Raw genomic sequence first — 72089 nt, forward strand, 5'->3', positions numbered from 1 at the left:
AATTTTGTTGACTTCAGGTAAGTGTCTTGGACATGTAGGCAATTGGGTGTTCCTTTCCGTCTTCTTCTTGAAGTAGTGCGGCTCCTACGGCCCCCGTCGAGGCATCAGCCTCTACTATGAACAGTTTCAACTGGTTGGGTTGCCTGAGAATGGGTGGCGAGCAAAATAGAGCTTTAAGGTGTATGAAGGCCTCTTCTGCTTGGTAGGTCCACATAAACGGCATTGCCTCCTTTTTAAGAAGCGCAGTTATAGGGAGTGCCACCTTGGAAAAACTTGCAATGAATTTGCGGTAAAAATTGGCTGGTCCCAGAAACATCTGTACTTCTTTAACGTTTGTAGGGGAGGGCCAGGCTGATATGGCATTCACTTTACCTGGGTCGATCTTGACTCCCTGTTCAGAAAGGATGAAACCCAAATAAAGGTACAGTGGAAACGGCAAACAAACACTTGTCTGGTTTTATCAGGAGTTTGTTATCCCTAAATTGTTGAAAAACTGACTGCAGATGTCTGGTATGTTCCTGTAGGTTGCTAGAAAAAACACGAATATCATCCAAGTAGACAATGGGATAGATGTATAGACAATCGGAGAATACCCAGTCCATAAACCACTGAAAGACGACCGGTGCGTTCACTAAACCAAAAGGCATGACCTTATATTCATAAAGGCCGTAGGGTAAACGGAAAGCTGTTTTCCACTCGTCCCCTCTGCGGATGCAGAGCAGGTGATAGGCACTACGTAGATCTAACTTGGTAAAGACAGAGCACCCCTGCTGAACACCCTCTAATATGTTCGAAATTAATGGCATTGGGTACCTATCCCTGATTGTGACCTTTTTCAGTCCCCTGAAATCTATACATGGTCTGAGTTCATTGGAATCCCATTTGGAAACAAACAATAGTGGGGCACCTGCTGGAGACTTAGATGGTTGAATAAGTCCATTTTCTAGATGGGCGTCCAGGTATTTCCTTAGGGCCTTCTTCTCAGTCAAGGACAGGGCAAACATGCGTCCAAAGGGTACCAGGGCATTGGGAACAAGGTCTATGGCACAATCCTCTGGACGGTGAGGAGGTAAGTCCAAGACTTCTTTGTGTATAAAGACATCTTTATACTGACTGAGTTCGGGTGGGACAAAACAAAGTTTGCTGATGGTAGTAGGTTCAGGAGGGAGTATTTGCATGGTTTTCTGTGGTATACCTGAAAGACACTTATGACGACAGTAGGAAGAATGGAAAGCCAGGGTATTCTTGACCCAATCAATGGTGGGATTATGTTTCCTTAACCAGCTAATGCCTAAAATAACAGGAAAATGGGCTGCTCGGATTATGTCAAAGGAGAGTTCTTCGGTGTGACATAATACTTGGACCTGAAGGAGTTCCGTAGAGTGGGTGATTAGGCCGGAACTGAGGGGTGAGCCTTCCACTCCTTCCACCTTCTGATCTTCTCCTCGGCGAAGACGGTGCAATCCTGTCTTCTCAGCCCATAGAGTGTCAATGAAATTTCCAGCTGCGCTTCCATCAATAAGCACCAAGGTGTCAAACACCTGTTTTTTCGCTGTAATTCGTATGGACACTACCATAAGGCGAGAATCTTCTTCGCTCTGTGAAGGAGTAACAGAGAGGGAAACGTAGGGACCCTTTGAAGACCCTCGGATACCTGTCCCTAGTAGGTCTGAGGGTAGTTGTTTCCCAAACGCCGAGGTGGTACATCCGGACAGGCCCTGAGGAGATGTCCATCAGAGCCACAATACATGCACAGACTGGAGTCTCTTCGGTGTTTCCTCTCTTCTGGAGTCAGTGGGGCTCTTGCAGCTCCAATTTGCATAGGCTCATCTTTGAGTGGTCTCGCGATAGGAGGTAAAGGTGAGGAGGTGGCAGGAATGGAAGGTTGTGGCAGTCTGACCTTCCTTCGTCCTGTTTGGGCAAACCGGCTTCGACTGCAAGATGTTTAAATGTGGATATATATGATAACAAATCAGAGGATCCTTGGCGTACATCCAACAAGTCTTCACAAGCTATGAATGTAATTTCAGGGTGTTCGAAGGCTTCTTTTAATCTTTGAAGAAACCCGTCATAGTTCTGCAGGACGGGATCATTGTTGGTAACTAGTGGAGTTACCCAGGACAAAGCATTACCCACCATGTTAGAAACCATGAATCCCACACGGGAGAGGACAGACTCATAATTGTGGGGTTGAAACGTAAAGTACAACTGACAGGCATCAATAAACTCCTTTAACTTTTTGGGTGTACCATCGTATTTTCCTGAAGAAAGCGCCATGGGAGGTAGGTTCGTTGTCTGAGCCTCCCGTGCCGTAACCAGTTGTTTCAAGACCGTATTTTCAGTCTTTAGATTCGGGACCTCTATGTTGAGGCTCTGTACAGCTGCTACTAGCTCCTGTATCTGTTCGGAAGTTGCCATTTGTGGGATTGGGCGTTGCAAACTGTCAGCGTTAACACACTCTCCTTTGGTTTGCAATAGATTCCCCTCCTCCTCACCTGGATCAGGGTCTTCCTGTAGAGGTCTTTGTAGTCTCCTTTCCCATAAATTCTTTTTTTTTTGTAAGTGAATATGGCCTGCCACGAAATGAAGCCACCGTGGAAGCTGTACTCAACCACCAGGTGGCCCCTTGTGTGGGGTGACTCGGTGAACAGTAGTCATTTATATAAGATAGTTGGTTGCAGGAGAAACTGGAGCCCAAGGTGCCGCATAAGGAGTGACGGCGGTGAGTATACTGGAAGGAGGCAGAAGGGAGGAGTCAGCCAAAAAAAAGAAAGGTAAGTATACAGGAGGGGAGTAGAGGGTTGTACCGAAAGGAAGACACGGAAAAGAAACCAGGAAGAGAGGGAAGCGAAAACACAGAGGAGGTAGCTCTGCTCGAACAGAGACAGGCAGAAAGCAGAAGAAAAGGAAACCCGCCAAAGTGGAGGAAGAAAAAGGCAAAGCGGCGTACCGTATGTACGAGTAGCGGAAAACTCCAGCGAAGTAGCCCGACAGAGGAAAAGCGAAAACGCCAAGCCAGGGGTTGCAACGCACTGTCCGCCGGGAGGAGGGGACACGAGTACCTTCCGGGGGACAGTCCCGCAACAACTAGACCGCTGCAGCGCGCTGTCAGAATACGGGACGGTGCGAGCAATGGCCGCTTAGCCGCCAACGATCCCACAGGCGTCTGCCCATATGAGGCATGACACCTGGGAATAGTCAAAACCAGTTCCACCTGTTTTGTTCATCATGGGGGTGGGTGGAATTGGGAGGGGGTGACAGCCTTATAGGTGTGTGGAGAGAGGACCTGGGTCTCTTTTCTAGGTTGCCTGCCGTGGTGTGCTGAATGTGTGGGTGAGGGCAGAGAAGCTGAGGAGGCCCTTTAACAGGTACCCTTTTCCCTGTCTTTTCTGCACCCTCTCCTCCTTTCCCTCCTCTTGTTCCTTTCTTTCTCCCCCAACCGGCTCTATTTTCTACCAGTCATCCTCATAACTGTCTCTTCCCCTTCTCTTCTCTTCTCTCTCTCTCTCTCTCTCTCTCTCTCTCTCTCTCTCTTATGCTGTCTCCCTTTCCCTCTTCCCTCTCTCTCTCCACCTTCTTCTTCTTACCCTTTCCTATTCGTTCTTTGTCTCTCTTTCTCTGCCTCTCTCTTTTTTCTCCCTCCCTTTCTCTTTCTCTCTCCATTTATCTTTCTCCATTCTTCTCTCTCTTTCTCCCCTTCTCTCCTCCACCCTCTTTCTCGCTTTCTCTCTTTCTTCCTTTCTCTCCCTTTCTCCATCTGCTTCTCTTGCTCTCTCTTTCTCTCTCTGTCTCTCTTTATCTCCCTCTCCCTTCTCTCTGTCTCTTTCTCTCTCTTAATTTCTTTCTTTTTCTCTTACTTTCCCCTTCTCCCATCCCTGATCCCTCACTACTAGCCCCTTCACATCCCTCCCCCACGACCTCCCCACCCACTACCTCTTTCCTTCTTGCTCCCCACTCTCTCTCATCGTTCCTCAGCTGCCCATCCTTTCTTCTCTCTACCCCCTCTCCAGTCTCTCTCTTGCCCTCACTCCTCCTCAGTAGCATCCCCACTTGGCTTTACCCTCTGCAACCCTTCCCTTCCCTTCTTCCCTTGGTGTCCCTCCCACCCCCAACATCCAAGGGCACTCCACAGGCCCGGGTCCCATGAACGTGTGCCTAGCCTGTATGCTTGCCGTGGATTCTCCGCCTCGTGCCCACAGCAGTGTGCCTAAGGTATTCTGCCGGCAATAAGTTGGCTTCTCTGCCAGTAATACATCTGTTCCTGATTTCTGCCCTGAACAAAGACTTTGGTGTAGTCATTTGGTGTTCACACTCTTCGGTGTAGCCTGCCTGTTATGGCCAGAGGGAGGACCCAGTCCGCCTGCAAACACAACGCACCTTCACCAGGTCTGTTATCCCTGGCTCAAAACTGTGATTCTGCCTGGGGTCTCACCATGTGGTCTTCACATTTTGGCCTGCCTCCCAAGTCTCAGTTTTCTGGTGATGTGACTCCGCTCTAGAACCAAGTCTAGGTCCCTGATCAATTGAAGAGCACCTCAATGTCTTCACCTTCTCTGACTGAACTCACCCCTGTTCTGCGGCCTGCACTCCCCTCCTCTGTCCATGTTCTGACTTCAGCAACAGCTATTTCTATTCACGTAGATTCTAACTTTCCCCCTTTTCAGAATCTATGTACCAGAACCTACCTAACGCTACCAGTCCCAAAGAAGCGGTGTACCTGCCCTCCAAGCTGCCTGCTGTCTGTATGTTGGATCAAGTAGTAAGGTAAGAACTAGTCACACATACACTGACATTGCCATGCTTGTAGCTAGTGCAAAGGGCTCTTATTATCTGAGAGGATGGTAACACTGAGGGTAGATCAGTGTACCCATCCTGTCAAACCAGGTCCCACTCCCATAGTGGTGAGGTGCTAGTGCATTGACACTGTCAGAGGAGGACCTGCACACTCATACAACCTCACACAATTTTACGGGCAAATTGTAGGGTGTACCCATCCGGATAATCTACCTACATAGTCATAGCCTTCAGATCTCAACCCCTAATTTTATCCGGTGTTCAGTTTTGACCCTGAGTGTTCCTCAGGAGAGCGAAGTCACCTACACTGTAACCAACTCACCTTCTAGGCCCATACAGAAGGGTGAACAAGGGGAGCCGTGGCTCATTGCTCAACTTAAGGACCAGTCCGCCTGGAGTCTCCTTTTAGAGCACACTAATTGGCGTTTAATTCAGTTTACTAGTACGAGGGCCACCTAATCTGTACCAACTTTGTCTCTTAGACACTCACTAGGAGTGAACAAGGTTTGTAGAGGGCCCAACCTCACTCACTTACCCAGTTTGATTTTGTCCATATCCTGGTTGATTGAGCAGTATATTTCTTTAGGGACACAAGAGTGGGCCTCTAGAGATCGTCTTTGCCTGGAACTCTCTTGTGCTTGAGTGCCTGACTTGCCTTCCTGAATTGGAATAGTTTTCCGGGGACGCCTAGGAATTGTACCAGCACTGTTTTCAGAAGTTGACAAGTATCTTGGCAATTACTGCACCACCTGTCCTGCAACAGTTTATCCCCCAACCCCTTCACTAGTTGACCGCCTATGAGAGTACATCTTTGAGTGTCTGTGAGCGATTTTGAGTCCACTAGATCCACCCTAGTTTAAAGACTATAATAGTAGGGACTCAGTGGTGCCGACCTGCGACCTGTAGTGATCTAGTATTTATCCTGAGAAACTTGTCAGAGAAATGTTTGTTGGTGTACAACATCTTTTTGTCTGTCTGTAGAGGAAATTCTGCAAGCCAGGGAGTGAGCCATTCCCCTGATCCCCTGTGGCCCTCATGGCCACAGTGCATTGGCAGGATATTGTCAGATGGATGCCAGTAAGAGGTAAACAGTCCAAGCACTGAAGCCAACTGGTCTGGCCCCTAGAAGACTCCTTTGATGAGACTCACCTATGTATGAGGCTCTTAAAAAGGAGAACGGGAGCTCAGCAGTTAGACAGGGGGGGTTCATTATACATTTTGTGGTTCCAGCAAAGGGTGCCCGTGGCGAGGAAGAAGTGGCTGAAAAAAACAAGTGACCCTAGAGAAAAAGGTACAACAGCATAATCCAGGTGTGACCCCGTCTGTTCGCAGTGTTAGCCCCATTAACCCCTTCTGCTGCAGAGCATGTCCTAGATTTCTTTTCCCTTGCTCCTATACCCAGTTATTCTGCTCCCTTCCCAGTCCCGGCCCCTTGTGCATATGTCCTTGCTGCATCAGCTCCTGTCTGACCCTGCTGCACCTGCACCCCCTGTAGTATCCTCCACTCATGAAGCCCTTGCACTGGCCAGCCAGACCATGGCTTCCAGGTCTACTGACCAGATCCCTGCTTCCACGGTCCCTGCGTTACCCCTAGTGCCAACCTCTAAACAGGCGCTAGCCCATCAGCGCTTACAGGCGCATATGTCAGAACCCTTTCTCCCTTGCGTAGAGACTAGGAGGTTCAGAGCAACAGTCAAAAATTATGGGGTGGAATACCATGCCATTAAGCACTACCCCAAGAGGGCAGGGGATCTAAGGTTAGCCAAGGATTTCCTGGCTCAATCCCTGTCTTGCCCCAAAGTAAGGGAGACCAATGTAATTAATTACCTGTTTGACAAGGTCAGGGATTCTGACTCTGACTCTTCATCCTCTTCAGAAGAGGAGGAGGAGGAGTAGAGGGGGGTGATAGCACTCATGAGGACTGTGGCTGCCCCTCAGGCATTCACCTTAGCCACGGTCCACAAGCCCTGGTCCCCAGTGGAGATGCTTAGCTAAAGGGACAGTTCACCAACTGTCATGATTCCTGCCCCTCATGTCCCCAGCCCTGCAAGATGTCAGGCTGGAGCCAGGCCATGATCACCTACATGGCCCTCAAGGGCCTCTCCATCCCTCCAAAAACCTGCTTGGAGTCAGACTTGGCGCTTGTGGCATCAGACTCACTCACTCCCATAGGGTAACATTGGGGATTGGACTTGTAGTGATGGGGACAAGATGGATGCCCCCACATATTTCGGTTCCCAGAACTGCATGTGCAGTCTAGTCTTTTTGGTGTGGTTCATCCCAGAGACACCTGGGATATCCAGAGACTATTTAAGCCACGCCCAGGCTGAGAAACATGCTTTGTGTTTTCTGCACCTGCAGCATGACACTCACCGTGTTTGGATCGGTCTCCAGTAGGCCTGCATCTTTCTTCTGTGCTCAGCTCCTGCAAGAACAAGAACGTCGTTAGGAACAGCCTTACCTTGCGGCGCTTCTGCCCATCTTCATCGCTTCTTCTGTTCTGCGGTCATCTTCGGCGGTGTCATTCCCATTCTGGCACGCCGCTTCCTAAGGAAAAGTGAAAAGAACAGAAAAAAGGCATTAGTAAGCATTCAGCAAATCTTTGCTTATTTTTAAAGACTGTACGAGCTTCAAACGCTTACCTGAATCCCAGCCGCTCTGGGGGAACTCTGTCTCCGGAACTTCTTATCCATCTGCAAGAAGGAAAAGACACTCCAGGTTAGCGTGGAAATATCTAGAGGTGCCGCATACCGCGCTTACTTACCACATTTCTTCTTCATAACTGGCATCCACGCTGAAAACGTTGCAGCACCTAAAAGACACAGAAAAAGAACTCAGTTCAATACAAATACGAAAGGGTCGCATTGCGCATCGCGCTCTCACTCACCTTCAGCGCTACTCATCTCAGCAGCACGTCACCATCCCCGGACACCGGCCATCATCTAAAGAAGATAAGGAACAAAGTTAGAGAACTGTTCAAAAGACTCATACTTACCTGTTGGACTCTTGCCAGTGAAGTAACTAGGCAGCAACGAGCCTGCATCAATCAACGCGCCCCTGCGCTGAAAGCAGGACGGAGAGCACACTTTCCAAGAAAACAAGGTGAGGTGTGGATCAAAGTGAAGGGTTGGACCCCGGGAAAGAAGGGGTTCAAGCACACAGAGACAATAGGGAGTTAAACTCTACCAATCCTGTGTTTCAGGCCCAGTTTCCAGTCGAGTAGACTCCAGGGAAGGGTTGAGGTCATAAGAGGTCAGAACAGGCTGAGTGACGTCACTGTGGATATATGTGAGCGTTACAGAACACAAAGCCTCACATCAAAATCCACCTGGGCGTCATGGAAACGTCAGAAACCGACCAGTTAGCCCACATGTTGGGGCAGCTATGTTCCGAAGTACATGCAGCCAGGCAGGAGACCAAAACCCTGAGGAGAGAGCTGATAGTAGCCAAAGAACGCACTGATTATTTAAGCCGGCAACTTCTCCAGTCACAAGCAGGGCATGCACCATTGCCGGGAAGCGTGCCCTCGATGCAAGCACCATCAGCCAATCCCGTTCAGATAACCCTTCCTGGGGCACTTCCCTTGGCCCCGCCCGAACGATTTACGGGGGATCCCAAGAGGTTTGCAACGTTCATGAACCAGTGCCTCCAGGGAAGGGTTTGAGGTCATAAGAGGTCAGAACAGGCTGAATGACGTCCCCGTCGATACCAGGTGAGCGTTACACCAACATTAGGAAGAGCTCTCGGGAATGTGTGGTGTTCCTAAGGGATGTGATAGCAACCTATGTCATTCTCTGACTGACATGCACTCTCCTGTCTTCAGACCAGTCAGCCACCATTATGACCAAGGCTAACAGGACCATAGAAATTGACCTTCAAAATCTGCCCAAGAAGACAGAAGGAGACAGAGTGTTTCCAGCTAATCCTGCCCTGTCCTTGTGCCTTGTTAAAACAGGACAACCTGGCTGTGGCATGGTCCCCTGCTAATACTACCATCATGGCAGTGCAGAAGCACAATTCTAAACCTAACACCAGGACCTAACCCATCAACCTTATTGTGGAACCCCTGACGGCGATTACCCCAAATCCTGCCACACTCTGAACTGCCATCCCTGTAACTGCTTCCCACTTCAGTATCATCCATCTTTGCAGTGCCTTCTTCAGTGTTTCTCTGCATCCTAACTCCTGACTTCTGTTCGCCTTTTCCTTTAAGGAAATGCAGATGATTTGAAAATAATGGCAATGGGATATTTCCATGCCCCTACGGTGTCCCCCAAATTCTGGATGATCTGCTTAGGACAAAGGAACTGTGTACTCTTGACATGGTTCATCTGCTCACTGAGCTGACTAGCAGGGGCCATAAGGTCTCAAGGTGAAGCTGCAGTTCTGCAAAACTGAGGTGAAGTATTTGGGGTATATCATCAGCAAGGGTTGTAGGTCCCCGAATCCAGAGAGAGTGAAGTCTTTTCAGCCATACTTCCCCGAGTGACTCAGGGCGACCTTCACTCCTTCCTAGGACTGGTAGAATACTGCCGTCAGTGGATCTGTGATTATGCCATCTTAATCAGATCACTGTAGGAGGACATTGTGTCGGGTCAGTTAGACCCTGTTCCTTAGACTCCTGAACAGAGGAAAGCTTTGAACAAGTAAAAGCAGTCCTGTGCAGTGCACCTGCATTGGGCATGTATCACTATGACAAATGCGTCATCCTCTACTGTCATGAGAATAAAGGAATAGCTTTGGGGGTACTGCTTGAAGATCATTGTGGTGTGCAGTGTCCTGTGGTCTACTACAGCCCTCCGCTGTCACTACTGCCCCACTCCCTGGTCTGAATGCTGTTACGAGCTCTGTGTCCCTGGTTCTGAAGAGTATGAATATTGTCCTGGATAGTGAGCTTCTCGTTAGGGTACCCCACTCAGTGCATGCTCTCTTGATGCATAGCAGGACCCAACATCTCTCTCCAGCCCACAAACTGAGAAATGAAGAGGCACTTTTCAACAGTAACAAAATCATTGCAGAGAGGGATCCTGATTTCAACATCACCTCTCTAGTGCCAGCATGTGATGAGTACCTGGAAGGTTACAGTCTGCTCTGACCTGTCCGACACTCCAATCCCTGGGGTCCATACACTATTTGCGGATTTGTCCACCGAATGTAGAATATCTGATGGGGCTCTCATATCCGGTTATCCCATTGTGACCTGGGAGGAAGTGAACAACACCTTCACTGTCCTAGAAGCAGAGCACATATCTCCCCCTTGGTCTGCCCAAGTTGCAGAGCCCTCCCCAGAGCCTGCAAACTGTTGTCAGAGAAGCAGTTTAATATCTTGACAGACAGGAGGTATGCACTAGGCGTGTGCCTAGACTTTGGTATGATATGGTGGGAAAGGGGACATCTCACTTTGGCTGGGACCCAAATCAGGAATGATTTCCATGTAGCTGCTCTTTTAGATGCTTTGCTCCTACCTGACAAGATCTCAATCATGCACTGTAAAGTGCACTAGACCTGAAAATCCTGGCAGGCAACAGATGACAACTTGGCAGATCAGACAGCTAAACAGGCTGCCCAACGCACTCCTGAGGAGACACAAGACACAGCTCTCATACTCCCCAATTTACCAGTATAAGATCCTGTAGCAGAACTGACAACATTGCTACACACACTAAAGGCTACCCTAGGGACACTAGAGCCAGAGGAATGTAGGAGGCTATGGTGCACCCTGGATGAATCAGGTGTCTGGAGCTGTTTGGAAGTGAAACCAGTTGCTCCAACATTTGCCCAGGAATACCTGATTCGCCTGGCAGACAACACTGCACATGTGGGTAGCAATGCCATCACTAGCAATATAAGGAGTACCTGGTACGCCCTGGGGTGGGAGAGAGAGCATAATGCTTTGTCCAGCAGTGTCACATATGCCAACTTCATAACATTGGTAAGTCAGTGATGGTTGCCCCTGGCGCTAGTCAACAGCCCCCTGTTGGGCCATGGTATGAGATCCAAATGGATTTCATAACACTGCCACCAGTGGGTAAGTACTGGTATGTTCAGTTCTATGTTAATTTTCCAACTGATAGCGTCTTTTGTATACATGGAAAGGTCTCCATGAATCTACTAAACATTTCAACAAGGACCAGAACATAAGTATTGTGTGCATTTTCCGACAGAATTCTTTTTAAAATACTTTCCGATGTCAACATTACTTAGAAAAAAAACACTGGGCCTCATTACACGGTAGGCGGTAACCATGGCGCTATCAGCGCCATGGCTATCCCCTTACTGCATTCCGGGTCAGTATTCCCGGGATAGGTACTTACCGGGTCATTCCCCAGTAAGGCTTAATAGGAATGGGGATGGAGCTAATAACGGTATCGCAAATTGCAGTACCATTATTAGCTCTGAAGTCCCTTAGCGGGTCCCGTCCTTAGCACCTGGTAAAAACAGGCATTAAGGAAGGGACGCGCTAAGGGATCTCGTAGTAGGGCGGTAAGGGATTACCGGCTCCGGTGCCCTTACCGGTGCCGGTAATCCCTTATCGCCTACCGTGTAATGAGGCCCATTGATATTTTTACAGGGCTCCCCCTCAAGCCCCACTTTCTCTGTTGTTTGACTCCCTTCCCCAAGCCCCTCGCCACCCAGTATCCCTCGCCCTCTGCCCCATATATTTTGATGCGTTTTTTTCAAAGTAATGCTGATGTCGGAAAGTACTTCGAAAAAAAGTCAGTCAGAAAATACACACAATACTTGTGTTCTGGTCCTTGTTGACATGTTTAGTGGATTTAGGAAGACCTTCCCATGTATACATAATGACGCTATCACAGTGGCCTGAAGATTACTTAGGGAAATATGTCCAAAGTGGGGAGTGGCCTCTGACAGAGGCCCACATTTTTGCCAACCAGGTGATGACTTACTTGTGTGAAGCCCTGAGGATCTACCAGAAGTTGCATGTACCATACAGACTACAAAGTTCAGGGAAAACAGAAAGGAAGAATGGGGAGTACAAGAACAAGCTTGCAAAAGTGTACTCAGGATTAGGTTGGTTGCCCCTTGCCCTCATGTACATGAAAGGGATGCCCAGCCGCTTTGCTGGATTCTCTCCATTTGAGATCCTCACGGCAAGACCAATGCCCCTGCAGCTCCTCCCTCTTTGAACAGGTTGCCTTTGGCACTGACTGATGATTCAGTTCTGGCATATTTCACACACCTTACTTCAGTCATGAGACAAATATACTGCCAGATCAGTGAGACACAACCTGTGCAGCAAAACGACATTCAGTGCAGGATGTAGACTTAGTGATGCTCAAGGACTTTGCCCGTGAAAATAGTCTACAGCCTAGGTGGAAGGGAGAATATAGTGTCCTTATGACCACGGATACAGCTCTGAAGCTGCAAGCTGTAATGACCTGGGTTCTTTGAGGAATCTGAGGGTGTCCTCATTCTTTCCCCAACATATTCTCCTCCCAGTTGGATAGGGAAAGGCCATCGCTACAGGATCCTGACCCTGGGGGTGGATATGCGAGGGAGGATCACCTGAGCAGAGGAGACTTAGGGAGTGTGGATGAGACACCTGTGAGAAACCTGGCTGCATTCTCCCATTCACTCCCTTGGGATCTTCCATTCAGGTGGCCAGGGAAGGGCTATCACTTTTGGATACCGACCCTGGGGGTGGACAAGCAAGGGAGGATCACCTCAGTGGAGGGTCACAAGGGATTGGGAGGAGGTATTCCACCAGTCCCAAAAATACCTCAACCTACTCTCCCTCAGCCTTTATGGGGTATCTTCAATCTCACCCCATATCCACCTCCACATTTTCAACAAATACTAAGACGAGATCAGAAAAGATTACCCATAAGAATAACATGGGGAAAATAAGGGCAACCTACCCTAGAAATGAATCAAGTTGTCCCACTAATAGAGTCAGGCAGGGTCAGGCATTTAATAGTAACCATTCATACCTTTCTCCACTTGAGTGGTCTTTTCACTATAAAAGTTGTGGTTTTACACAAATGGATGAGCGACTAGTAGAGCAATCAGAAGTGCGAGATGGGAGGAGAACTAAGGTGCCAGAACTGCCCAGGACCAGAGGCCAGAGACCGGGATGCAGAGACGCTGAGAAGCGGCAGTTTGAAAGAGCCAAAGCATGGTGAGGGTGACGTGTCTCCAGGGAGCCAAGAAGGGTCTGTGTATGGTAGCCGAGAGGCATGCTGGTCCTCTGCAGAACCTGTGATGCGAATGCTCATTCCCCTGGGCTGGTGAGAGAGCCCAGGAATGTCCGAGCGGCAGGTGGTGAGACCCTGACCTCGGAACAAAGAGCCATTGTGGAGCTGAAGCGCAGAATCAGTCCATTGAGTCTGAAAGCATTGCAGAGTTGGGTTGCGAAGAGCGTGATACAAAGTAACACTAGAAATGCATGAGAAAGAGGACTGCATTTGTGTGAATGTTCGATTGAAGCTAACGGGAAGATTAAACAAGGCAACGATGCAAGTAATAATGTAAGCTCGAAACTAGGGAAATGCGCATGAATTAAATAATAAATGGAAGGAAGTCAGATAAAGGAAAAAGTGCAAGAGGCACAAAAGGAAACGACAATGTAAAATGGCTGCGAGTGGCCCGGAAAGAAAGAAGCAAGTGCAGGAGTGCACATCAATGGGAAAAGTAAGAAACAAAGCGAAGGGCAAACAGGGTCAGAGAGATCGTGCTGAGGAAAAGCAGAGAGACTGGCATTTTAGAAAGCCTCTTATTCTACCCCATGAGAGGATGGCATGTAAGACAGAAGACATATAAGGAAAAGGTACATCCTGACTAGATGAATTGGTGCTTACAACTCGAGTGGCCTAAGCTTGAGGAAGGGTGCCCTGAGAAACTAAAAAGGAACTGTGACATATTTTGTTTCTGTGGTTTGACAGCTGGAAGAGGCCTGAGCTTTGGGAAGGGAAGCCTGAGAGGCCAGGTGAGAAAAGCAGACTTTGTGTTGAAAGTGGGAAGAGGCCTGAGCTTGGGGAAGAGAACCCTGAAGGGCCTATTGAGGAAAGAAAAGTGAACACGTTGAAGCTTGGGGAAGGAAACCCCAAGGAACTCACGATACTGAAGGCATTTGAAATCACAGTAAAGGCCCTGTGAAGAAGGTATTACGACAAGCCCCGTTGAGTGATCTCGTCTCTGTGACACTGACCATATTACACCTAGTGAGACGACCACCTGAAACCAACTTTGGTTTTGACATTTTTGTTGAATCACTATTTTTCCTTTTCAAAAGACTTCCTATCACATTTTTGTAAAGCATGAGGGCAAGCATAGGTTTAGACACAGACAGACTTTTATTTTGGACTATTAGACAATGATGGCCATTAGAAACATCAGTTAAGGGAGGCATTCCTTCAACCCAGGAACTTAAGTAAATAAAGGTTTTAGAATGAATACCTTTGAATCTGTGTCTCTCTTCATACCATGCCTGTCTCACATATGTCAGATGTTGGATGCAACCCAAATGAAACAAGTTGAAGGACCCTGTACTATGAAAAGTTACGTGATAGAGCTTCCAACCCCACAGTGGCCACTAAAAGATCTGTTGGGTTTGATATTTGTAGTAGCTGAGCAGAACCATCCCTACTGATCTTGTTCTTATTGCACCTCCCGGAATATATATCAGGTTGGCACCCAAGTCAAGACTTTCATGGAAGTTTGACATCAATGTCCTGGCCAGGGTAACTGACCCTGATTTTAGAGGGGATGTGTAGGTACTACACCAAATCCATGGGGAGGCCTTAAAGATCCAGGCAGGAGACCAAATAGCCCAGGGAATACTTGAAAGAGTGGTGTTGCCTATCCCTAGACAAGGGACCGAAAAAGATGTTACTGAAAGAGTGGCTTTAGCTTTTGGGAAGCTGATGCTCAACCTAGTTTTACCCAAACCCCAGCCATCCATGGTGAAAACTCTGACATGCTTGCCGACTTGGCCTTTGCTCAGTGGAACAATCCTTTACTTGCTGAAGCCTTCCTATAGGTTGTATCCGAGTCTGAAGGTCGGAAGCGAGGAGGGATATTTTTATTTTTAAAGAAAGGACTCCTGTATAGAGCAGATGTTACTTCTGAAGGAATGCCAAGAGTACAACTAGTGGTTCCCCAAAATCACAAACACATAGTGCTAGAGATTGTACAGTCACATCTCACAGGAGGGCATTTAGGTCAAGCCTAGACAGGCGCACTTGGCCAACAAGTTCTATTGACAAGGGTACATGTCGATACCAAATGTTTAATTCAAACGTGTGAAATATGTCAGCATACCAGTACTCATTTAACACCACAACCCCCCTTAAATCCTTTACCCATCATCGAAGTGACATTCTCGAGGATTAGAATGGACATCATTGGCCCCCTCATAAAATCTAAAATTTAGGGACAAATATGTGTTGGTGTTACTTGACTAGGCCACCAGATATCCGGAGGTGTTTCCCCTGCATAATAACCCCACCCAGCAGATACTCAAGCATTTACTTCCCTTCTTTTCTCGAGTGCGCTTCCCTAAGGACATTTTAACAGACCAAGGTACCACCTTCATGAGTAAGCTCATGGGGGAAGTAAAAGAGCTACTTCATATAACTACCTTGAGGACATCTGTTTACCACCCCCAAACGGACGGGTTAGTTAAATAGTTTAATAAGTCCCTTAAGACTATTCTTAAAAGGCTAGTTGACAAGGATGGAACCTATTGCGACCGGATGATTCTGTGGACTCTGTTTGCCAAAAGAAAAAACACTGCAAGCCTCCACTGGTTTCTCACCCTTTGAATTATTGTATGAGCAAGAAGCTAGGGATGATTTAGATATACTTCGAGAAACATGGAGGAAAGGGAAGAAGCTCCAATTCAACTGTCCCAGACAGCCGCCTTGTTAAAAGAACATATGCCCACAGTACAATCGCTGGTTCAAGACCATCTTGGCAAAGCCCAAAGTCAGCACAAAGCGTCTTGTGATAAGACAGCGTCACTTAGGTCTTTTTCCATCAGGAAAAAAGTCCTTGTGCTTCTCCTTACCTCAGATAACAATCTTATTTCTAAATGGCATGGGCCATATGAAGTATTGGACAAGACATGACTTTGTAAATATAAGATCGCCCAACCAGACCGTTGCCAACAGACACAAATCTACCATCTAAACTTTTTTTTATAACTCTGTTTATTGAATTTAAACAGCACAACATAAAAATAAAAACAAACATGAATCATAGGCATACAGCAGATGAAGTCAACAAGGCAGTATCAAAGGCGAAAGGGGACCCGCGGGGCCAAGGGCCGTAAGACAGTTGTAAGACAAGGCAGGTAAATAATGTTAACAGTGGTACTGGCCTACTTCCACCGGCAGATTTCAGTGAGCATCGAGCCATTTGCCCCATATTTTTTCGAATTTGCGGGGGCAACCCGTGCGTTATAGATCCGGCGTTCTGAAGCAGCGCATCTGTCCAGCTCATTACTCCAGCGGTTCAGGCAAGTGGGTCAGCAGAGCCCCATTTAGCCACAATTAGTCTTTTGCCAGCCCCCAACGCAATCGGCAGAAACATTTTTTTGTATTTTGACAGGTCTACTTGTCCCCAGATGCCTAAAAGTACCATTTTGGGATCCCTAGGAATTGGTGCCGCCAGGGCAGCAGAGCTTGTGTTATTACAATTCTCCCAGAAGACTTGTAACACCTGGCAGTCCCATATCATATGGAAGAAGGTGGCAGGCTCAGTTTTGCATCTAATGCATGTCCCGTCTTCTAATCCCCCCTTCTGGCCATTGCAGTACGTGAATGATATGAGCGGTGAATGATTCTTAATTGTATTAGTCTGAGTTTAGATTCCATCCCAATTTCCCTGGGGGACATTAATGCATCAACCCAGTCTTTTGATTCCAGTTGACCTACATCTCTTTCCCACTTTGTTTTGAGCCCGTCAAGCTGTGTAGCCCTGAAGGAGTTGAGGGCCTGAAAGAGAGTGGAGGTGACCTTAGAGGAGATGCGTTGCGAGAGGATATTGGTCTCAATGGGAGAGCAGGAGGGTATGTTTGTCGTGTCAGGGAATTGGGTGTGGATGGCGTGGGCCAGCTGCGCATGTCGAAACTGGTCCATGGGTATCAGGTCAAATTGCTCTTAGATGGTCTCGAAGTCCAGGAGGTAACCCCCTTGTATCACATGTGCTAGTGTGTGTATCTCCTTTGCGCGCCAGTGACCGAAAGAGCCCATTTTCACTATTTTCGGGTGGAACGCATCATGCCATATGGGTTGGGATAGTGTTGGTTTTCCTTTCCAGCTGATTAGTTTGTGTGCATCCCGCCAGGCACGGCGGATGTGGTGCGTCGTTTTGTTGGGCAACGTCGGGAGCTGGTGTGGGTGGCATAAAGGATCTGCAGCGGGGTTAAAGGGGCCATGGTCTCTAGTTCAATACGGATGTGTTGTAGTGTGGGGTCTGCTTGTATCCAGTCGTTTACTACCCCGATCTGTGTCACAAGGTAATATGTGCATATACAGGGTAAGCCGATGCCTCCCTCCCATACTGATCTCTGGAGCGTGTCAAGGGCGATTCTGGATTGTTTCCCTCCCCATAACAGCGTGCAAAGGTTTCTGTCAATAAGTGTAAAGGTTTCTCAGGGGATGATGAATGGGGCGTTTTGAAGAACGTACAAAAGTCTGGGGAGGGTCATCATATTGAATAGCGTGGCTCTACCCATTAGCGACAGGGGGAGTGATTGTTAGTGGGAGGTATCTCTGTTAAACCGCTCTATCACTGGTTGTAGGTTAAGTTGGAGGAACCCTTCAAGTGTCGGATCAAGCCGCATGCCCAGATATTTAAATTCCCTAATAGAGATATGGTATGGGCAGGTCTCAGGGATCGCGGACTCGCCACCCTGGATCGGGAAGTAAATGGTTTTGGTTTCATTCACCTTTAGGCCCGCAACGTTCTGATACTCCCTAAGGATGAGGGAGACAGTCAGGCTTGAAGTGCTCGGGTTACTAAGGTATATGAGGAGGTCATCCGCGTAGAGCGAGAGGTGATCTTCTCCCCCTCCCGGCCAAACGAATCCGGTCCAGTTGTGTTAGCGCTGAGCTCAATTGCCAGTGGTTCGATGGCCAGGAGGAAGAGAAGCGGGGACAGCGGGCATCCCTGCCTCGTACCTCGACCCAAGGGAAATGGTTTAGAGGACCTGCCGTTCACCCTTACCGTGGCCTCCAGGGATGCATAGAGAAGCTTAACCCATGATATAAATGATTGCTCCGGGATCAGCCGAGCCATGATTGCCCACAAAGCATCCCACCCCACAGAGTCAAATGCCTTTTTAAAGTTCACCACCAGGAGGGCTAGTGGGGTCGGTATTTCTTTGGCTCTGCTCAATGCCAGTTGGATTCTCCGTAGGTTTATGCAAGTGGATTTATTGGGCATGAATCCACATTGGTCTGGGTTGACGAGGGTCTCAATCACCTGCAGTAGTCTGTTAGCCAGTGTTCTGGCGAGGACCTTGGCCTCGCCATTGATCAGGGATATGGGGCGATAGGAGGCACATTCCTCTGGGGGTTTCCCTGGTTTATGTATGACTACTATGCATGCCTTCCTGAGGTCCAGGGGAAGTGACCCTAGCTCTTTGCTGCGTAGGAACATTTGGTGCATATGGGTGGATATTGTGCCACCGAGGCATTTCCATGTTTCTGTAGGGAAACCGTTGGGACCTGAAGTTTTCCCGGGTTGGAGCTGTGCAAGCGCCTCTTGTACCTCGGCCTCTGTGATTTCAACGTTCAGGAGATCTGATTGGTGCTGTGGGAGTTTCGGGATCTCAATCCAATCAAGGTAGCATGAGGGTCCGAATGGCGAGCTCCCGGTGGGTGGGGTATAAAGATTCTTATAGTAGGCGGCGAATGCCTCAACAATGTCGGAGTCATCTGTCAGCAAGGTTCCATCTGGGATTTAATGGCACGTACATGTCCCCTGCTTTGTTCATGTCTCTCCAACCAGGCCAGGGGCTTATTTGCTTTGTCGCCTCGTTCATAAATTTGGCTCCGGACTAGCTGATGGGCTGTTCGTGCATTGTCTAGAGCCACGTTGCTGAGGGTATCTTGTGCCGTGAACAAAGCCTCTTTTGCCTCTTGGTTGCTGTGTTCTAGGATTTGCCGTTCACACTCCAAGACCTGTGCTTCTGCTTCTCTGATCATTTGGGCTTGGCGTTTTTTGTGGGCGGAAACCGCCGAGATAGCTTCCCCGCGGAGGACAGTCTTGTACGCCTCCCAGATCGAGATTGTGCAGTCCACTGAGCCGTCGTTGATTTCAAAGTATTCCGTTGTCTTTTTTTCCAGTTCTTCCGCAATTTCTGTGAGTCGTAGGTGGTATGTGTTCAAGCGCCAGTTACGATCCGAACATCGGCAGGAATTCTTCATAGTTAGAAGGAGCGGAGAGTGGTCCTAAATCCCCCTTGCGAGGAATTCAGCATCTAGGAGTCTGTGAGTTATGCTGCGGGGGATGAAGGCATAATCAATCCTGGAAAGTGACTTGTGGACGCCGGAAAGAAAGGAAAAGCCAGCCTCGTCGTTGTGGAGTGAATGCCATGTGTCTGACAACCCCAGGGCTTCGGCGAACATGGCGAGTGGTGTGGGAGCGGGGCAGCTTCCGGATCTCCTATGAGATCTATCGGCTGTGGTGGCCATCACTTTGTTGAAGTTCCCAGCTAACACCCATAAATCGGCCTCTTCTTCCAGGAGCAAGTTCCGTAGTTCGGAGAGCAGTTCTTTCGTAAGCATGGGGGAGGGGGCATAAATTGCTGCAAGGCCCCATTTCTCGCCCCAGATGTCAGCAAGTATCATTACTTAGCGTCCCCGGGGGTCAGTTCTGACCTTCCTTACCTGTAGGGGGACTCGCTTGTGGACGAGTATCATCGTGTCTCTGGCGCCTTTCGTGAATGGTAGGTATGCGATTAGTTGGATCTTTTGAAAAGGTTGGAGCTCGTACCGATCAAATGTGTTTCATTTAGGAGAGCTATGTCCGGCGAGTAACGGTTGAGGTACTGGAGCACTAATCTCGGCTTTATCCTGGAGCCGAGGCCGTTAACGTTCCAGGACAGTAAGGATACCTTGTTGGAGTTCATTCTATCTGCGTGGGTCTCTTGTCGGGGCATCTGGAAGGATCAATGGTGTTTGCATATTTTCGGGAGGTATGTAGAGATGTTCCTTCGGGGGAGACGTCTGGGGGTCACCCCGTAGTGGTGTGCCTGATGACTGGATGATTTTAGTGTCAACGGTCTTGCCCATAGACAGTGCTTGATTGTCTTGCCAGCGTTTGTCGGTATCATGTCTTCTCGTCCCGTGATTCTGTTTCCTTACATTCCTAAAACTCCCCCTACCCTGTACTCCCCCCCAACTGGGAGAACCTGTCGCCCAAACATTAAACTTATAACTTGGTAAACTTCCTCGGGATAACCCAGACTGCGAAAGTGCCCGCGCCGGACTAGGAGCGGCAGCCGCTAAATGAGCGTTCCCATGTTATTGTGTTGCAGATTAGTCCCCATATTGCATGGGCCTTATCCCTTTTCCGTAGGGGTCCCAGCCGTGTCGGCGTCTGCATTGGTCAGAGATCGAGGGGGCGAGGACCGCCCAGACCAGGGCCTCTGCGTGGGCGGGCCCGGCAGTGTGCGTCTCACTCTGGAATCCGTGAGAACTTGGGTTTCAAGCCAGTCCCATGCATCTTTGGAGTTGTAAAACAAATGAGTAGTGCCCTCATAGTGGACTTTAAGCAATGCCGGGAAGAATAGGGCATATTTGATAGACAGCGACTGGAGTTTCTTCTTGACAGAGTGAAATGACTGGCAGGCTTTTTGGACTTCTTTAGTGTAATCGGGATAGAAACCGACCCTGTAGCCGTTGTATGTGATCGGGCCAGAGGCCCTTGCCATTTGTAAGATCGCATCCCGGTCCCGATAGTTCAGCAAGCGTGCAAATATTGTTCTAGGCGGGGCTCCCGGGGTAAGTTGGCCCTTGGGGACTCTGTGTGCCCTCTCTATGGAAAAGAATTTGGATAGTTTTTTAGGGGCAAAGACATGGGCGAGGCAATCTTCCTTTTTCTCTGGTATTCCGAGGGTCCTGAGATTATTGCGCCGCGTCCTCCCCTCACTGTCTTCAGCACGATATTCCAGTTGGGCCACTTTTTGGGTGATCACGGTGAGTTACTGCTCCAGCCGGTGGACCGTGTCTTCTGTGGCAGAGACTCTCTGTTCTGCCTCTCCAACCCTGGACAACAGGTTGCGAAGGTCCTGGCATATGAGGGACACCTCAGAGGATAGGCCGCCTATTTTGAGTTCCAATGACGTCCTTGAGTCCCCAATCGCCTTCATGAGGTCTGACAAAGAGACAGGGGGGTCATGGGGCTCTTCGGAGGCCCCTTCCTCATCTGGAGGCTGAGACCCGCGGTGGAGAGGAGCCCCCACAGGGTAGAGGTCCATTTTACTTTGTAGAGTTTGCCGCTTGGATTTTTCTTTACCCATGTCGTGGTAAAGCGGTCCTGCGTGGCCAGGATCCGGGTGCCTCTCGTTGTCACACTAGGGGTGAATGTGGGATTGGTAGAGGTCCTGTATGAATCAGGCGACCATTTTAAGGCTGCCCAAGGTGCTCACCGCAAATCCATGCAAGAGCTGCATCAGGGACAGCAAAACGCGGTCGCTGCGAGTATTAATCTCTCCTCCAGAGTTGCAGGGCACAAGTGAGGGGCGCAGCCTGCGGGGGGAAATTCGTCACACTGGTAGTAGTGCCCCTTGAGGGTCGTTCTGGTGTGTTTCCACTGGGTTGCGGTCGCTGCTTAGCAGGGGGGGTGAGAATCCGGGGGTCCCACGTAGACCAGGAGTGTCCCAATTAGTTTCGGGGAGAGGTACTTTCCGTCCCCCCCCGCTCGTAGTTCCGGTCCACCACACAGAAGCCTCGTGGGGAGGGCCGTGTCCTCGCTCCACACACTGGTATGGTGCTGGCCAGGGTCTATCTCCGACGCACAAAGTGGCCCAGGTGGTTCCCATGGTCTTTACAGTAGGTTAAAATTATACAGGAGGCCTTGGGGGGGAGATAGGGCAATCCTCCACTACACACACACTCATACCTTGTCATGGATGTGTTCATTTGCTGCGTATCATGCATCAGCAGGGGAGCACAGCACACGGCTCTCCTTGTCGTACTGCAGCTCGACCCTGGGCGTTGTAGTCTCGCTGATGGGGGGAGGGAGGGTTCCCCAGGGGGAGAGGCTGATAGTGTTGGCCCGAGCCGCAGGCGAATAGGCTTCGGGGTTCCGCGTATTCTTGGCGCCGTCGATGTCAAGAGGGGCGCCGCTTGTATGTCACCGGCTGCGGCCGTTTCTTGTCCCGCTCTCCTTGCGATCTTCGGGGCAAGCCGATGAGGGAGACTGCAGTCGGGTCGCCGGCAGCATGGGCAGGGTGCCGCCGGGGTTTACAGGCAGCACGGCGGTGAGATCCGGCGTGTCCCCCCGCGTAGGATCCTCTGCGTTCGCTGCGCCTTGGAGGGGAATGGGGTGGGCAGCGGCCACGCCAGCGTCACAATGGCCACGGCCCGCCAGGTGGAAGATTCAGCTGAATCTCGCGTCCCCCACTCCGATTTCGTCTGGGGCTGCAGCCAGTGTTTCCCCAGCACATCCACCACCTCCCGTGTGCCGCTGGGGTGGGAGTATGTGGTGAGAAGGGAATTTTTTGCAGGATAATTGTAGCGGCTGCCGCGAGCCGTTACGCCTAGCTCCGCATCCGCCGCGCGCGCATGGCAGTCCTATAAACTTCTTAAAAGAAGGGAAGGAGAGCACCTCTGAGTCTAATGTCACTGTGTTAGCTTGTCTAATACCAGAAGAGGTGACCAACAATACTCTAATTGTCTCTGATATCACTGAAAGACAACAAAAATATCTTATTGAATTGCTAGAGCAATATCCCAATGTGTTCAGTGAAGAGCCGGCAGGGTCAAAGGAATATACCATTACATCTGCACCCCTGCAGGCAAGGTAGTGCATCTCAAACCGTATCGACTACCTGAGGCCTGTACAAATATTGTCATCTGTGAAAAACCAGAGAGAGTTTCACAACCTAGTCCCCTGGGATCCTGTACTCATGTGGCCAGGAAAAGGCCATCGCTTTTGGACCCCAACCCTGGTAGTGGACAAGCGAGGAAGCATCACAAGGGTAGTGGGTGTTTGGGGAGTGAGGGAGAAGCACCTGATGGTAAGTCATGGTATCTCCCTTTTCCCACAACCCATATAACCCCTGTCCCTACCTATTTTATGGGAAACTACAGCTCCAATAATTCCTCCTCACTTCGCACTGACTACACTAGTAAGCAGAGGAAGATGAGGAATTAGGCCACGAAGATTACCTTTAACGACTTGCAATGGATTTGTCCCTTTAATCAGATCAGGCAGAGTCAGGCACGTAATCCTAACTATACACACCTGCCACTTGTTAACACTCCCTGTCAGGAGAAAAGGTGGTGCACACAGGCACACTCTGAGCGAGGCAGGTTACAAGCAGTAGCAGCTCTTCTGGGGCTGATGCGAACCAGGGAATCAAAGTTGAAAGGCCAAGGGGCTGATCGGCACTTGTGGAGAACAAGAGAGAGCTAGGCGAGAATTCCATACTTTCGGAAAGCCGTAAGCATTCCAAGAGTGAAACCGATTGAGAAGGTAGGATATACCTTCAAAGTGTTTTGAGGCGGCCCGCTCCACTCACGGGTTAGCAACTAAGTCGTGGAGGAGCAGAGGAGGTATTGGTAACGGCCTTGACTGCTACATGAAGGTGTTGAAGAAAGAAACCCAATTAACACGACCAGTGAGTTATCGAAGGCAACAAAGGCCCGGTTTGTGTTAAAGGCAAATGAAACTGTAACAAGAGGTGAAGGTTGCGAGTGTGCCAATAAATGCATAATAGAAAAGATAATTGCTGAACTGTGATAAGAGTACACAGAGTAACAGAGTGGTCTAGCAAGGTGGTATCGCACATTCAAAAGTCTCTGTAAAGTGTTTGTAGTTGTGATAAAGCAGGAAACGAAGGCGAGAAAGTAACCACGATTCTGAATGAAAGTTGATTGAGTGGAAAACTGAAGTATATGAACATTACGGAAAGAGGGCAAAGTATGAACTTTAAGCATGCCACGGGGGCAAAGTAAAGAAATTATAATTCTAAGGAATTACAACAACCAAGAACCACTGGTGTTGAGAGTTGATGAAGATTGTAAAATTGTTTAAAGAGAGGTCAAAGTGGTCATACAGAGGTTTACGTAAAATCCTTCGACAGTAAAAGTAAAGTAAGAGAAAGTTATATGGAACAAAACTTTGGGAATGGAACCCCACAAAGAGAAAAGAGGGTTTGAGCCCGGCAGAAGGAGACCCATGTAAAAAGTAAAATTACAAAAGTGTGAAAAGGAAGACAGGCTCAAGCCGGGCGGAGGGAAGTCTGTGTTGAACTGTGGTACATTAAAATTCAAGTGTGAAAAGAAAGGCAGGCTCGAGCCCGGCAGAGAGAAGCCTGTGCTGAATTGTGGAAAAGTACAAGTTAAGAGTTGAACTGTGCATTTGCGGCAAGGTGGACGAAGAAGAACCTGTTGAACTGTCAAAAGCTTGTAGCCCAAGCCTGAATTGTTGAATTGTACCAGGAAGCCAAAGTGTGCCCGAATGATAGAATTGTGCTAACCACCTATATCCCTGAGACCCAGTGCTTCTAAAAAGGGGGAAGGTAGTTGTTACCCAAGACATTCTGCCATTTCTTTTGAGACACTATTTTCCCTTTTTATATCCCCTTTCCACATTTGTCCTTTGAGAACGAGGGCAAGGTTACCTTTGTTTAGTATAGGCCTTTTTATTTTTACTAGACTGTCTTGGACCTGTTTGTTTTTTGTTTAATGGTCGAGGCTACTCCCATTCTAGAGTTAGGGCCATTTAGGAATTCTCCCAACCTTAATTACAAAATAAAGGTTTTTGAAACTTGCATCTATTGCGTCTGTGTCTGCTGATGATACCATGCTATCCTTACACATCAATGAAGTAGAAGAAATGCTCCAGGCCAACACAATTAAGCCATCTACCAGTGCCTGGTCCTCCTCCATTGTGTTAGTGGAGAAGCCAGACAAAAATTGGAGGTTCTGTATAGGCTTCCAAAAGTTGAATAACATTTCAGCCTTCAACGCCTACCCAATGCCTCATATTGAGGATCTTATTGACAAATTGGGTAGTGCTGTCTCTTTGTCCACCCTTGACTTAACCAAAGAGTACTGGCAAGTTCCCCTTCATGGGCCAGGTATAGGAAAGACTGCTTTTGCCACCCCGCTAGGTCTATATCAGTTTAAAGTCTTACCCTTTTGGTCGCATGTTGCCCCAGGAACTTTCCAACTGCTGATGGACAAGATTCTCCAAACTTATTCGGAATTTTGCGGGGCATACATCAATAACATTGTAATCCACAGTCCAACATGGGAGGACCACTTATACCACCAATACACTGTAATAAGAGCCTTACGAAAAGCTGGGTTAACAGCCAACCTGAGGAAATGCAAGCTAGCTCTACCTGCCATAACATATCTAGGGTTCTTGTCAGAAATGGCATTATACAACCTCAAGAGGAAAAAGTTAAAGCCTTTTTAGAATCACCAACGCCCAAGACTAAAAAGGATTAAAGATCTTTCCTAGGGTTGATTGGGTAATACCAAAGGTTCATACCAAATTTTTCCAACAAAACAGCCGGGTTGACAGACAAACTACAAAACGCAGAACCCCAGAAACTTACATGGGATAAGGAGGATGAAATATGTTATCAGGTCCTCAAACAAACCTTGTGTCAATGCCCTATTTTCAAGGTAGCAGACTTTCCTAAGGACATGTAATTACAAACTGATGCTTCTTTGACTGGTTTAGGTGCAGTATCGTCCCAGATCCATGACGGGCTAGAACATCTTATTCTATACATGTTACGCTCACCTGGTATCCACGGGGACGCCACCCAGCCAGTTGGTTGTTGGTGCCGTTTTAAATGATTCTCTGGTGCGGTTCTTGGTGGAATTCTGCCTGGAAATGAAGACTATGTTTAGGATTGGACAGCCAAGGTAAGCCTTCCCACCTCCCTGTAATCTCAGCCCCTCCGGGTTCTCTTCTCACCTTGTTATTGAAATTGGTGGGCTTTCTGGTCAGGGGCGCATTGTCTTTTGTGGGCGCGTGCGGTCCAGTTACTTCACTGACAGCGGCCCAAGTAATGTCTTTCAGGTAGGTCTTATTGCGGTTTATGGAGTTGTTATTCTTGCATGCCTTTTCTCTGTTTGATAATGTCTCTTTTTATCTTCCTTAGGTGCGTGGAGCGTCCGCTTGGCGAACTGGGAAGGCTGGTTCTCGCCGGTAAATGATGGCGCACAATAGCGCTGTGATGCGGTAAGTAGGCGCTTTGCGCATCGCGGCGAAGTCTTGTCTTCACTAACCTGTGTTTTCTCTTTTTAGTAGGTCGCGGTGTGCTCCCAGCGCAGCTGGAGTTCCGGAGCTATACCGGTCGAACAACCACCAGCCAGGTAAGTCTCTAAGCAATTTGTGGTTGAAATGTCTCTATTACCTTCTGTAATGTTGTCTTTCTTCCTTCTTTTCTCAGGTCCTTCGATCTGGGTGGCGAACCATCCACACGAAGCTGCCCAGGAGCTGTGAACAGTGAAGGATGGAGATTGCAGGTAAAATGCTGCTGCTAACGATGTTCTTTGTTGTTTTCTGCAGGTCCGGATCTTGCCAGAGTCGTGAGAAGCTGGACACGGTGAGCGTCACGTTGCTAGAAGCAAAGTAACGCGAAGCGTGTTGTCTAGTTCGGGTGTGGTTTAAATAGTCTCTGCAAAGTAGTCCAGGTAAAGTAGTCCCTAGGCCACCACACCCAAAACACTATACCGCATAGCTTGGTTCTAGGAATCAAGCTATGTCGATGCCTCCATGTTGGCTGAAAGCCTGAATAAAGTAGTTCCCTCAACTGATGTCTTTCCCTATTTATGAGCCTGGCGCCAAAGGCTCCAGGACTGGCTCCATGAGGGCCTGTGAAGCGGATGCCAGGCCTTATTTGCGATCCAAAGTCTGATTCCACCTGGCCAATGGGCGTGCCAGTGGGGATCAGGGCTGAGGGTCGTGACAGCACTCCCCCCCAAGGCCCCTCCCAAGGCGCGTCTCCTGTCTGGTCTAGGTTTAGTTGGGAAGTTCCGATGAAACTTGCTGATCAGACGTGGTGCATGGATATTCTCACTGGGATCCATAGGGTTCAAATCCCTTCCAGTCGACAAGATAATATAACTTGGCTCTAAAATATTTAGAGTCCAGGATGCCTTTGACTTCGAATTCTGGTTCTCCATCAATAAGTATGGGTTTAGGTGGTGTCTTGACTCGTGTACCAGGTTGTGTTGGTTTTAAGAGGGATACATGGAATACTGGATGGATTTGTAGGTTAGGTGGTAAATCCAATTTGACGGCAATTTAATTGCCCTGATGGTATAGGGTCCTAAATATCATGGATGGAAGGTTCGGGTCCCTTTGATGGGTACATATTTGGCAGCTAACCAAACCTTGTCTCCCACTTGATAGTCTGGGGCCTTTTTCCGATGCTGGTCAGCGAAGTGCTTTTGTTTTTCTTTAGCATGAATAAGATGTTCCTTCGCCTTTTTGAACGCCTGAGTGATGGTTGTGTGAAGAGTCTTTACTGCAGGCATTTCCAAGCTGGTAGGAAAGTCGAGTTCTGAGGTACGTGGATGACTGCCATACAGAGTGTAAAAAGGTGTTTGTCCCGTGCTAGAATGTACAGAATTTTTATATGCGTACTCGGCTATCCAAAGTAAGTCCTTCCAATCTCTCAATTCATGATGCAGCATGCACCGTAAATACTGCTCGAGAAACTGGTTGGCCCTCTCGGTTTGGCCGTCCGTTTGGGGGTGGTGACTGGTAGCTAGCCGTATGTCAATCTGTGCAATTGTGCAACATTTTCTCCAAAAATTGGATACAAACTGGCTGCCTCGATCAGAGACCAGAACTGATGGGAAACCATGTAGCTTGACAATGTTTTCCAGAAATACTTCTGCTGAAGTGGACACGTTCGGGAGGCCCTTGAGAGGAATAAATTGGGCCATTTTAGAGAACAAATCCACGATTACAAGAACGGTGTTAAAGCCTTGACTAGGTGGCAGGTCAGTGATGAAGTCAAGGGAGAGAGTGTGCCATGGAGTGGGTGGGATGTCCAGTGGTTGTATGATACCTGATGGTTTCTGTTTCTAAAAAGGAAACCATCAGGTATCATACAACTAAAAAGACTAAAAAGGATTAAAGATCTTTCCTAGGGTTGATTGGGTAATACCAAAGGTTTATACCAAATTTTTCCAACAAAACAGCCGGGTTGACAGACAAACTACAAAACGCAGAACCCCAGAAACTTACATGGGATAAGGAGGATGAAATATGTTATCAGGTCCTCAAACAAACCTTGTGTCAATGCCCTATTTTCAAGGTAGCAGACTTTCCTAAGGACATGTAATTACAAACTGATGCTTCTTTGACTGGTTTAGGTGCAGTATCGTCCCAGATCCATGACGGGCTAGAACATCTTATTCTATACATGTTACGCTCACCTGGTATCCACGGGGACGCCACCCAGCCAGTTGGTTGTTGGTGCCGTTTTAAATGATTCTCTGGTGCGGTTCTTGGTGGAATTCTGCCTGGAAATGAAGACTATGTTTAGGATTGGACAGCCAAGGTAAGCCTTCCCACCTCCCTGTAATCTCAGCCCCTCCGGGTTCTCTTCTCACCTTGTTATTGAAATTGGTGGGCTTTCTGGTCAGGGGCGCATTGTCTTTTGTGGGCGCGTGCGGTCCAGTTACTTCACTGACAGCGGCCCAAGTAATGTCTTTCAGGTAGGTCTTATTGCGGTTTATGGAGTTGTTATTCTTGCATGCCTTTTCTCTGTTTGATAATGTCTCTTTTTATCTCCCTTAGGTGCGTGGAGCGTCCGCTTGGCGAACTGGGAAGGCTGGTTCTCGCCGGTAAATGATGGCGCACAATAGCGCTGTGATGCGGTAAGTAGGCGCTTTGCGCATCGCGGCGAAGTCTTGTCTTCACTAACCTGTGTTTTCTCTTTTTAGTAGGTCGCGGTGTGCTCCCAGCGCAGCTGGAGTTCCGGAGCTATACCGGTCGAACAACCACCAGCCAGGTAAGTCTCTAAGCAATTTGTGGTTGAAATGTCTCTATTACCTTCTGTAATGTTGTCTTTCTTCCTTCTTTTCTCAGGTCCTTCGATCTGGGTGGCAAACCATCCACACGAAGCTGCCCAGGAGCTGTGAACAGTGAAGGATGGAGATTGCAGGTAAAATGCTGCTGCTAACGATGTTCTTTGTTGTTTTCTGCAGGTCCGGATCTTGCCAGAGTCGTGAGAAGCTGGACACGGTGAGCGTCACGTTGCTAGAAGCAAAGTAACGCGAAGCGTGTTGTCTAGTTCGGGTGTGGTTTAAATAGTCTCTGCAAAGTAGTCCAGGTAAAGTAGTCCCTAGGCCACCACACCCAAAACACTATACCGCATAGCTTGGTTCTAGGAATCAAGCTATGTCGATGCCTCCATGTTGGCTGAAAGCCTGAATAAAGTAGTTCCCTCAACTGATGTCTTTCCCTATTTATGAGCCTGGCGCCAAAGGCTCCAGGACTGGCTCCATGAGGGCCTGTGAAGCGGATGCCAGGCCTTATTTGCGATCCAAAGTCTGATTCCACCTGGCCAATGGGCGTGCCAGTGGGGATCAGGGCTGAGGGTCGTGACAGCACTCCCCCCCAAGGCCCCTCCCAAGGCGCGTCTCCTGTCTGGTCTAGGTTTAGTTGGGAAGTTCCGATGAAACTTGCTGATCAGACGTGGTGCATGGATATTCTCACTGGGATCCATAGGGTTCAAATCCCTTCCAGTCGACGAGATAATATAACTTGGCTCTAAAATATTTAGAGTCCAGGATGCCTTTGACTTCGAATTCTGGTTCTCCATCAATAAGTATGGGTTTAGGTGGTGTCTTGACTCGTGTACCAGGTTGTGTTGGTTTTAAGAGGGATACATGGAATACTGGATGGATTTGTAGGTTAGGTGGTAAATCCAATTTGACGGCAATTTAATTGCCCTGATGGTATAGGGTCCTAAATATCATGGATGGAAGGTTCGGGTCCCTTTGATGGGTACATATTTGGCAGCTAACCAAACCTTGTCTCCCACTTGATAGTCTGGGGCCTTTTTCCGATGCTGGTCAGCGAAGTGCTTTTGTTTTTCTTTAGCATGAATAAGATGTTCCTTCGCCTTTTTGAACGCCTGAGTGATGGTTGTGTGAAGAGTCTTTACTGCAGGCATTTCCAAGCTGGTAGGAAAGTCGAGTTCTGAGGTACGTGGATGTCTGCCATACAGAGTGTAAAAAGGTGTTTGTCCCGTGCTAGAATGTACAGAATTTTTATATGCGTACTCGGCTATCCAAAGTAAGTCCTTCCAATCTCTCAATTCATGATGCAGCATGCACCGTAAATACTGCTCGAGAAACTGGTTGGCCCTCTCGGTTTGGCCGTCCGTTTGGGGGTGGTGACTGGTAGCTAGCCGTATGTCAATCTGTGCAATTGTGCAACATTTTCTCCAAAAATTGGATACAAACTGGCTGCCTCGATCAGAGACCAGAACTGATGGGAAACCATGTAGCTTGACAATGTTTTCCAGAAATACTTCTGCTGAAGTGGACACGTTCGGGAGGCCCTTGAGAGGAATAAATTGGGCCATTTTAGAGAACAAATCCACGATTACAAGAACGGTGTTAAAGCCTTGACTAGGTGGCAGGTCAGTGATGAAGTCAAGGGAGAGAGTGTGCCATGGAGTGGGTGGGATGTCCAGTGGTTGTATGATACCTGATGGTTTCTGTTTCTAAAAAGGAAACCATCAGGTATCATACAACTAAAAAGACTAAAAAGGATTAAAGATCTTTCCTAGGGTTGATTGGGTAATACCAAAGGTTCATACCAAATTTTTCCAACAAAACAGCCGGGTTGACAGACAAACTACAAAACGCAGAACCCCAGAAACTTACATGGGATAAGGAGGATGAAATATGTTATCAGGTCCTCAAACAAACCTTGTGTCAATGCCCTATTTTCAAGGTAGCAGACTTTCCTAAGGACATGTAATTACAAACTGATGCTTCTTTGACTGGTTTAGGTGCAGTATCGTCCCAGATCCATGACGGGCTAGAACATCTTATTCTATACATGTTACGCTCACCTGGTATCCACGGGGACGCCACCCAGCCAGTTGGTTGTTGGTGCCGTTTTAAATGATTCTCTGGTGCGGTTCTTGGTGGAATTCTGCCTGGAAATGAAGACTATGTTTAGGATTGGACAGCCAAGGTAAGCCTTCCCACCTCCCTGTAATCTCAGCCCCTCCGGGTTCTCTTCTCACCTTGTTATTGAAATTGGTGGGCTTTCTGGTCAGGGGCGCATTGTCTTTTGTGGGCGCGTGCGGTCCAGTTACTTCACTGACAGCGGCCCAAGTAATGTCTTTCAGGTAGGTCTTATTGCGGTTTATGGAGTTGTTATTCTTGCATGCCTTTTCTCTGTTTGATAATGTCTCTTTTTATCTCCCTTAGGTGCGTGGAGCGTCCGCTTGGCGAACTGGGAAGGCTGGTTCTCGCCGGTAAATGATGGCGCACAATAGCGCTGTGATGCGGTAAGTAGGCGCTTTGCGCATCGCGGCGAAGTCTTGTCTTCACTAACCTGTGTTTTCTCTTTTTAGTAGGTCGCGGTGTGCTCCCAGCGCAGCTGGAGTTCCGGAGCTATACCGGTCGAACAACCACCAGCCAGGTAAGTCTCTAAGCAATTTGTGGTTGAAATGTCTCTATTACCTTCTGTAATGTTGTCTTTCTTCCTTCTTTTCTCAGGTCCTTCGATCTGGGTGGCGAACCATCCACACGAAGCTGCCCAGGAGCTGTGAACAGTGAAGGATGGAGATTGCAGGTAAAATGCTGCTGCTAACGATGTTCTTTGTTGTTTTCTGCAGGTCCGGATCTTGCCAGAGTCGTGAGAAGCTGGACACGGTGAGCGTCACGTTGCTAGAAGCAAAGTAACGCGAAGCGTGTTGTCTAGTTCGGGTGTGGTTTAAATAGTCTCTGCAAAGTAGTCCAGGTAAAGTAGTCCCTAGGCCACCACACCCAAAACACTATACCGCATAGCTTGGTTCTAGGAATCAAGCTATGTCGATGCCTCCATGTTGGCTGAAAGCCTGAATAAAGTAGTTCCCTCAACTGATGTCTTTCCCTATTTATGAGCCTGGCGCCAAAGGCTCCAGGACTGGCTCCATGAGGGCCTGTGAAGCGGATGCCAGGCCTTATTTGCGATCCAAAGTCTGATTCCACCTGGCCAATGGGCGTGCCAGTGGGGATCAGGGCTGAGGGTCGTGACAGCACTCCCCCCCAAGGCCCCTCCCAAGGCGCGTCTCCTGTCTGGTCTAGGTTTAGTTGGGAAGTTCCGATGAAACTTGCTGATCAGACGTGGTGCATGGATATTCTCACTGGGATCCATAGGGTTCAAATCCCTTCCAGTCGACGAGATAATATAACTTGGCTCTAAAATATTTAGAGTCCAGGATGCCTTTGACTTCGAATTCTGGTTCTCCATCAATAAGTATGGGTTTAGGTGGTGTCTTGACTCGTGTACCAGGTTGTGTTGGTTTTAAGAGGGATACATGGAATACTGGATGGATTTGTAGGTTAGGTGGTAAATCCAATTTGACGGCAATTTAATTGCCCTGATGGTATAGGGTCCTAAATATCATGGATGGAAGGTTCGGGTCCCTTTGATGGGTACATATTTGGCAGCTAACCAAACCTTGTCTCCCACTTGATAGTCTGGGGCCTTTTTCCGATGCTGGTCAGCGAAGTGCTTTTGTTTTTCTTTAGCATGAATAAGATGTTCCTTCGCCTTTTTGAACGCCTGAGTGATGGTTGTGTGAAGAGTCTTTACTGCAGGCATTTCCAAGCTGGTAGGAAAGTCGAGTTCTGAGGTACGTGGATGTCTGCCATACAGAGTGTAAAAAGGTGTTTGTCCCGTGCTAGAATGTACAGAATTTTTATATGCGTACTCGGCTATCCAAAGTAAGTCCTTCCAATCTCTCAATTCATGATGCAGCATGCACCGTAAATACTGCTCGAGAAACTGGTTGGCCCTCTCGGTTTGGCCGTCCGTTTGGGGGTGGTGACTGGTAGCTAGCCGTATGTCAATCTGTGCAATTGTGCAACATTTTCTCCAAAAATTGGATACAAACTGGCTGCCTCGATCAGAGACCAGAACTGATGGGAAACCATGTAGCTTGACAATGTTTTCCAGAAATACTTCTGCTGAAGTGGACACGTTCGGGAGGCCCTTGAGAGGAATAAATTGGGCCATTTTAGAGAACAAATCCACGATTACAAGAACGGTGTTAAAGCCTTGACTAGGTGGCAGGTCAGTGATGAAGTCAAGGGAGAGAGTGTGCCATGGAGTGGGTGGGATGTCCAGTGGTTGTATGATACCTGATGGTTTCTGTTTCTGTGATTTATTTTGTGCACAGACACCACAGCACTGAACATACTGGACAATGTCCTTACGCCAGGTTGGCCACCAAAAGTTCTTTTTCACCTTAGCTAAGGTTTTAGCGATTCCAGGGTGTCCTTCAATCAGAGAGTCATGGTAATCTGAAATTATATGCTGTTGTAACTCCTTCTTGGGTACATGTAGGTCCCTAAAAAAAGGTAACTGATCCTTGATGCAATATTGTTCTCCTTGAGTATGCCATGCGAGAAAAGCATCTGGGTTCATTGACTGTCGAATTTCGTTTCGTGATTCTGCTTGTGATAAGGTTGTTGTGATACCCAAGAGTTTGGGCCTCATTACACGGATGGCGGTAATATGGATATGGAGCGTGGTGCGCCCACTACATCAGATGGAGGCGAGTGTCCACATAAAACAATGCACTGTGAAAGGTGAGGTGTCCCCCAAATGTGAGCCCTAAATCAGCTCATGGATGCGGCCACAAACATACATGCACACAACTCTGCCCATGTGAGTGTCACACCCCAACACACACACATGCACGCATCACCACAGACACGTGCCACCCAGACCCATGCATGAATGACCCACCCGACAGTCCCATGACCTGAATGCCCACTAACGAAGTCCCAATGCATAGAACAGCATGATGAACAGCATCTGCATGAAGTGCGTTGACCCATCACCAATGCCATCCCCCTTTTTCTCCCCCACAGGCTCACAGACTGGCAGCGATGAGCAGGACACTGCGACTCAGGCTCCCCCTGCCAGGAAACAAGCCAGGGCAAAGGACCCAGGGAACACCGCAAGCACATCAAGGGGCACAGGGAGGAGTGCGCTCCTGTAGAGGGGCAAACACAGCAAGCCACCCACGTCACCAAGACGTGAAGCTACGGCTCAAACAATTGCTGCGCCCACTCCAGGGAACTCCCCAATGCAGGAACCACCCACGGAGGGGCCACTGTCTGCTGCCAACAGTTCAATTGGCAGCAGACACCGCACCGCAGTCCGGTGTGGAGGACACCTGTGACTTGCCCATGCAAGAGCACACCCCCAGGCCCCAGCAATCCAGAGAAGCAAGCCCACGGCCAACATCAGAAACCAGCAGCCATGCCCAGTTTGGCGATGAAATCGTGGCAGGGTGCTGGAGCCGACAGGTGTCCTCACCTGATGCCCTATCCATACATCAAGGCGTGGCACACACCCCACGAGCAGGACACAGTTGCCATGACATGGCCACCATCAGACAGCGGCAGGAGGAGATAACAGCGCTGGTTGGCCAGCATGTTGATGAGGCAGCCCGTCTGAGGGAGGAGTTCAGGGAGAATGCAAGGGAGACAAGACAGGGCATGGAAGCCTGCACCAACAGGCTCTATGAGGAGATGGCACAACTGAGGCACAACCCGCATAGCGGACGCTATGGACAGACAGTCTCCCCACCACCACAAGAGCAAACAGGCACCTCCTCCCCTGCCAGCTCAAGGCAGACGAGCCCCCGGCGCCGCTCCTTGCGCTCCATGAGGCGCACACCCTCCCAACCCCCTAATGGTGGTGATGGGAATGGGAAGTCGGGCCAGCCCGATGTAGCTGGCACATGTACAGCAAGACAGCAACGTTGTGCCAGCCATACATGGGGTTGTTTTGGGGGGATGGGGGAAAGGGTGTTTTGGGAGTGTTGTGGGGGGAGGGGGGAAATGGTGTTTTGGGAGTGTTGTGGGGGCAGGGGGAAAGGGTGTTTTGGGAGTGCTGTGGGGGGAGGTGGGAAATGGTGTTTTGGGAGTGTTGTGGGGGCAGGGGCGAAAGGGTGTTTGCGTTGTTGGGTCCATGCACCTCTTCATTTCCTAATGTATTAAACACATTGGTGACAAGTTAAAACACAGGCTTGGACTTCATCATTGAGTATGTGAGCTTTATTGGGGGACAGGGACCAGTGTGCGCTTCACCACAGAACCCAGGGGACAAATACCCACATCCATTCAACAGACTAGGACCATGTGAACCAGAATAAGTGGTTGATCAGATGCTGACGGACATCGCGTCCCTCCTGGGCATCGCCTCCTGCATGGCCTGCAGCCCCATCTCCTCCCTCCTCATCCCCTTCATCATCCTCATCACGTGGTTGCATTTCAATGTCATGGGGCATTGGCACATTCCATCTGATACACATATTGTGCAGCATGACACATGCCATGGTGATTTTGGCCACCTTCTCATGGCCGTACAGCAGTGCCCCAACGATACATATCACACAAATCAACTTTGCATTGTGATTGGCATCCACGAATCCCAGCATGCATGGAGACGATCTGTGTAACTGCAATGTCATAAGGTGAGCTAGTCCCTGCAAGGGGACATGCACCATGCATGCCTCCGGCTGTTATTGCCATGTCCTGGGTGAGGACAGGTCTGAGGTGTTCCTGGGCCCAGGCAATTCTGGTACCACACTGCTAGTGTACTGCCATTCTGAGATTGATGTCGCCATGCTGTGAAGCGTCACTACAGTAGGGGTGTACGGGTGTGGTTCAGTAAAATGGTTACAGGTGATCCCTTTGCATGCACTCAAGGGCGCATAGCTGTAGTGATGTTGTTCAGCGCACATTTTCATTTGGCATATTGGCACCGTGTTGCTGATTTGTGTCATATGGGGTATGGTATGATGTGCAATGTGCATGCGGATAGATGTGTCATGTTTGGCATATTGGATTGATTTCAATATTGTGCAGCTTCAGAATTGCATGTGGTTTGGTTTCCGGTCCATTGTGGCCTGCTTGGTGGACATTGGCGTACATCAGTATGCCCATTTGTTCTAAGGACGACAGTCCACACCCAGTTGGAGTATGCATCTCTCCCCCCCAATCATACCCAGTTGGAGTATGCATCCCCCCCCCATCACACCCAGTTGGAGTATGTATCTCTTCCCCTCCCAATCACACCCAGTTGGGGTATGCATCTCTTCCCACCCCCAATCACAGCCAGTTGGAGTATGCATCTTTCTCCCCCTCCCAATCACACCCCACATCACACTGCCATGTGCTTGCCCTGCTACTCACCAAGTAGCCACGAACGTTGTTCGGCATGTCACTCCATGTAGCGTGGTATCGTTGAGTTCTGGAGGACCATTGAATCATGGGTTGATCCAGGATATCGGGCACAACAATGTGTGATTATCTTCTTTGAGTCACATACCATTTGGACATTGATGGAGTGGAATTGCTTTCTGTTTCGGTAGACTGCTTCATTGTGATGTGGGACCACCAATTCCACATGGGTACAGTCGATGGCCCGATGCAACTTGGGATGCCTGCCAGTGAATAGAAGCCGACTTTGGTGTTGGAGATCTCCTGGGCAGTCCGTGGCAAGGATATGTGTTCACTTGTGTGTTTCAGGAGGGCATCGAGCACCTGAGTCAGCGTGCGTGAGAATACTGGTTGTGAGATGCCATGCATCTGCCCTACTGTATGCTGGTAGGTGCCTGTGCCAGGAAATGGAGCACAGTTACCACCTTCACTAGAGGGGGGATGGCAGTACGGATGTCGATGAGGCTCACAATTGCGTTGTGTATCATGTCCACGATGCTGGTGATGGTATCCCGGTCCAGACGATACAGGGTGTGTATCTGCTCAGGAGTTAGGTTGAATGGACTGGCTGGAATCCTGGGGATTGGTGGCTGCCTCTGTGGTATTACTAGGTGCACTGGTGGGGCTTGCTGGGCCTGTCTCGCCCTCCTCCTTCTCCTGTGTCTCCTCTGTGCTGCCTGTTGTTGTTGGTGCTGCAATGCAATCATGTTCTCCAGCCCATGTAATGCTGCTAGTATGGGAACCATCTTGGTGTGGGAAGGGGTGTGGGAAGGGATGTGGTGTGCTCCTTTTGTGCTGCCACAGTCTCCATTGCCGCCACCTGTGCTGATTGTGTCCACCTGTGGCAGGTGGAAACACTGCTCATGTCTCTTAACGTGTGGTTTGCGATGCCGGTATTTTTGCCATGCCGGTATGGGCTTTTTGCGGCTATTCCATGCCGCTATTAGCATGTCCGCATGCCTTGTGATGATGTGCTATTAGCGCCATGCTGTTATTTATGGGATGAGGGGTTGCGCGCATGCGGACTGGCCGCTATTAGTGGCACCGTTCTTAGCAGTGCTGCTAATAGCGGTTATCCGGGTCGTAATTGGCAAGGGTATTTAACGATACCAGTATTCCCTTACCGGTATTGTTAATCCCTTACCGCCATCCGTGTAATGAGGCCCTTTGTCTTCTGGTATGATGGGTACCGGGTCTGGGGTTGTATACACTGTTTCATCGATGCTCATTCGAAATAAGGCGTCAGCTTTTCCATTTTTGACCCCTGGTCGAAATGTGATCACATAGTCATATTCGGCGAAGAAGAGGGCCCACTGTAACTGGTGTGAGGACTGGGCTTTGGCTGTTTTCAGATATTGCAGGTTCCAGTGGTCTGTGGGCACTGTAATGGTGTGTCTAACTCCCAGAAGATAGTGTCGCCACGTCTTGAAAGCAGACTTGATGGCCAGGAGTTCTTGGTCTGTGATAGCGTAATTAATTTCCGGGGATGAGAACATTTTTGACCGGGAGGCCACAGGATGCAGCTGGCCAGTTTCTGGGTCCCTCTGTGAAAGGACGGCTCCCATTGCCATACTGGAAGCATCAGTTTCTATGACATAGGGGAGGTCTGGACGAGGGTGCCGCAGGATTGGAGCGGAGGTGAATCTTCGTTTCAGTTCCTGAAAGGCTCTTTCTGCTTCCTCGGCCCAAGCAAACATTTTATTGCTTTTTCGTAGCAGTACTGTGATTGGGTGCACAACCTGAGAGAAGTCTGGGATAAATGGGTTTTAAAAGTTTGCAAAGCCTAGCATGCTCTGTATCCCTTTCAGAGATGTTGGTGATGGCCATTTTAGAATAGCGTCAACCTTATGTACGTCCATTCTGATGCCTTTTGGCGAGAGGATGAAACCAAGAAATTCTACTTCGGTGACGTGAAAAGAAAATTCTCCAGATTTGCATACAAACGATGGGTTCTACGTTATTTCATCGACTACTTTTTCATCGTGGGACTTTTCATCGCCAACATTTTCATCGCCAAAAACTCTTTTTAAAAAAATATATATATTTTTGGGGGGGGTTCCCCCCCTAAACCTCCCCCTAATTTAATAATCATACCCCCAACCCCTATAACCCCCCCCCCCAAAGAGTTTTGCTGATGAAAAATGTTGGCGATGAAAAGTCCCACGATGAAAAAGTAGTCGATGAAATGCGTGTATACCAAACGATGTTGGCGGAGCTTGGTGAGGACTGAACGAACATGCCTGATATGGCCTTGTTTTGAGGCTGAGTACACCAAGATGTCATCTATGTATACTAATGCGCAAACGTCAATCTGCTCTCTCAAGACGTCATTCATGAAATATTGAAACGCTTCAGGAGCGTTGCACAAGCCAAAAGGCATGACTTGATATTCAAACAAGCCATATTTGGTACGGAAAGCGGTTTTCCACTCATCTCCGCTTCTGACCCAGACCAGGTGGTATGCTCCCCAAAGGTCTAGTTTGGTATAAATCTGGGCATCTTTGACTTGGTCTAGCATTTCCGGGATAGCGGTTCTTCACAGTGATCTGGTTTATTGCATGGTAATCATTACAGGTCCCCTTCTTTTTTCTGTACGAAGTATAAAGGACTGGCTGCCGGGGACTTAGATGGGCGCATAAATCCGTTTGCAAGGTACTGGTCCAAATAGGATTTCAGGTGAAGGTTTTCTGGTTCGGTGAGAGCGTAGATCCTGCCGCAAGGGATTTATGCCCCAGGAATAAGGTCAATTTGACAATCATAAGGCCTATGCAACGGCAAATGTGTTAGCCTGGTCTTTTTGGCATACGTCCTGAAAGTCATGATATTCATCTGGCAAGGTATTAGTTACTCCTAGGGTAGATGCTACAGTATTGGGAGTCTTGGAGATACAGGAGTCGGTTTCCGGTTCTGGAGAATAGCAGACCAGGGAGCAGTTGTCGGAGAAGGTTAATTTCCATGCCCGCCAGTCTATCAAAGGGTTGTGAGCAACCAACCATGGCATCCCTAGTATTAACCGGAACTGAGGTGCCTTAATGAGTCGAACGAAATACACTCCCGATGTCTGGTAGACTTAAAACACAAAGGGAGCCCCATCTCTGTTGCTAACTCTAGATCTATTTAATTCCCAATTGCTCCGCTGTCGATGTACGGTTCTACCGCATGCACCTTTGACGATTGTTGGTGGTTTATTAAGATCACAGGTATTGCAAAGTGTGAGGTCAGTGGCTCTTTCTTATCACTCGACAAACGGACTGCTACGGTTGCCCAGCTTGGTAGTTTTCCTATTCTTTAACTTCATCCTTTTCTGTGGCCCCGACTGTCTTCCTGAGGGTTTTACCGGGCAGTCTTTCAGGAAATGTCCTAGTTTTCCACAATACAAACAAAGTTGCTAATGTCTTCTTTTATCCCGCGTTAGTGGAGGTCGTATCCCTCCGATCTGCATAGGTTCTACGGCGTTGTCTGGTGCCTGTGGTGCAGTGTCTCTAGACCAAACATAAACTACTCGAGAGTCCACTTTGGACCGGTCTGCTTTTCGGTCCTGCAACCAATGGTCCAGCTGCACTACCAGATTTATGAATTCAGTAAAGTCTCTGGGGGATCGACTACCTGGGCAAAGGCGTCCTTTAATTCGCCTCGTAAGCCTCGATGGAATAACGTGGTTCTTTTGTTTTCTGGCCACCTGGCTTCAGCAACCAGTCTATTGAAAGTAACAATGTATGTTAACAAGTCCTGTTTCCCCTGTCAGAGGGATAAGAGTTTGTTATCCACTGCTTGTTCCTGGGTATGGCGAGCAAACAGTTTTTCCATTTCTCTCTGGAACCCCCCATAGTCTTGTAACAATGGATCATTATGGGTAACCAACGGCACCATCCAATCTGCTGCGCTTGTTCCGAGTTTGGTCATTTGGAAATGCCCCAGGGCGACAAAGGACATGAAGTCGACACTGATTTATGAATGCTGCATACTTCTGTGGGTCGCCCGAAAACCTTTCTGGTGGGGCCAGGGGAACTGTTCCAGGCAGCATGATCTGTACTGGTGTGGGGGTATAAGATAGTGAGATAGGATTTTGCATCGGTGGATTTCCCCCAGGCAGAGGAGTCTGACCTGCCTGCGATTTCAAGAACTGTCCGCCAATTTCCTTGGTCTGATCCTTGATCAGTATTAGGTCTCTTTGGAGTGCATTAGTCTCTTGTCGGACTGAATGAACCTCGGCACGAAGGTCCCCCAACAATTGGGCCAATTGGTCGATTTCCGATGTTTCCATGGCGCCCAGGTGGATTATTTATGTGAGGCTTCCCGTTCTGTTACGCTACCCTGGTATCCACGGGGACGCCACCCAGCCAGTTGGGCTTTGGTGCCCTTTTCAATGATTCTCTGGTGCGGTTCTTGGTGGAATTCCACCTGGAAATGAAGACTATGTTTAGGACTGGACAGCCAAGTTAAGCCTTCCCACCTCCCTGTAATCTCAGCCCCTCCGGGTTCTCTTCTCACCTTGTTATTGAAGTTGGTGGGCTCTCTGTCCTGCTTTCTGGGCAGGGGCGTGTTGTCTTTTGTGGGCACGTGCGGTCCAGTTACTTCACTGATAGTGGCCCAACTAATGTCTTTCAGGTAGATTTATGGAGTTTTTATTCTTTCATGCCTTTTCTCTGTTTGATAATGTCTCTTTTTATCTCCCTTAGGTGCGCGGGGCATCCGCTTGGCGAACTGGGTAGGCTGGTTCTCGCCGGTAAATGATGGCGCACAATAGCGCTGTGATGCAGTAAGTAGGCGCTTTGGGCAGCGTGGCGAAGTCTTGTCTTCACTGACCTGTGTTTTCTCTTTTTCGTAGGTCTTGGTGTGCTCCCAGCGCGGATGGAGTTCCGGAGCTATACCGGTCGAACAGCCACCAGCCAGGTAAATCTCTAAGCAATTTGTGGTTGAAATGTCTCTACTACCTTCTGTAATGATGTCTTTCTTCTTTTCTCAGGTCCTCCGATCTGGGTGGCGAACCATCCACACGAAGCTGCCCAGGAGCTGTGAACAGTGAAGGATGGAGATTGCAGGTAAGATACTACTGCTAACGATGTTCTTTATTGTTTTCTGCAGGTCCGGATCTTGCCAGGCTTTTGAGAATCTGGGCACGGTGAGCGTCACGTTGCTAGAAGAAAAGTAACGCAAAGCGTGTTGTCTTGTTCGGGTGTGGTTTAAATAGTCTCTGGAAAGTAGTCCAGGTAAAGTAGTCCCTAGGCCACCACACCCAAAACACTATACTGCAAAGCTTGATTCTAGGAATCAAGCTATGTGGATGCCTCCATGTTGACTGAAAGCCTGAATAAATTAGTTCCCTTAACTGATGTCTTTCCCTATTTATGAACCTGGTGTCAAAGGCACCAGGACTGGCCCCAAGAGGGCCTGTGAAGCGGATGCCAGGGCTTATTTGCGATCCGATGTCTGATTCCAACTGGCCAATGGGCGTGCCAGTAGGGATCAGGGCTGAGGGTCGTGACAATACACTACCCGAAAACCAGTCCCCAGGGAAAATAACTATTCAGTGATTGAACTTGAAGCCTCAGCAATTAAGTGGGCCATTGTACATCTTAAATATTACTTATTGGGCAGAAAGTTTAGACTGATCACTGATCACTCCCCCCTAATATGGCTCAATCAAAGGAAAGAGTCCAACCCAAGGATTATATGTGGTTCTTGGACTTACAACCTTATTGTTTCTCAGTGGAACATCGAAAGGATAAAGAACAAGGCAATGTAGATTTCCTTTCGAAGTTCCCCTGTGAAGCAATTCAATCCAAACCGCATAGGATAAGGGTATGTGAGAAACCTGATGGTATTCTCCCACCCACTCCCTCCGGATCTTCCATTTAGGTTGCCAGGGAAGGGCCATCACTTTTGGACCCCGAAGTGAGGGAGGATTGCCTCAGATGAATGGGCCTTGTTCCCCAGCTCCAGGTCACATGTTTAGGGACCGTAAAAAGTGATTTTCTCTGCCTGCATTTATCAGGTATTTCGGCCTGTTCTTGTAGGTGCTGTATCTTTTCTGCTGACTGGAACTCTCTCCCTCAGGGACTTGGCAAGGTTGGACATGATGACTGGTCTGCCAGATCTGCTTTGCATTTCTCAAGAGAACCAGTGTGTCAGGCCTCAGCCCTGTGTTTTAAGCCTTCCCAACTCATTTCAATGCAGCTTTGGCTTCCATTTTGTCTTCATGGCTGTCCATGGCAATTACTTTTCGGTGTAAGAAAGCAGTTCATGTTATTTTCTTTTTTAAAAAAAAAAATATTTTAAACAAACAGCACACCAAACATTACAACCTTTTTTTTAGGACTTTCGTAATCAATATAAAAACATCATATTATACAGTGTTATTCTCTGTTTACCCCCTCCCTCCCCACAAACTCGAGCCGTCTTATCCGTGCCATCTGCATTAGCATTTTCCGGAATCTCAGTGCTTGTCGACTCATCTGAGTCTTCTGTTTCGTGATTGACCTGGTGGGGATTCCCCATTGAGGTCACCAGTTGCCTCCAGGCTATCAGAGGGCCACTTCCGCCTCTGCCCCCCTAGTGACAGCTTCAAACCATACCGCAGTTTCTGCTTCTGCCCATCTCAAGAGGTCCACCCACCATATCTCCACTCTAGGCCTATGCGCCGCTTTCCAACACATTGCAATTCTACGCTTGGCTTATAGGCCAGGTCCTTCATCTTGCTGATATACTTTGAATTACATGGCCTGGGAAAAATCCCAAGCATGCATGCCCAAGCAGACCTCACGTTAAGCAGCACTCCCCCGCTAGCAATCCTCATCTTTATTTCTTCCCAGAATCTCTGCACCTCAGGCAGGCACAGAACATGTGCAGCAACCCTGCCTCTTCCCCCCGCACCTGGGGCATTTCTGAATAGCAGAGCCTCCAAACCTGGCTATTCTTCTGGGGGTCAAGTAGGCTCTGTGGGTGACATACAACTGGATCTGCTGGAGTCTCGCATTCCGGGACACCTTTTTGTGGTACCTTTGAGCTCTATCCCACTGTCCTTCTGTCATGGGTACTCCTACCTCCTCCTCCCAGTCATTCCTCAGTTGGAGCAGCTCCTTCCCTGCCTTCACCCTCAGGAGCTCATATATCCTGGATATTTCGTGCCCACCCTCCGAGACATCATACATCGTTTCCAGGGCGGCATCAGGTTCTTCCGCTAGTACCGTCTCAGGCCACGTCTCCCTCACCCGTTTCATGAGCCTGGTATAAGTAATGTATTGGCCTCTATGCAGCCCAGTCTCCTCCTGCAGCCTCTGGAATTCCAGTGCCTCCCCTTCCTGCCAAATATCTCCGAGGTTAGCTAGGCCCACCGGTTCCCAGTGTCTGCGGACCCCTTTGAACAGTTGGGAGTCTTCCCCGCATAACACTACCAGCGGGACCTGCTGAGAAAGCGGATCTGGGTCGGCCACGGTTCTCCACAGCTCTGTGCCAAATTTCCCAGCCCACCTCCAATAGTCTCCCCATCCCCGCCATTTTAGTTTTATGCAGCCACACTGTCTCTCTCAGAAAATATGGGGCTGTATCACCTTGCAAAAGCCTAGCTTCTGCCGAGTCCTCTGCGGACAACCACCTAGCCACATACAACAGCTGTCCCGCCAAGTAATACAATTCAAAATTCGGCAGGTTTATGCCCCCCTTGTCACATGTGTTCTGTAGTTTCCACAGGGCTACCCTATTCCTGGGGTTGCCCCATATGAAGCCCCTGCACACGCCTTGAAGTCTCACAAAAAAGCGTCTGGGTATCAGATACGGGACATTCACAAAAAAATGCAAGAGTCTGGTCAGAACCACCATTTTGACCAAAGCTGCTCTTCCCATCATGGCTAGGGGTAATCTAGACCAGAACACCATGCTATTCTAAATTCCCTCAATCGCTTTCTCTGTATTGTTTTTGTGCTCTGTCTCTATCCTATGGTAAATGTTTACGCCCAGGTACCTGAATGTCACGGGCTGCCAGGGTATTTTCAGGATGGGTAGTCTCTCCAATGGGGTGCTCTTATACCTTCCCAAGGGGAACAAGCTGGACTTCCCGGGGTTCACCGATATGCCCGAGAGGGTGGCATAACGATCCATCACCTCCAGCACATATTGCAGGTTCTCCTCCGGGTACCACAAATAGAGGAGTATATCATCTGCATACAGTGATATCAGGTGTGTGCCTCCTGTCGTACGGATCCCCACCTCCCCGTATTGTTGCCGGAGGCAAATTGCCAGCGGCTCTAATGCCAAGATATATAACATGGGCGACCAGGGACATCCCTGTCTGGTCCCCCTGCTGAGCTGCCATTTATCTGAAATTATGGTTCCCATTTTAACTCTCGCAATCGGGGAGCTATATAACATCTTTACCCATCTGATATATCCAGGCCCCACCCCGTATCCCTTCAGGGTCGCCTTCAACCATGGCCACCGCACTGAATCAAAGGCTTTAACCGGGTCCAACGACACAATAGTTAGCTCGCCCGAGTCTACCTCGACTTGGTCAATGATATGGTACAGCCTCCTATGGTTGTCTGTAATATTTCTACCGGGGACATAGCCTGTTTGATCCGGGTGAATCAACTTGCCGATTACCCTCTTTGGTCTGTTGGCCAGCACTGCCGTGAGTATTTTGCTGCCTGATTAAGCATAGACAAGGGCCTCACGAAGAGACGCCGGCAGTTCCCCCTGCTCATAAGCTTCATTATACATGGCAAGCAGTGACTGGAGTAGCTCCTGCTTATACGTTTTATAAAACTCACTGGGTAACCCATCCGACCCCGGCGCTTTACATGTGGGTAGGTGTTGGATCACCACCTCCAGTTCATCCGCGGTGATGGGGGCGTCTAGATCTGCGCATTCTAGGTCATCTAGGGTGGGCAGCCCTATGTCCTCTATTGTTTCCTGAATTTCATGACTCATTTCTTCTCTTGTGTCCTCATATAGTCGTCTGTAATACTTGAGGAACTCCTCGTTTACCCCCTCCTGGGTGTTATAGATTTGACCTTCCGCGTCCCGGACCTCTCTCATCACCGGGCGAGGGGTCTCATTTTTGTATAACCAGGCCAGTAATCTACCCGTCTTATCCCCCCCTGCATGTAGCCTCTCTGTGTGTTTCTTATAATTTAGTCTGCATAATCTGTCCCAGAGTTCCCCACAAGCCATCTGTAAGTCCTTTATCTTGTATTGTATTGTATTGTATTTTGTTTTTGTATAGCGCCGGTAGCCCGAGGGCATCAGGGCGCTTGTACATAAAACACCGGTACTACAAGACGAACAGAACATATGAGACAGACGATGGGAACAAGTACTAACCAAGATCTCATGTAAAAAGGTGTGTCTTCAACATCTTCCTAAAAGCAAAGTGATTAACTTCGGACCTAAGGATTTCGGGGACGCTGTTCCACAGTTTAGGAGCTAGCACAAGAAAGGATCTGCCCAGCCCTGTTTTTAGCTTGAACCTGGGCACATACAGGAGGCATTTGCCGCCCAAGCGTAGGTTTCTGCTGGGGTTGTAGGGCACTATGTGTGTTTTCAAGTAAGCAGGCGCTGTGCCATAAAGGCACTTGTGTACCAGGCAGAGAGTTTTGAACTTGATACGTTCTTCTACTCTAAGCCAGTGCAGAGCACGCCACTCTTCGGTAACATGGTCTTTTCTTTTCAAATGTTTTACTAATCTAACCGCGTTGTTCTGGATCACTTGACAACTGGATAGATCCCTAGTTGCGGCCCCCAGCAACAGGGCGTTACCATAGTCGAGCCGTGAAAGAATGATGGCTCTGGCTATCGTTGCCCTGTTTACTTCATTAAGTAGTGGTGTGATTGCTTTCATAAGCCTGAGATAGTAAGCTGAGTTTTTTTGGAGAAAGTTAGTCTGGGCGTGAGAGTCAACAACTGAATCGACCATCATACCCAGAGTCTTCACCTTGGGAACCACCTGGATAATGGCGTTTTTTATTTGAAAAGAGCTGTACTCTGCCCCTAGATTTTCCAACTGACGACTGGAGACAAACAACATCAATTCGGTTTTCGAGTCGTTCAGGCACATGCAATTTGCCTGCATCCAGTCGTCTATTAACTTGTAAACCTTGGAGAGCACTTCACTATCCGTGGCATGATCCCTACCCCCCAACTCCAATATGAGTTGGGTGTCATCTGCATAATTGGTAAATGACACTCCGGCTTTCACCAGAAGGCTGCACAAAGTGCACATATAAATATTGAAAAGCATTGGGGATAAGCTGGCCCCTTGAGGCACTCCGAATATGATGTCACATGGGACGGAGAAACTGCTACCCCAATGTACTCTTGCTTGACGGTTGGAGAGAAAGGATAGGAGCCAATCGATGGCTCTCTCCGAGCAGCCAACATTCTCCCCTAACACCTTGATGAGAAGGTGGTGATCCACCAAGTCAAACGCTGCACTAAGGTCTAAGAGCATAAGCATCCCCAATTTGTTATCGTCCAGCATAGTCAGCATCTGATTCTGCAAGTCTAGCATAGCGGTTTCAGTGCTGTGGGATGCTCTAAAGCTGGATTGTTGCTGGTGCAGAAGCCTCTGGTTCTCAACAAAGTGTTGGAGTTGCTGTGTGGCTACCTTGTCCAACAATTTGAGAACAAAATTCGAGTTAGTTATGGGACGAAGGTTAGCGGGATCCTTGGGATCTAGTCCCGCTTTTTTAACAAGTGGGGTGATGGTGACTCTCTTCAGGTCTTTAGGCACCGAGCCCTCGTGAAATGAGGCGTTCACTATTCTCCGGAGGATGGGGGCAAATATATCCTTGTGTTTAAGAATGATGCCAGGGGGCAGAATATTTTCTGCGCAAGTAGAGGGTTTCATATTGTTCATCACCTCAAGCATATCTGCTTCGGAAATAGGGTCAAATTTAAAGAGTTGTTCTCTGACAGGTGTGTTTCCTTCGGTGAGGCAGATCTCCTGATTAGAAGAAGTTCTGGCCTTAATAATATTTTCTCTCGCCTTTTCCGTTTTGGCTTGGAATGCGTTAAGCACCATATTACAGTCCTCCTCAGATGGCGTAAACGGGGGAGTTAGAGATGTAGGTTTTTCTATACTCTTCAAAATATTGAAGAGTTTGCTTGTATTGTTATCGGCATACTCAATTTCCTTGTTGAAGAAATTGGCCTTGGCTGACTTAATTTTCTCTTTATATATCCTATCCTTCCTTTTCCAACTCTCTTTACTATCCGCCGATTTATCTATGATCTTGGCGCTGTCCTCTCGGGTGGTCCCCTCACTTTGTATCAAGCCCTCTAGCTCTCTCTCTGTTTCCTGTAGTTCCCGTTCAGTACCCCCTTGGAGCCCCTTGGATTTTGATATAGCTACCCCACGCACCACCACCTTAAATGCCTCCCATACTGTTCCCACGGAGTGTACACTGCCTGTGTTGATTTCAAAATATTCCTCAATGACCTCAATGATTCCTCAAATATTCCTCAATGACCTCACTAAAATCCTCCCGAAATCCTGCATCCTGCATCCTGTAGAGCCTCAGTTCTGAGCCTCCATGTCGGGATTCACGCTCTGGGGGGTTGATGTCGTCACTCTACGACCAAAGGCGAATGGTTGGATAGCACCCGGGCCTTGTATTCCACGCCCACCATTTCTCCCACTATCTCGGCAGCAGCAAACACATAATCCAGCCTCGTATGCAGGTCATGTGGCGCCGCGTAATGCGAGTATTGCCTATCCACTGGGTGCAATCGTCTCCACACACCCTCTAGACTGAGGTCTGTCAGCAGTGTCCTCAGCGCTTTGGCTGCTGGCGCCGGCTTTTCTGATTCGTCACCTGACCTGTCTATCCTGGTGTTCAGGGTGCAATTGAAGTCCCCTCCCCACCCCATTGCTCCACCCACCAGGGGGCTAATTTTACTATATAAGGACCTAAAATATGTCACTGTATCATGGTTAGGGGTGTACAAATTTATGATGCTCACTTCTCTGTTCTCCAGGAGTCCCGCCACCACCACCACCACCATTCTACCTTCTGGGTCTGTCGTCGAATTGAGCATCTGAAATGGCACATGCGGTGCCACCCATGTAATCACCCCCCTTGCTTATGCCAAGTATGTGGCCCCTATGACATTACCCCTCCATTTTCTCCTGACCACCTCCAACTTCTCCTTGGTGAGATGGGTCTCCTGTAGCAGAGCTATGTCAATCCGCATCCTCTTTAGGTACATCATCACCTTATTACGTTTTAGATAATTATTGAGGCCCCGCACATTCCAGGTCACAACTCTGAGATTACCCGATCCCATTGACTTGATGTTCTCCCCCTCTCCACTCCCTCTGATGTCTGCCTCGATGGCCCGTTTTACGACTCTTAACCTTCCCAACCTCAACAACACCTTCCTCTTCCCAACCTTACCCCACTGCACACAACCCCCCCTCCCAACCCCTCTACCCAACCCCAACAAATGCCCAGTTTAGCAGTTCATGTTAGTTCTTTTGCACCTGACTCATGTCTCTGCGGGTGTGTTCAGTTATATCGCCTCTTCATGATTACTTTGGCGATGTCATCCGGTTGGATCTATGTGATTTTTCTGTCGCGAAAAAGTCTGCGACGGAAATGTTTGCATGGGAAACGTACGTACTACAAATGTTCTTACATTTCCCATGTGAACATCCAACAGAAAACCATCCATAAATACACCCCCACCCAAAACACACCCACAACACCCCCCCACCCACACCCCCAACATACCCCCACCACCCTACTGACCTTTCCTTCCTTCACACTGTCACTGTTCTCCTTCTAGGGCTAGTTTCCCTCACCTAGTGAGTCCCCCAGCTGCTTTGCTGGATTTCTGGAGTTTATTTTTTTCCACCAGGTAAGAGTGTACATCCTTTTTTCACTCTTACGTGTGTTTTGGCCTATGTGTTGTTACTCATTGTGTGATCTTGGGCACTGGAGCCCACCACTCCAATTGCCCCTGTTCTTGTATGGGTTACACAGCACCTTTAGTGTAGTAACCCAGGGTTCTCTTTTAGACTTCCCTCTGACTCCATTTTGCTGGGGCTGACTCCTGTCCCCCAGATAAAGGTAAAGTTGCCATTTACTTTACATAGTCATTTTACCACAGACCAAGTACACCCCATCTTACATGGAGTACTGGAAAGGGCTAATCTGTACCTCTTTTCTGTCTGTACCTCCCTGAGCATTGTTTTGCTCTTTTAACATTTAGACTTGGCTGGTGGCAGTGGTATCTACCCTAACATTTCTACCGCGATTATATTAGATAAACGTGGTACTGTTCTTGGCTATTATATTAGCCTCGAAATCGTCTTTCTTTTGGCTCCGGTTGGGGTTTATTCGCAATTTCTTTTTGTTAAAGTCCTTCTGGTGTTTTACTTTGTGCGTCAAACTAGGTTCGCCTTCTTTGTTCACCGTCTTTTGGCAGGCTTCTGCAGAGAAGCCCTCCTCTTGGCGCCTGGGTGTCTAGGTAGACTGAATGTGTGGAAGGGGTGTAGTCACCCCCTGCACAAGGTATCCTAGGAAACCCAAGTCGCACTTTGCCATGATTGGCTGAGGTGGTGGTCCCGGTTGGACAGCCCCCCTGCTGCGTGATTGACAGCCAGGCTGTGTGAATGGGGGTTTTTGTGCATAAAAGGCAGGTCTCTTGGGCTAGAAGTCAGAGTCGCCTCTGGAACTACAAGGAACCAAAGAGAAGTGACGAGAACGACGGCTGCTGCAACTACCCCATCCCGGTGAAGCCCTGCTGCAGTCCTGAGCTATCTTCCCTTCGAAGGCTAAGAGAAGATCCAGCCCGGAGTCTTCTTCCCTTGAGCCTGGTGGGGATAACCAGCTCATCTTCTTCAGCCAGAGATCTTCGCCGTGGTCGAAATCGCTGCACACTGCTGTAGTGGTCCGGGTAGCCACCTGCTGAGCCTCTCCTGTTTTTAAGGAGCACACCTTTGCGTTGTTGCTGCTGTCGGCTTCATCCCTGTGTGGTGCAGACCCCCTTCAGACGTCCTCCTTCACAACGAAGCTCCAAGAATCGTTGGTCTGCGGGAAACCAACAGACACAACTGCCAGGGCACCTGCTGCATCGTGGGAATAAGGTACTGTGTTCTACTCGAGGAAACTGGGTGAATCCCTTTTCTTCATCCTCAAGGCTCGTCCTTATCTTCCCTCCTTCTTATAAATTTTGCTTTCGAACATTGACAATATTCAAGTACTTTTTGGCTACACGGAATCGTGAACTGTCTAACGGTGTGATCTTCGACACAGGCCTCCGGTGTCACCTAAACCTGGCTCCGACCCTTTGATCTTTGAACTCCTGTTTCTGAGTGTTTCTCGATACTGTCTGCCTAACCTAAATATTGCCTGTGTTTTTTGCCCCCAACTCCCTCTGGGTATCTCAGGTGCTAAGTGTGTTTTTGCCCCGGTAGCATTTCATGTCACGGATACGCGTTTATTTAGTACACCGAACTGTCAAAAAGTGATTGCAACCGTATCCCCGGTATCGTGTTTTGTTCATAACACTGGTTCATTCAAACACAGGGTATTTACCTTGAGACTTACTGTACAAAGTGAATTGGTTAGTTGTAGTATATTTAACATGTGGTTTTGTTTGAAGTTCAATAGAGGTGTTGTGTTTATAACTGATGGTTTAAAAATAAATGTACTTATATTTTTTACCTGAAACCTTGAGTCAGTGTTTGCTTGGGTCAAAGTAATTGTGGCCCCTTTGTGTAATCTCTGCTACTGCTCATATACTCTTGAGATAAGCCTGGCTGCTCTGCTACTGCTACCACTCTGACATAGTAGTACAGGCTTGTACCAAAGGTAAAACATGTATTGCCACCTGTGGTCTTAATTAGGTGTAGTGGTCCCTAAGGGCACTGCACAGGATTCTGCCTAACACACGCTGTGTCCCTGCAGCGCTGGTTCCCTTTTACTTCTGTGATCGGGAACCATCACCGCAGGGTCCTTTTCTTTTTTTTTGGGCAGCTGCAGGGGTGTCCCCTGCAACCCCTGCTAACTATACTGTACAGTATAGTGAGCGGGGTGTTGCGAGGGACACCCCCACAGCCTCCGGCATTTTTTATTTTTCTTTTGCCGGGGTGGTCGGGGTGGCCTCCACAACCCCCTTATCCCCCGCTTACTGTAGTGAGCGGGGTGTTGCAGGGGACACCCCACAGCCTCATACAGACCCCACCGAAACACCTAAACACATACCACGAAAAGTTCGAACTTTTGGTAGTTCAAACTTTTTGTGATGTGTGTTTTAGGTCTTTTTGTGGGGTCGGTAATTTGTATTCAGGCATTTTGTCCGAAACCCATCTGGTTATGGTCTGTGGGGCTGCTTCAGTGTGTGGCATCCATCATCTTGAGGGTAATCTGGGGGGTTTGAGACCCCCTCAACAGACCCCCCATCTGGTCCAGCCCACCAGCCTGGACCACAGACTCAAAGCCCCTCCCTACCGATGGGTTTCTTGTTTATTCACACCTTCACCACCCTCCTCTGGTCGCTTGAGCCTCTTCTAGGTTGGTTCGTGTTTCAGGTCATTTCCTTTCACCCTGCTCAGCTTCAGCAACCTCTTCTTCCTCTGCTCTGCATCCAGTTCGGTGCATCCATTCACTTCTGGGTCTTTCTGGAGGTATGACGTCCTTTCGTTGCGGGATATTTTTTCGCTGGGTTTTTTACCGCAAATTTTTTTTCAAAAAAACCCATCTAATTTTTTCGAAAATGGGAGGGGGCTTGGGGGAGGAGAACTCCCCCCTCAAACAAAAAATTTGATGGTTTTTTGCGGGAAAAGAAATTGCGGTAAAAAACCCAGCGAAAAAACATCCCGCAATGAAATGACATGGAACCTTTCTGAGGCACCATCAATGGTGGAGTGCTCAATGGCACCATGGTTCATGTTCTTCTCCATTTGGGTGGCACCTGCATGTGAGCTTCAGGCCCAGTGTTGGTCTGCGAATATTGTTGCCTTCTCTCATGCCATATACCCTCGAAATACATCTGCAGTCTCTTTTTTCTTCACTCTTTACTGAATCTTCATTCTGGCAACATGATGTTGTTATTCTTGTTGGTGTTCTGGACAGAGGCCTGCCTTGTATTCTACCTAGCTAAGTAGCTTGAACTTCTTGCCACTACTTGATGTACTCATCCTTTTCTCTCTGCACCATCTCCACTGGAATTGCCAGGAGCACTTGTGCTATGCCTCCCTGCAGCCTTCAACATGTTCTTCTCTTGTAAACTCTTGTCCAAATACATGTGGCTGGTGTTTCTTGCACATTCAGGGAGTCCTCCCACTTCTCTTCTTCTGCTCTTGAGGCATTTCAGCTCCCCTTGTGTTATATTTCCTTTGTCTGTGCCTTTCAGTGTGTATGTTCATATGTTCACCTTCATTCGAGCAATCCTCTATCATTGTCCTTGTTTTCATGTAACTGTCCACATGGGGTAAATTCTCCTGAGTCTTTCATCGTATTGTAGCCTGATTTCTCTGGAACCGCCATAGAAATCTTGTAATTGCTCATGTCCTGGGAAGGGGGACAGTTTGGGTGGCAGCCCTTCCATGAAGCCTCCCTCCCCACATTGGTCACGTGCTGGTACTATATATCGTTCGTGTGTGGGCCAAATTGGTCACACAAGCGCTCACATATATATATTTTTCAAAATAAGTAGGTAAATAATTTCCTGTTACAGTCCTAAGAGGGCACATAAGTAGAGACAGTAGAGTACAAAACAATCAGAGCCACAATTTTCCCAGCGGTGCAATTCCACAGTTTGCAAATGTGTAATTTCCTAGATACCCATAACTGTACCTACCCCATGCACACGGGTGACCCTTGCCACCACAAGCAGGGGAGGTCACTTAAGTGACGCTCCAGAATTCCTAGTGGGTCCCCAAATTTACCTTATTTCCCCCAGGACTTCTTTCTCTTGTTGTGTACGACAACCTGCTTCATTTTCAGAAACCTTCCTTTCCAATACCAGGTAGTGAGACAGTCACTCCATGGGGACCAAGTTAAGATTAAGAAGGAACTCAGTGGTTGGGGAGCACACAATCAGAGGGCTTTTCGTATGCCCCAGCTTGTGACATCTAGGCATTACGCTGGGTCCCACAGGCCCTCCTGGCTATAGGCCTTCTTTCTCTGCTCATGGGCTCGGGTGCTTTGGTCATCCGTTGTGCACTCCTTGTACCTGAAACACAGAGAAAGCCGGGTGAGTTTATTACATCCTGTCACTGCCTAATTCCTCACAACTACTTCCTTTTAATTATGTAATCCTTTCATCTCTTACACCCTTTACATGCTTGCTACGTGCCCTACTTTTACTACAAATGTCATTTATAATATTGGTGCTCTCCTAATTTCTCTGAAGCATTTACTATCGCATTTTTTCCGTCTTGACCACAAGAGAGGGAGAGACAAAACGCAAAACAAAAAGATAATAACGTAGTCCTTTTCCACCCATTGGCACTTCTGTTCTTCTTCTTTTAGGCACATCTTTGAGTTCAATTAAACTGTCCTGTAGAAACCAAATGAGGACAAAAAGACATAGGGCCTCATCACGAGTCTGGAGGTAACCCTTAAATGCAGTGGTAGCGCTATTACCGTCGCATTTAATGGTCTGCTAGATCATGGTCTTGGAGGATTTGCCCCCAGCTCTGAGCTGGGCGCAAATCTGCTGCAAATTTGCCGATTTTTGGTGCTATTACCACTGGCAGGAAAGCCGCTGGCGGTAATAGCGCAGAAATTCCCCATTGAGCCCAATGGGGAATGGGGAATTCCCGAATGGGCTAAATGGGGAATGGGAACCAACCGTTCCACCAAACCTGTGATCTGGCGCTAATAGCGCTGGGAGTTTGGCAGTAGCGCTAATAGCCCCAGTGCTAATAGCGCCGGGGTTACCGCCCAACTCGTGATGAGGCCCATAATAAAGTAATGTACAGAACAGTACTCCCCTTTTGATAAACTCTGCCTTTTCTCCTTCGTGTGGTGCTTTGACCTTGCTGCTGTGTGATTCCTTCATGTGATTAGTTGCCAATTTCTCTGCGTTGGGCCAATGTGATGGTGATTTCCTTCCCGCAATGTCCAAGATGCTTTCCTGTTTCCATTAACGCTGGGCCTGTCTTTGGGATTGCTGTTTGTTGGCAGGCCTGCATGAGCTGTCTCTTTCTTGGCATTTTTCCCCTTGACCATGTTCTTTGTGCTATAGAGTTCCTGAAAACCCTTGCTGCTATCTCCCTAACCTTTCTTGACGCTGAAACAAGCACGGGTGATGGGTGAGTGTATGCGGGTGTAAGGTATGTGTGCACAAGTTTGCCTACCATCTCTTGCACATGCATTTATGCTTCCTTTCAATATAAGGTTACACATCTCATATGAACATTACATTTCAAATCATAAAGAACAGGCCATATAAACATTACATTTAAAATTAGAGAAAACATTATCCCTTATACACCTTTATTCATTTACATTGTGTACACCTCATACAAAGTTTACTTTTCTTCTTGTTGAAGGCCACATTCCAAGTGCCATGCTTCACCTGTGCCTTTTGTTTTTTACAAAAAGATGATTTCCACTGAAAACCTTTCTACATCTCCCTCACCTTATACCTGTTACTTGCCTGTGCCTCCTTCTCCTCCACTAGAGATTAATATGGGACCTCTCACATTCCTTTCACCTCCCCAGTACTTACCTGCAATCTCTATCTACTTACTCTTCCCTTTCTCAAGTACCTACCTCAAGCATTGCTTCTTCTCTTTACATTGCTACTTTGCCCCAATCATTTCATCCCTAAACCCATTAAAGCATGGAAAATTAATGAATAATATACACAATGTGGTACTTACCGTAATACGGTCATCCCTTGCTTGCTGGGCATTCCTGATTTGCACATTGCGCTTCCCTTTGTATCCCTTCCTTCCTGGCCTTTATCTTGTGTCCAGTTAAACACATTTTTTCCTTTACTTGATCTGTTATTATGCTCTTGTTGCACTAATATTGTCTGACATGGTCGCCCCCTTAACCTCTCAGCCAAAAAGAAAACTTGGCAGGGAAAATAAATAAAACATGAAACGCTGCGTTAGTCTCTTTTAACAGTGCACTATGCCTCCAAACTGGTTACCTTTAATGTGTAACTATCGTGTCCGCTGTCAGCTCGGAACGTAATTCATTTGAATGTCAAATCCTCCCCTTGTCTAGTTTTGTTTTTATATTAATACTCATTCCCCTGGTATAAACATGCCACCAGCTATCTCATTGGTTCCCCTGCCCCTTCATCAAGAGCTGTCTCTGTTCTCCACTTCACCCCCTTATCCTTATCTTGTGTGAGTGAAGTCACTCTGCCCCCCCTCATCATCGCACCTCTGAAGCTTGCTTGTAGCTGTTTGTCTATTTCTCCCTCTCTGTATTCGCCCTTCCTTTGAACAAAACTGCTGTTAGTATCGTGCCAATGTGCCCTTTATTTCTGCCAATCATATTTGCTGTGTGTGTGCTTCGCGTGGAGCCACTTCCCATTGTAATGGCGTGCTTGTGTTTATTTTAGCTATACAAGGCTTACATAAATAATGTAAATAAAAATGACCATGCTCCCCTATAATGAGCCCCCCTCAACGTGATATGCCCCCCTGTTCTATGTGTGTGTATCTGCATTGCCTTTAGCCCGCAATGGCCGTATTTGTCTGCAGTGTGTGGAATTTGCGGTGCATGCGCAGGACACTGTGATCTTGGGCCTACTGTTCATGTGGTTATGCACTGTACTGTGAAGGGTGTGCCCCCATCCCAACCCACCCCATGCCAACCTCCCTTTGTCTTTTGTGTTTTTTCTTTCTCGCATGCCTGAAAAATGTGTCATAATCTTCCTCCCACATTTCCCTCCTGTGCCTTCCTAGTTCCCATAATTATGCCTGTCTGTGTCATCGCAGCCTTATCTTGCCCCTTGAAAGATCTTGCCTCGCTACGTGTGTGTGTGGAACCTTACCTTTGTCAGCCCATGGTCGCGAAATGCTTTTGAAACTTCCAGTATTATCCCTCCCTATAAATCACAAATCTTTACTCCATTTTACTTTGTGTGCCTGCTTTATATACCTTAAAGTATTCTACTTATTGCTAATTAAAAGCACCTGCAAGAAGTAAATAATGTATACACAAAATATCCCCCTACCGTGTTTCTATGCAGTGCCTGAAAAAATGCTTTAAAACCTTAGAGCCGCAGAGTTGCTCAGGTAACCAAAATAAATTGTTTGTTAAACCCCAATAAATAAATAAATAAGTCTTTGCACCCATGCACATCAGTTTACACTAGCCCCTTAACACATTGTACCTTCACTCCTCCCTCATTAAAAGCCTCACTGTTAAATTCCTTCTAGTAAAATATCCACGCTTATCTCTCTCAAGAAACCACTCCCAATGTCAAAACTACATTCTCACCCACATTTTAGAGCACTTTTTTGGGTGGCTTATAACTTCGCTCTCCCTGGACGAATCCTCACCAAACTTTGCAAAAAAAAGTATATGGCCCACTCTGAATTATATTGCAAAGTTTGGTGATGTTTGGTCCAGGGGGGGCAAAGTTATAGGGGTGGTCCCAAAACTTCTTTTTTTCCCATAGACTGAATGGGGGAAAAACTTTGCCCACGGCTACAGGCCAAACCGCTGGACGGATTTTCACCAAACTTGCGGCAGGGGCTTTGTCCCGAAAGCGTGCTTTTGTAAATTTGGTGACAATCCGTGCAGTACTTTTCTTTAAAATGACTAAAAAGTAGGTCTAAAAAAATTAGTGATATCTATGTCCACTTCGCGGTCACACTTCCCTGTTCGCTCCGCAGACAAGATACCGATTGGCTAAGGGGCTGGCGTCATGACTGCGGACACGCGACGTCTCTGCCAATTGGCTGTAGTGAGCCGTGTTCTGCGTCAGATTGTTTGGATGCGCCAGCCATCTTGGATCCGCCGACAGCGCAGCGGCAACCAGTAGCAAAATGCTATTTCAAAAACTGTTTTGCTGTGTCAGAGTGCCTGGGGTGGTTCAGACAGTAAGAGATGGGTGAAAAACTGTATTTGTTCAGGTGGTAGGTGTTAATGATGTATTCCCTATGCCCGCCTTGTTCGGGATGTTTGTAAGTACAGAAAATGAGGGGTCTCATAAGGGTAGTATTTCAGTCCGTGCTGTCCGCAGGCAACTTGAAACTGTTCTAAGGACACGCGTGGTGTTAGCGAACATTGAAATTGAGTATATGCCGAAATTAAATAATTTTCTTCTATGGGTGTGCTATTGATTTGCACGCCGCCATGGGTGTGACATGCTACGGTGGTTGTGGCTAGGGCCTAGAGTCTTGGATGCATGGCCGTACAAACTTATAAGCTCTAAAGTTATAAGCCAACATGGGTTTTATATAGTGTGGTGGTTGTGGGCAGGATGTAGACTTTTGGGTGCATGGCTGCAGGCTGTATGCCATACACCCAAGCGTGTACACCCTGCCCACAACCACTGCAGCATATGACATTCATACATCACACCCATACAATCAATTATGTATCTGGTAGGTGTGGGTAGGGCCTAGAGTCCTCGGTACAAATTGAGTACATGCTACAGTTACAATGTTTCATTCTATGGGTGTGCTACTGATTTATAAGCGACCATGGGTGTAATATGCTGCGGTGGTTGTGGCAAGGGCCTAGAGTCTTGAGTGCATGGTCGTAGGCCGTAGGCCATAAGCCATACTTCCAAAACTGTAGGCCCTGGCCACAACCACCGCAGCATGTCACAGCAATGGATACACCTGTAGTATTCATTATCGATCAGATGGTTGTGGGGAGTGTGTAGAGTCTTGGCTGCATGGCCTAAGGCCATGCACCCAAGAAAAAAGTTATAAGCACTGGAGTTATAAGCCACTTCACACCCATATATTGAAATATGTACGGACATACACCTAAGACTTTAGGCTCTGGCCACAACCACTGCAGCATATCACAGCTATAGATACACCCATAATATTGAACATCACTTAGGTGGCTGTGGGGAGGGCCTGCAGTCATGGGTGCATGGCTGAATGCCATGCACCCAACAGCACATTTATACATAGTGTAGTTACAAGCCACAATGGGTGTGATATGGTGTGGTAGTTGTGGCCAGGACGTAGAGTCTTTGGTGCATTGCCGAAGACCAAGCACCCAAGAACAAAGTTATAAGCACTGCAGTCATAAGCCACTATGGATTTGATATACTGCATAACCATACATTGAAAAATATATGGCCTTACACCAAAGACTGTAGCCTGTGCCCACAACTACTGCAGCATATTACAGGTATAGGTACACTCGTACTATCAAACATCATTCAGGTGGTTGTGGGGAGGGCGTGTCGTTTTGGGGGCATGGCCAAAGGCCATTTTCCCAAAACCAACTTTATATGTACTGAAATTAGAAGCCACAATGGGTGCGATACGCTGTGGTGGTTTTTGCCAGGACCCAGAGTCTTAGCCTTTGGCCATGCACCCAAGACAGAAGTCATAAGCAGTGAGGTTATAAGTGAACATGGGTGTTCTGTGGTGCGGTGGTTGTGTGCACGACCTAGCATCTTGGGTGCATGGCTGCAGATCATGCACCCAAGAGTAAACTTATAAGTAGTGAAATTACAAGCACCATGGTTTTGATATGCTGCGATGATTGTGGGTAGGACCTAGAGTCTTGGTTGCTTGGCTGTAGGGTGTAGGTGGTAGGTTACATATCGAAGATGCTAGGCCCGCCACTGCACCATATTACTGCCATAGATTAGACTTGTAGATTCGAATATGTATGACATGATTGTAATTATACTTACTTTTTATTTTGTTCAGAATCCATTTATGTCTTGCATGACTTTAGTACTTTGCGGAAATATCCTTTTTTAATTTCTGTGATAAAAGAAAAAAGCATGTTAGTGTTTGCATTTTATGAAGACTTATTACATTGTATAATAGACAGTTTAGCTTTTTTTTGGCCCTCATATTTAGTTTACAAACCAGTGTACTGTGCATTTTGCTCAGTTTCTGTGTTTGTTTCTCAAATCCTTGGGTCTGGGGGAAAAAAAATCCTTGTCGGATTAAAAAAACCTTTATTTGCTATGTGTAACGCGCACCTGGTATCCACAGGAACGTCACTCAGCCAGTCCTGGCCTCTTACAACCTTGAACCCTTCCCTGGAGGCTATTCGACTGGCGACTGGGCCTGAAACACAGGATTGGTAGAGTTTAACTCCCTATTGTCTCTGTGTGCTTGAACCCCTTCCTCCCCGGGGTCCAACCCTTCCCTTTGATCCATAGCTCACCTTGTTTTCTTGGATGGTGTGCTCTCCATCCTCCTTTCAGCGCAGGGGCGCGTTGATTGAAGCGGGCTCGTTGGTGCCTAGTTACTTCACTGGCGAGAGTCCGACTGGTAAGTATAATGAGTCTTTGAACAGTTCTCTAACTTCGTTCCTTTCCTTCTTAGATGATGGCCAGCGTCCGGGGAGGGCGGTGTGCTGCTGAGATGAGTGGCACTGAAGGTGAGTGAGAGCGCGATGCGTGATGCACCCTTTTCGTATTTGAATTGAACTGAGTTATTTTTCTGTGTCTTTTAGGTGGCGCGACGTTGTCAGCGTGGATGCCGGTTATGAAGAACAAATGCGGTGAGTAAGCGTGGTATGCGGCGCCTCTAGATGTTTCCACGCTAACCTGGAGTGTCTTTTACCCCTCGCAGATGGATGAGAAGTTTCAGAGACACATTCCCCCAGAGTGGCATGGGATTCCGGTAAGCGTTTGAAGCTCGTACTGTATTTAAAAAATAATAAGCGAAGAGCTGTAGAATGCTTACTAATGCCTTTTCTCTGTTCTTTTCCTCTTCTTTAGGAAGCGGCGTGCCGGGATGGGAATGACACCGCCGAAGATGCCCGCTGAACAGAAGGAGCATTGAATGATGGGCAGAAGGGCTGCAAGGTAAGGCTGTTCCTAACAGTGTTCTTGTTCTTACAGGAGCTGAGCTCAGAAGAAAGATGCAGACCCACTGGAGGCCGATCCGAACACGGTGAGTGTCACGCTGCAGGTGCAGAAAACGCAAAGCATGCTTCTCAGCCTGGGTGTGGCTTAAATAGTCTCTGGGTACCCCAGGTGCCTCTGGGCGGAACCACACCCAAAAGACTAGACCGCACATGAAGTTCTGGGAACCGAAAATATGTGGGGGCATCCATCTTGTCCCCATCAATGCATTACAAGTCCAATCCCCAATGTTATCCTTTGGGAGTGAATGAGTCTGGTGCCACAAGCGCCAAGTCTGACTCCAAGTGAGACTTTGGAGGGATGGAGAGGCCCTTGAGGGCCATGTAGGTGATCGTGGCCTGTCTCCAGGCTGACATCTTGGAGGTCTGGGGACTAGAGTGGCAGGAATCATGAAACTATGCTACAAACTATTTCTTTATTTTCTTTGAGTGTTTCCTTGTTCTTTCTGATTAATGTTATGTCTGTTGCGTTGTTGCAGATTTTTAACAACAGTTAGATACCTGTTAGCGTATTCTAACTGTGTATTTGTTGTTATGGATCTGTGGTATTCATTTATCTGTGTCGTTGTTATACACTCTTGGGCAGTTAGATACCTGTTGGCGTATTCTAACTGTTTATAGTCTTTTACTTGATTTTTTGGTAATGTTGAAGTACACACTAGTTATTACATTTTGGCTTTAAGAAGATTAAATACGCATTTGTAAGATTAGGTGGCAATCTCTGCATTAGAGTAATGGTGCTATCATTATATTCCAACCATACGCATTTCTTTTTAATGTATGCAGTGTAGTGACCTGCATTGGTTGTAGCTCCTGCGTGGTAGATTATACCTATTGTTGTAAAGGTTTTCTTTCCAAGTGACACTTGACTGTGTGTGAATCCAGTCAGCTTGCAGTTGTTTTTGGTACGATCTGCATTGTAACGTAGAAGCATAAGTATTATGTAGTTATTATGTGTTTGTATCAGTAAGGTGGAGCGATTGTCTGAATTGCACACAGTACATAATCTGCCATGGTTTGCATTCTGTACAAGTTGCTGAAATGGAATGGATTCACAATTAGGTATGGATACATACACACATCGCTCATTTGGGATTTGTTCCTGTATCACATTGTTACAGAGAGTGCATGTATGTTTCCACATGTATGAAATCTGGAAGATTTCATTTATAGGTATGCTTTTGTTTTCCAGTACTTGTAGTAAGTACTTTAGAAATTATTGTGGATCTTCTTGTGAGTTTATAGTGAATCTCACCATTCCAGCACAGTAGTCCAATTCTTGTCTTATTCCGTGAACACTGTACGTGTTGTCAGGATTGTTTGTTGCTTTTCTATGAAGGACTAACATTTGCAAACACAATTGGTCTGTACTGTGTAAGTAAATATTGTTAACAATTGGTGGCAATTGAAATAGAATATTCATTGGTACATTTGCATAGCAACTTACACCAGTTTCATTAGAAAATTTGAACGGACCAGCTAGTTCTGTATCTGAGTGCTTTTTTCAGAGTTTCTGTTCCTTCCCTGAAGAAGGACCTGGTTTACTTTCCCTAATAGGTTCTTCTTTGCTTGTGGTAATTGATGAAGTTTTAGCTTCTATTGTTTTCTTTGAAGGATTTGCCGTCAGATTCTGTTGCATTTCTGTTTGAATTAGTTTTCTCTTACCACTTTTTCTGGAACAGGATATTGTTTCAGATGGGGGGTGTACAGTGAACGCAGTCTATTATATTCGAAAATGCAAAGAATATCAGTGTTCAGTTTACTTGCTTCAGACCTTCAAGTGTACATAAGCGTGATAGTGCTACTTAGCTCATGCCTTCTTTAAAGACTGTATTTCTTATATCTATCAATGCTTTGTCTAGGGTAAGACCTTGGAATTTATGAATGGTGACTGCATATGCAAGAGTTAGAGAAAATTGTTCTCTACATACATACATGTCTTTGAAGAGAAGGAATCGAACAGTTGAGCGCCCTATCCTTTTCGCTTCTGAAAGTTTGTCATAGCGAATATTGTTGTTACGTGGGTATGTTTGAAAGCCAACAACTGTACCCAGTGTCCTATTAACTAGCCCTTGCTCCACGTCAAGGTTACGTTTAAGCATTACTCTACAATTTAAGGATAATTTTAATATTTTTTCCGACCCAGCTGTGTTGGAGATTGAATTTTCTAAGCTATTTATTCTTGTTGTGGCTTGCTCACACATGGGTAGTGTCATACCATGTACCTCTAGTTTGTCTGTGGCGCAAATTTCCATTATTGGTTGCATTTCTTTATTTAACATTGTTTCATTGAATTTGAAACAGCTTGCAAGAGTTGGCATTAAGGCCATACAATTGACATTTGTGTGCGCTAATTGTTCCATAACATCAGTAGCACATGCATTATCGCCATAACGTGCATGAATGTGCCGGTTTTTCAATATTGCTTGTGCTTCTTGAGATAGTACACCAACTTTAATACATTTTAATATGTTGGCATAAGTGAGATCTGCAGATTGCCGCATGTTTTCTGTTAATTAATTCTCTGTATTGGAAATGTTGCCAAAGGTTGACATTTCCTATGCTGGCAACAGTTTTATGGCAGAGTTTGTATCCTAAGGTTTTAAAAATAGGTTCACCTTTCACTGGTGTCAATTTTAGAAGATCTCTGAAAACGATAATGTGTTTCCCTGCAAATAGTTCTTCGTAGTTTATTTTAAGTACTTCTTGCAATCTGAGGTGAATCAAAGCCAACATTAGGTTGGAGACCATACTCACTTCATCTATTAGTGGCATTTTCATTTGTTTTAATACTCTGCGTAGTTCCATTGCAGCTTCTGCAGAAAGTTTGTAATAGTCTAATTTGTTTTGGTGTTCTACTGGAAGTAGTAGTAATCGGTGTAAAGTGACACCGCCTATGTTGTAGGCAGCTAAACCTGTGGAGGCAGTTACAACAACTGACAGTTTGTTGTTTGTCAATTGTTGAAGGAACTTGCTGATGATTTTGATTAAGAATGTTTTTCCTGACCCAGCTTCACCACTGACGTACAGCAGTATAGGTTTGTAATTTTGGCAGGTACATTCTTTATTTTCGTGTTGTACACCATGTGCAATTTGTTTTGTAACGTCTTCAAAAATGGTGCACTGATCTTTGTTAAGTTTTACTTGTTGTACAGTTAAGTCTTCTATATCTTCTTGATACTGACACATGGTGTTTTTCACTTCTGTCTTAGCTTATTCTGCCTCATTTGCTATTAGTGGCTGTCCTAGTGGTTCTTGGCTTCCTGTTACAGAAGGTTGACTACTATCAAGAAGAGTCCTTATCTAGATGGGCCTGAAGTTCTTCTTCGTGTTGTTGGTCATTGTGCAACATTGTTTTGTACTGGATAGCGCTTTCATTTGCTTTGAAAGCATCTTCATAGTAGTCATAGTTATCTAGTAGCTCTTCCTCTTTTCTCCATGGTTTAAAAAGTTATACCAGAGACATGTAATATAGTTCTTTCTTTTGAGGAGTTTTTAATGACAGCTTGACATGATTAATTAAGCTTTGTTTGGTAAGTTTCACTAAGCTGCCTTCACAATCTGTCACTCTATATCTACCTTTGCTTTCATCGGGTTTTATATTATTTTTGTATGCAATGTTTTGAGCTATGTGGTATAGACACATGCTTTCCAAAGTGCTACTCCTGTTTGGATACTATGTGTCCAGTAAATTGTTTTTTAAAATGTCCTGGCTGTTGGGATCATTTCTGGCAATTGTTTCCATGCCCTCATATGATTTCAGAACTCTTTTTCTAGATTTAGCAGGACTAAGACTTAGCCATACTATGTTGTCTGATTTTCCATACAAAGCAGTACCGGTTAAACGATCTGCCGCTTCATAGGCACCACATTCTCTATGAGAGAGCATTTTTATGCCTAGGCTGTACAATTTCTGAGATAGTTTTCTGTCTGATGATAGGTCATCTCAGAGGTCTTGAAGCTCTGTTTTTTCTGCTATTGTTAAGTAGGCTGTAACATATCGTGCAACATCAGTGGAATTGTCTGCAATGTACTGCACATCTATGTTGCATTCCATAAGAGGGCAATGATTGCATTGTAATCATTGATATATTTTGATTCTTCTGTTCTTTTTATGTAATACGTGTTCTTAGGTGATTTACCTTTAACACTATGTCGAACTGAAGACATGAAGTTGTTCACTTCACCTGTTTCTGTAACTGGTCTAGGGAAACCAAAGCAGCATTTGGTGTAGTATTTCCCTTTTGTTTTTGTATTTGCAACGACAATATTTGCCACAGTTGTGTCTTTGAAATTGTAAAATCTGCCCATGCAGGTCACTATGTGTCCGTTGTGAAGGGATTTCACAAGTGACATATTTTTGGATGAATTGCAAAACAGTGGCATCACTGTCGTGACCAAATTTAGGTGCACCTTTGATCCATAAAAGCATGTGAATATGTGGTGCTCCTCTCGCTTGGTATTCTTTTCTCCAAAAGAAGTGTTGCACTTCTCCAAGGGGAGGAACAGTTTTATTGCAAATAAAGTGTAGCATAACAATGAAACAATGATGGAAACATCTTGACACATTAACTGGATCTAGAGAGCAAAGTTCTCCAGGTGTTAATATATCTATGATGGTTTTGTTGTTGTTTGATATGCGTAGGAACTCATGTAAATCTTCCGATGCATATTCTGCACAACTTAGTGTAACAAACCAAGTCGGTGGTCCAAGGTTTCTGATCATACAACGTATGTCTCTGTGCCGTCGGAACCAGTATTCTTTTGTACCACGTATGTTTGCAAACAGATTTGTTATACTTGATTGTGAAACCTCATCTTTTTCTTGTACTTTTTGTATTAATTGCATAGCTGACATATTTTGAAAGTGGGTTCCAGATTCCAAAATGTGTGCAACTCCGTAACATAGGGTTGCTAGTTCACTTTCAAAGAGTAGGTGGAATATGTATTCCACATTTTGTCTAAATCTGGGATCTTGCGAATACATTCGTAATGAGCGGTATTCTGATGCTGTAATCTGAGTGGGTCTATCATCGTATCTTCCACCTTTGCCAGTAGGAAATAGCAGTGGAAAAGCATGTGCTTCTATACTTTTTTTCCATATGCTCATTGGGGATCCTTTGGTTTGTTGCATTTGGTAAGTTTCTAGTGCATCATCTATGCCTTCATTGAAATCCAATGGATGCATTGGATAATGGTCCAAAAGAGTGGATAGTGCAGCAGGATCCAGAAGTTCAAATTGTCCACTCTCTGATGACTCTTGAATTATTTCAGTTGTTTCCCTTAAGATTTCTTCAATATTTATTTACTTGTAGTATTCGTTATTGTCTTTTAGATATTGCAAGGCTTTTCTAACTTTATGTAAGTCCACCAGTTGTTGCCAAATTGTTTTGTCTTTTGTTGGTACACCATTTACCAAGACAATTAATGAATGCTCTATTGAAAGTTGCACTCCTAGAGTGTGTACATTTTCTGTTAGATCTAATGGCAAATAAACTACTTTGCCATGAATGCCTTTCACCAATTCAGAGAGAGGAAATTTTGCTGTTTCTGGTTCAAGGCGTATAATTGCTTGAAATGGGTGAACTGTTTGAATTATGATGCTCTCATACAAATTGAGTTGTTGCAGGGTGTTTGGTAGTGGGAACAATTCCAAATTATTTGTGATAGCACGTGAAGGAGTTTGGTTGTTGTCCAGTTTTGTAGTGCAGTAACTGCAACATATTAGGGGTTCACTTATTTGGTATTTGTTTTCTGCTAAAAGGTAGAGAGCTAATTCAAACCATTTGGAATCTTCATTGTCTTCTATTTTGTATGCTATGTCTATATTTTTTGTGTATCTTTTGTAAAACGTTCTGCGGCAACACACACACACATGGTTTGGTACATCAGCCGATGCACTTTTCAATTTTAGTATTTCTTTTTTTGTATGTGTGTAATAGAAGGTTGCTATGTGCACAATTGTTGCTAGTCTGTTCTAAAACTATTGCATTTTGTAAGTGGCTTTCACTTCCAAAATATTTTCTCTGGATACGGTCGATTTCTTCTTGTAGGTATTTGGGTGTACCATGCAGAAGAGTGTTATTTAAATTGGCTAATTCTGAAGCTGGACTTTTAGCATAGTATATTTTATACACTAGATTTCTTACATTTGAATGATGTATTGATATCCTTTTGATATCATGGAAGGTGCTTTTGCAAATAGGTCCTGAAATACTGGCTAATGAATGTCCTTGTAGTCCTGTGTATTTGCACACTGGACAGATATCCATATTTTGCAGCACTTTCATTTTAATTTTGTCTTTACCTTTCACATACTGATTGAGGAACTGACATAAAGATTTGAAAGGTTTGTTAGGAATGGCACACATTGACGTGCACGGCATTTGTATACTGGACGGTCTGGTTCAGTCGAATCGAGAGGTAATTCTGAGTTTTCAGGGGATACTTTTCTAAGCAGTGTTTCTTGTTCCATGATGGTATTATTGATTTTTTCATACCCTCATCCACTGCTATGGATGGCAATTATGTTTGTTTGATTTTGTTTGTATGCTTCTTCATTAAAATATGGTTTTGTGGTTGTTGTGTGACTCCATTAAACTCCACAAATATGTAAGAAGTTTTTTTTGTTGACATTCCGTGTATTGATAACTTTCTTTTGTAGTTTGGTACTTAGTTTTGTTAGTGGTTTCATCCTATTTAACACTAATATAAACAACTTCCTTTTGAGAAGGATTGCACTGTCCACGAGAGCTTGTAGGATTAATTTTCTATGGTAGGTTTTAAGGGTTGAGGATGATTTCGGTCCTCTTCTTATTAGATTCTGAAGGACTCTGTGGTGAAACATTTTTGCTAAAATACTTTTTTTACTATGGGTTCTTGTTACTATATCAGGATTAATAGGAGCATTGTTAGCAGTACTGGTAGCCGATTTTTTGTGAAGAGTTTTGTGTTTCATGCCACATTTTGATGGAGGAGGTAAAGTTTCGGTAGTTGAAGCTTCCTTTGTTTCGCTAAAGGACTGTATTAGCTGTTTTGTTCCAACGTTCTCTACAAACTCTGCTACAGACGGATGCTTAGTTTGGACACTTTTATTTTGATTTGCTCTATTTCTGCGTTCCTTTCTACGAACTTGATTTTTGATAGGCATTCTTTGGGGTCTGTTGAAAAAAAAAGGCATGGTTTGGTCTGTTGTACAATGTATTTGTACTGTGTGCATGCGTGCATGAGTTTGATGGGGAAGCTCTTTGTGGTGGTGTGTGAATGTGCATTAGTCTGTTACAATGGGCCTCATTATGAGGTTGGAGGTAGCCATGGTGCTATTAGCGCCAGGGCTGCCTCCAAACTCTTTCCGAATCTGCCCTGGTGAATGGAGCAATTACCAGTCCATTCCAAGGTTGGCGGGACCAGTAATTCCCCATTCACCAGGGCCATTCCCCATTCCCATTTCAGCCCCCATAGGGTACCGTTATTAGCTCCAGAGTCCCTTTGAGGTTCCCATCCTGAACGGCCTGGAAATCCCTTACCGCCCACCTCGTAATGAGGCCCAATGATTTGGGAAGGCTATTTTTCTGTTTGTATACTACTTCAATGTGCTTCAGATGAGAATACAAAGTGAGCTAGTGGTGAGGAGAAGCATTAATAGTAAACGTAATGGTATAAAATTGAAACAGCTATTTGTTTTCTAGTACTAACATTCTCAGGCTTCTGTATGTTATTTGAGTTCCAAAAACATAGGGATTTGTGAGCCATTCTGCCTGTTATTCTTTGTTTAATAAATGGGAATTTGTGGGTAGAATGGTTCAGAAATCAATGTTTGTTTTGGTGCGCAAATTAAATAATTAACCCACACAGTCTCTTTGAGGAATAGTTAGAATATAAAGGTAGTACTGTACTTACTTTTTTTGCAGAATGACCAGGTTTCTTCGGATATGGTGTTTGCAGTGTAGATGCTGTTGATTTTCAGGAGAGTAGTCTTCACTGTGATTGTAAAAAGAAGTTAGTAACTTTGTGTGTTTAAAGCAGTGGTGTTACTGTACACGTTAATTTTGCATCTTTCGTCGGAGTATTCTCCTTTGCTATTTCAACACAGTGCATGTGTGTATTTCACTTCACTATGTGCTGCCTTTGTATGTTATTTGCAGTATGTTAGTTGCACGTGATTCAGAAATGAGTACAATTTTTAGGTCATGAAAATGCCTTGTTTTTTTAAGCTGTCTGATCCATAGCAGAGAGGTTTGTAAGTGATAGGTCATTATAATAGATGGAAAACATTTCACTACTTTCATATTATAAGTACCAATCCGAAAAATCGGGAGAACCTCAGAGGGAGATGTCAGCACGCTAATCGGGGGCGTTTATTTTTCTCATACAATCGCATTGGAAGTAGCATTAATGTAGGCGGTACACAGTAAAAAATGGTGTCATTTTCTAATGGAAAATCGAGTTTCGCGCTAAATGAACAAGTTACTTTCTTACCTGGTAACTTTCTTTCGATGGGATGGTCCGACGACGTATTCCATGTCTATGACAGGTAATGTCCACAGCTGTGCTGCTTCGGAAAATCTTTGGCGTCTGCGTCCTGCTTCGATGATGTCGATGCGCCGTCCCCGAGGACCTCCTCCGACGGCCGACGTCACCCGATGTGATAAGTAGGACGCACGACGCCCATAGCCTCAGTTATAGTTTTTTCCCAGAACGTGTGCCACCAGTTTTCTGCCAGTCAGACACACAAGGGCTTGCGGAACGCAAGCTGCAATCGCAAAAGAAATTCTGCAGCTGGGAAGGCAGGGAGGGAGCGATATGGAATACTTCGTCGGACCATCCCATCGAAAGGAATTTACCAGGTAAGAAAGTAACTTGTTCTTCGAGGGGATTGGGTCCTCCAACGTATTCCATATCTATGGCAGACTCCCAAAGCAGTACCAAGCAAGGAGGTGGGAAAGAATTTAGAATACAAATTTAGCATGCCCAATCAAATTGCGGAATAGAGAACTGCCTTTCCAAAGGCCAGATCTTGCCCTCTGATGGAATCGATGGAATAGTGACGTACAAAAGTATGTACTGAAGCCCAGGTGGCTGCATCACAGATGTGACAAATAGGAACTCCCCTCTGCAGGGCAGTAGACGCAGCCACTCCTCTGGTAGAATGGGCCTGCAAGCCAGCCGGAGGGTCCTTACCCGCCAAGCGGTAACACTCGGAGATAGCTAAAATAATCCAAGGAGACAAAGTCTATTTCGTCACAGCTTGTCCAAAACGCTTTCCAGCGTAACCAATGAAAAGTTGATCATCCACTCTGACCCGGGACACGCGCGAAATATAAAAGCTCAACGCTCTACGAGGATCAAGCCTATGGAGCCTCTCCTCTTCCTTACCAGGATGTGGTGGAGGATAGAACGCCGGAAGACCAACCTTCTGGCTCAAATGAAATTCCGAAACCACCTTCGGAAGAAAATAAGGACGAACTCTAAGGACAACCCTGTCCTTGTGAAACACAGTGAAGGGTGGCTTAACTGAAAGTGCCTGTAACTCACTCACGCTGCGAGCGGAAGTAACCGCAACCAAAAACACAGTTTTCAGAGTTAAGAGCCTCAAAGGGCAAGAATGTAAAGGCTCAAACGGAGCACCCATAAGAAACCTAAGAACAAGGTTCAAATCCCAACCTGGCACCAGAAAAGGTGACAGAGGGAACACATTAGTGAGCCTTTTCAAAAACTGCTAAATTAAAGGAATTTTAAACTAGGAACACTCTTCAGACAAGCGCTTAAATATGGACAGCCCTGCCAGGTAACCTTTAATGGTCCCCACTTGCAAGCCCCTGTGGGCCAAAGAAAACAAAAAAGACAGAACCCTGGGAATGTCACATTCAAAAGGATCCACATTCTGAACTCTGCACCAGTCGCAGAACTTTCTCCAACGGCAACGGTACAGAGACTTAGTTGCCGGCTGCCTGGCCGAGAGCAACTCCTCCATCACGTCTTCAGGGAGGTCCCAATCCTTATACCTAAACCTTTCAGATTCCAAGCGTGAAGATTGAGGGATCTGACCTCTGGATGGAGAACCTGACCACCCCCGTGAGAGCAGATCGTCTTGGTAGGGAAGACGACGTGGAGGGCAGATGGACAAGTCTAGAAGGTCCGGGTACCACGTCCTCCGGGCCCACGCCGGAGCAATGAGGATCATCCAGGAACCGAACCTCCGTAACCTCCGCAGCACTTGCGGGATGACGGGGACTGGAGGAAACGCGTACAGCAGTGGGAATGACCACTCCACCACGAACATGTCTCCTAAGGCTCCTTTTGGAGGAAATTCCCACAAGCAAAACCTTTCGCACTTCCGGTTGACACTGGAGGCGAAGAGATCCACTTGAGGGGTCCCCCAAAGGGCGAAGATCTCCAGGAGAATCTCCTGAGCTAGCTCCCACTCGTGAGAGAGCGAACTCTGCCTGCTCAGAGCGTCCGCCGTCTCGTTGTCGTCTCCGGCCAGATGAACAGCCGAGATCGAAACCTCCTGCTGGATGGCCCAGAATTCGAGCTGCATCGCCTCCCTACACTGCGGAAGTGACCCTGCCCTCCCCCCCTTTTTGTTGAGGTAGTGCATGGCCACCGTGCTGTCCGTTAGAATCAGGACACTGTTTCCGCGCACAGTCGGCAGAAAAGCCTTCAGGGCTAGCCTGACGGCCCTCAGCTCCAACAGATTGATATGGAGTCTGGACTCCGACGGAGACCAACGACCGCTGACTGTCAACTCGTTGGCATGAGCTCCCCAACCCGTGAGGGATGCGTCCGCCACGATCGTCACCTCCGGCCAGGGCAGCCAAAATGGGGCCCCCTTCATCAGATTGCCCTCGACGGCCCAACACAGAAGGTCCCGGGCCACCGAGGGCGGCACCTGAACAGGGTCCGACAGCCTGCCGGAGGACTGAGACCACTGGAGCTTGAGTGCCCACTGCAAAGATCTCATCCGCAGACGAGCCTCTGGCACCAGAAGAATGCAGGATGCCATGAGGCCGAGCAGTCTCAAGAACTCGGACGCTGGGAGATTCTGGGCAAACTGAAACTTGTGCACCATCTGCTGAATGTGAAGAGCCCTCACCTGAGGAGGAAAACACTGCCCCAGGGACGTGTCGAGCACTGCTCCGATGTACTGGAGCCGCTGCGTTGGTGTCAAATGGGACTTCTTTAAATTGAGGGAGAAGCCCAGCCTGTGCAGGGAGTGGCAAGTGACGGATAGATGATCCAGGACTTGCTCGGGACAGCTCCCCCTGATCAACCAATCATCCAGGTAGGGGTAGACGTGAATCCCCCCTTTCCTGAGTTGTGTTGCCACCACCACCATGAGCTTGGTGAAAACCCTCGGGGCGGAGGTCAATCCGAACGGCAGGACCCTAAACTGAAAGTGCGAGTCGCCAACCGCGAACCTCAGGTACTTCTTGTGCTTGGGATGGATCGGCACATGGAAGTAAGCATCCTTGAGGTCGAGAGACACCAGCCAGTCCTGAAGTTGAAGGGCCTGGAGGACTTGAGAAAGAGTCACCATCTTGAACTTGTCCTTCCTGAGGAGTTTGTTCAAACCGTGCAAGTCCATGATGGGTCTCAATCCCCCGTCTTTCTTCGATATCAAAAAATAAGGGGAATACCATCCCTTGTTCCT

This window comes from Ambystoma mexicanum, chromosome 4q (genome assembly GCF_040938575.1).
Source record: "Ambystoma mexicanum isolate Mex_15411 chromosome 4q, UKY_AmexF1_1, whole genome shotgun sequence".
Lineage (NCBI taxonomy): Eukaryota > Metazoa > Chordata > Amphibia > Caudata > Ambystomatidae > Ambystoma > Ambystoma mexicanum.